Source organism: Antedon mediterranea, chromosome 1 (assembly GCF_964355755.1).
Source record: "Antedon mediterranea chromosome 1, ecAntMedi1.1, whole genome shotgun sequence".
NCBI classification, from domain to species: Eukaryota; Metazoa; Echinodermata; class Crinoidea; order Comatulida; family Antedonidae; genus Antedon; species Antedon mediterranea.
The window spans coordinates 12,309,059-12,381,147 of NC_092670.1; the positions used below are offsets into that span (position 1 = coordinate 12,309,059).

At 33.4% G+C, this 72,089-nt stretch overlaps 1 protein-coding gene and 2 long non-coding RNA genes across 3 annotated transcripts; all 3 read right to left on the minus strand.

Moving 5' to 3' along the window:
- Positions 1-18,114: 18,114 nt before the first annotated feature.
- Positions 18,115-22,959, minus strand: LOC140041659 (uncharacterized). The gene has a single exon (XM_072087650.1). The coding sequence runs from the start codon at positions 22,957-22,959 to the stop codon at positions 18,115-18,117; it is 4,845 nt and encodes a 1,614-aa protein (XP_071943751.1).
- A 3,046-nt stretch (positions 22,960-26,005) lies between these two features.
- LOC140056847 (uncharacterized) lies at positions 26,006-31,201 on the minus strand. The gene is made up of 4 exons (XR_011846834.1): positions 30,978-31,201; positions 28,385-28,540; positions 27,818-27,883; positions 26,006-27,377 (listed from the first exon to the last, which is right to left on the minus strand). It is a non-coding gene; the product is annotated as an uncharacterized lncRNA (long non-coding RNA).
- A 20,205-nt stretch (positions 31,202-51,406) lies between these two features.
- LOC140056777 (uncharacterized) lies at positions 51,407-56,933 on the minus strand. Its single transcript, XR_011846821.1, has 3 exons — positions 56,502-56,933; positions 53,817-53,959; positions 51,407-52,288 (listed from the first exon to the last, which is right to left on the minus strand). It is a non-coding gene; the product is annotated as an uncharacterized lncRNA (long non-coding RNA).
- Between the last annotated feature and the right edge of the window lie 15,156 nt (positions 56,934-72,089).

Below are 72,089 nucleotides of genomic sequence, written 5' to 3' on the forward strand. Positions count from 1 at the left end.
GCCTACAATTTACAAGGCGACGAAAGGTCACGCACCAACAAACAAAGAGCTAATAATGGCCTAGCCTAGCGGCCTATATAGATTATGCTACAAATTTCTTCTTGTCCCCTTATTTTAAGCAGCTCTCTTATCTCATTATCCCTCCAGTTCCACATTATTATTGTTGAATAGGCGCCAAAGTGATACACTTGACTGCGCAAGGTGTCAAAGCCTCGACGGGGAACCCCGGAATATAACGGCAATACGTTCTCACAGAATGCCCGTCTGGCATTGCGGGGAATATCCCTAGAATATTACTAGGTCTAAAGCAGGTCATGTCGATGCCGGCATGGTGCCGGTGTAAGATTGAATTGTGTCCAGCATTCAAAAGTGTCCGGGTGGACACTTTTCAGCATTGGATAGTGTCCAGTTGCATGTTTCAACGGGTTCGTGGGCGTTTTTCAACAATTTAATGCTGTCCGGCCCGTTTAATAATGTCTGACCCATGGATTGAAATGCGTCCACTATTAAATACTGTATCATACGTTTTATGATAGGTGGTTGTTTTTATCACGCCTGCACTTGTCTTGTCTTCTTTTAATAACCAATAATACTTAATGATGCCAAACAAATTTTTTTTTCTAATTAAAGATCGCTTTGCCTAAACACCTCCAATTAGGGACCATTATATTATATGGTATGTGAAAAGACAAGAAGAATAAATAATTGTTAAGTATGTGACAAAAACAAGTAAATGAAGTGTTCCTCTTCCAATTAAAAATCACTTTACCTAAAACACCTCCAATTAGCGACCATTATATTATTTAGTATTAATAAAGCAAGAAGAATATATAGTTTTTAATTATGTGACAAAAAACAAGTAATTGTACTGGACCTCTTTCAATAAAGGACCACTTTACTTAAAACAGCTCCAATTAGCGACCATTTTATTAATTGGTATGAGTAAAGACAATAATAATTAATAGTTTTAATTATGTGACAAAATTAAGTAACTGTACTGACTGGTCCGCTTCCAATTAAAGATCACTTTACTTTAAGACACCTCAAATTAATGACCATTTTTATTAATTGGTATGAGTAAAGGCAAGATTAATTAATAGTTTAATTATGTGACAAAATTAAGTAAATGTACTGGTCCGCTTCCAATTAAAGGTCACTTTACTTTAAGACACCTCTAATTAGCGACCATTTTTATTAATTGGTAGAAGTAAATACAAGAAGAATACATAGTTTTAATTATGATAGTGACAAAATTAAGTAACTGTACTAGTCCTCTTCCAGTTATAGATCACTTTACTTAAAGAAACCTCCAATTAGCGACCATTATATTATTTAGTATTAATAAAGCAAGAAGAATATATAGTTATTAATTATGTGACAAAAACAAGTAATTGTACTGGCCCTCTTTCAATAAAGGACCACTTTACTTAAAACACCTCCAATTAGCGACCATTTTATTAATTGGTATGAGTAAAGACAATAATAATTAATAGTTTTAATTATGTGACAAAATTAAGTAACTGTACTGACTGGTCCGCTTCCAATTAAAGATCACTTTACTTTAAGACACCTCTAATTAGTGACCATTTTTATCAATTGGTATGAGTAAAGGCAAGAATAATTAATAGTTTAATTATGTGACAAAATTAAGTAAATGTACTGGTCCGCTTCCAATTAAAGGTCACTTTACTTTAAGACACCTCTAATTAGCGACCGTTATATTATTTTGTATGAATAAAGACAAGAAGAAGAAATAGTTTATAATCATGTGATAAAAAACAAGTAATTGTACTGGTCCTCTTCCAATTAAAGATCACTTCAATTTAAACACTTCCATTTAGCGACCGTTTTATTATTTTGTATGAGTACAGACAAGAGGAATAAATAGTTTATAATCATGTGATAAAAAACAAGTAATTGTACTGGTCCTCTTCCAATTAAAGATCACTTTACTTTAATACACTTCCAATTAGCGACCGTTTTATTATTTTGTACGAGCACAGACAAGAGGAATAAATAGTTTATAATCATGTGATTAAAAACAAGTAATTGTACTGGTCCTCTTCCAATTAAAGATCACTTTACTGTAAGAATAACAAATAATAATAACAGGATTTTTATAGCACACATACCACAGAGTGCTCAAGGCGCATTAAAAAAAAAAATAATAAAAACAAATCATACAACTCTCCCGGTCCCGAGAGCCGCTGTTTTGAGGTTGACCTGACAATTGTGGCAATTACCAATTGGGACATTACCCTTGTTGGACATCTGGTAAAAATAAATACTGATTATCCTGCCACTTTAGTACACAAAACGATAAATAAAAAAAAATAATACAACTTGTAGCATTCCATTTAAACACAGTAGGCCCTGTTCAAAAGAGGGTTTCTTTTCTGCGAGTTGCGAGTTGCGAGTTGGAAAATGCGAGTTGCGAGTTGGAAAATGCGAGTTGCGAGTTGGAAAATGCGAGTTGCGGGTCGGAAAATGCGAGTTGCGGGTCGGGAAGTGCGAGTTGCGGGTCGGAAAGTGCGAGTTGCGAGTCGGGAAATGCGAGTTGCGGGTCGGAAAGTGCGAGTTGCGGGTCGGAAAGTGCGAGTTGCGGGTCGGAAAGTGCGAGTTGCGGGTCGGAAAGTGCGAGTTGCGGGTTGGAAAATGCGAGTTGCGAGTCGGAAAATGCGAGTTGCGGGTCGGAAAATGCGAGTTGCGGGTCGGAAAATGCGAGTTGCGAGTCGGAAAATGCGAGTTGCGGGTTGGAAAATGCGAGTTGCGGGTTGGAAAATGCGAGTTGCGGGTCGGAAAATGCGAGTTGCGGGTCAGAAAATGCGAGTTGCGGGTCGGAAAATGTGAGTTGCGGGTCGGAAATTGCAAAAATAATTTTTCAAGGAGGTCGTACCATCCAAAAAAATAATACATGAACCAAACAATCAGTAAATAAATTACAATTTAAATTTTGTTTAGTTTTTTTGGTTGAAATGAACTTATTTTGTATTTCAACACAAAACAATTATGTTATTGATACTTTATATTTTGAAATAATATAATTGTAAATATAGTAGATTAAAGTTATTATTTAATTTGTTTGCAATTACTGATAATGATACAATTACTAATAATGATACAATAAATTATGTACATGTATTTTTGCCTTGTTAAATGAGAAAATAATAATAAATTGGTAAGAAAAACTCACATTAAAAAGTACAGTTTGTATTGTTTACAGTATTTAGGTAAGATGATTAATGATGATTAAAAACAGACATGATGGTTGGAGTCATTAGTACTACTTTGTGTAAAGCAGATCCCATAAACAGCGCAAGGAAACACATACCATACCTACAGATAATGGTCAAATTTTCAAAGCTATATTATTTTCTTAGAATCATAGTCAATTCTTTATGTTTATAATATTTTTTTGTTAAACATTTTCAGACAAACTGTCCATAGATACATATAAATACATATGAATACAAAAAAAAAGAGAAGAAATACACAGTTTATTATGTGTAACACCCATCAGCAAATCATGGAGAGGACCAATTAATGTATCTATTGAAATATAGTGCATCTCTCCAATTAAAATACATTCTGGAATCTAACCATATATTCATAATCTACATTTTGTTTGCTTTTCATAATTTTGGAAAGAAGACTGTAAATTGTCAACCTAAAAAATTCATAAGAAGATGGAATATTGTTTTCTACAAATAATTTTCTCTGACTTAGATATCGGATTGTCAACAACAACATGCGGAATAAACACAAATACATGCTTTAGTATGTACACGTACAGTAGAGTAGGCATCTGTCAAATGTACTATGTGTATTTAAAGTAACTTTAGCAGGGTACAGATTTAAATACTGAAATCACTGGTTTGTTTTTAGAGAAAATATAACTTATAACTAAGATAATTCAAATTTACTTGAATTGAATTGTTGAATTTAGGTGACAATAATCATTGATCTGCGCCCACAATTACATAGGAGAAGGAATTATTATTACTTATATACAGTATTGTTTGATGAAATGTGTGATACATTAGGTGAAATGAAGTTGTATTTTAGTTGTTGTTCAACGCGATGATCAAATATACAACACTTTTTAATTTTAATTTTTTATTTGATTATGTTTTTCCTTTGTAATGTATTATATATAATATATATATGATGAAATAAAAAAAAACTAGATTTGAACTCGTCACTTTGACGAGTTCGGGTTATCCGCGCAAACGCAACATGCACATACGTTTAAAATATATGAACGCCGATAATTATTATGCCATCCTATGACATGAATTAAATATGTTTACAGTGCTGAATTGTACCTATTTTGTAGCATACATCATATTACAGTGTTTACAGAATACACTGTATATGTTATATACAGTGAAGCATAGACGGAATTACGAGACCCATCTTTTAAATCTAATTATTAACACGATGACTTCATCAAATTGACATATAAAAACAACAATTTTAGAAGATAATTATCTAATTAATTACATTAATACAAATTTGAAAAATTTTGGGCACGTAAAAGTGAGATGCGCTCTCGTTTAAACGCAATGAACTTTTACGCAAGAGGTGAAAATACGACTTTTTTTATTCAATTGGCCATATGATGACGTCACAACATCTGATTGGCAAAATGTTCACATGATTTCGTATCTACAATCCAATAGCTTCCAGAAAACGTTTTAATCATGATTATCACTTTTTATTCAGACGAGCTATAACAGAGTAAAATTTACTGTAAAGATGAAAATAAATGACCCACGTTATTTACATTTTTAGACATGATGCCGTCATAACAATTAACATATTTTTATCTCATGCGAAAGATAATTGATTGACGTAGACAATAATAAAATCTCGGGGGAAATGGAATTCGTATGAGCGAGATGCGCTTTGTTGAATGTGATGAGCAATAACGAAATAGACAAAAATCCTATATTTTATATTCGAGTGGCCATATGATGACGTCACAATGTCCGGTTAGCCATTTTCATGCATGATTTGATATCTACAACTCATCTACTTCCAGAATCTGAAATTTTAAAAATGTTCACCACGGAGTTTAGAATCTATGACAGTTTAAAAAAAGGCATAATTTTGACAAATTTTTGAACTTTTTCATCAAAAATGCGCGCAAATTGTTTAATTCTACGTGCTCGTATGACGTGATTTTAAGTCGAAATTGATTTAAAATTGATCAATTTACTAGAAAAGGCTGAAAAAACAAAAATCAAGCAAAAAAAAGATGTTTTTGCGCTATGTGCGCACGCGCGCGTAAAAAAATTGCGCACGCGTGGGAATTTTTGAAATGCTCAAAATGACATGAAACGCGTAGAAAGTTGATTAGAAATTGATTTTTCGCATTTTGAAATTTCAAACGCGCGTGCGCGCGTAACCTTTTGTGAAACATGCCATTTTTAATCCATAGAAAGTTTGCGCATGATATTACTTAAATTTACACAAAGTTTCAATACAAAATGACTTTTGGTTTTTAATCTATGATCAATCATTGAAATTCATAAAATCGCGCGTAACTTACGCTGCGCAACTCTAAATTCATTAAAAAAAGTTTCTTGCACATCTACAGCTACAGGGCAATCTTTTGACAAAGTTAAACAATTTTATGTTAACCAGAATTAGAGATATGCCACCAACAAAATTCGGGGAAAGAAAGAAGAATAACATAGAAAAAAAAAAAAAAGATCCTGACAATAACAAGGGGTTATCCGCCAAGTGCGGATAACCAAAAAAAAAAATATATATATACAACACACTAAGAATGTAAAATTAAACTGTACATTTTGTATTGCAAGTGAAAAGATGCAGTAGAGTCGCATATAAAAAAACACTTGATCCTCAAATAAATGAATACACAGAATACATTAGAAAGTACTGGAATCAACACAGTGTTGCTTGCTTATGAATTGGTTAAACTGACTGATTAAATGAGGAGATTGCACCCTTATTTATATCTTATTGATATATGGGGGTGTCAATTATGACTTCATCGCATAACTTAGAGATGAGAATAGTTAGTTTTTAGATGAAACTTAAATGACATCATCATCTTTAAGAAGAAATTATAGATGACATCATACCAACTTTAAGTCACAATCCCTTATTTGGTATAGTACACAACAAGTGTCCATGACAGGTAAATGTCATAACATAATGGGCCCTTTGGGAGTACCTAGTACAAAAGTCTGCATAGTGTAGTGCTGACTTATACAAGTAATAATATGTTAACAATTATATGAAAATGATTGTGTAAATAATAAAGTTAAAAGTAAAGTCTAAAAGTAAAAATGCATTAAAAATCATGTGGTGGGCTAAACTGTCAGGCTTCTTATATTTATTAGTAGGTAGCAGACACAAATCTACAATGTGGACCTTTATCAAAGCAGTCATTAATTGTTTTAGTAAAAGATACCTGCCCCAGGGTGTGAGTTGGAGACCATGATGAAGAATTCATTATCTTTTAAACCTACCACCAACCCCACCTCAGCTCCTCCTCCCAACCAAGATCCACATACCATACATCCCTGAGATGGTTCAAATGTAGTAAATTTTAAATCAGATTATTTGATACAACATTACCTCTAAATGCCAGTATTTCCTTATACATGAACATTCAAACAAACAAAAATAAGCGAGTTAAAAAAAATCTGCGAGTTAAAAAAAATCTGCGAGTAAAAAAAAAATCTGCGAGTTAAAAAAAATCTGCGAGTTAACAAAAAATCTGCGAGTTAACAAAAAATCTGCGAGTTAAAAAAAATCTGCGAGTTAAAAAAAATTTGCGAGTTAAAAAAAAATCTGCGAGTTAAAAAAAAATCTGCGAGTTAAAAAAAAATCTGCGAGTTAAAAAAAATTTGCGAGTTTAAAAAAAATCTGCGAGTTAAAAAAAAATCTGCGAGTTAAAAAAAAATCTGCGAGTTAAAAAAAATTTGCGAGTTAAAAAAAAATCTGCGAGTTAAAAAAAAATCTGCGAGTTAAAGACAAATCTGCCAGTTACAAAACAAATCTGCCAGTTACAAAACAAATGCTTGATTTAAAAACATAAATGTTATATATTTATCAGTTATAATTGGATAACCCTTCTCTTTTAACATTTTGGTGAGCCACTTCAGTGTTCATTTCGATTTTTAATCTTTTGGATTTTGAACTCTTTACTTTGTTTTGTTTTTGTCTGATGAAATAAATGAAAAAATATACATATTTGAAAATTCTTACTCTGTTTATATATATATATGTGTGTGTGGGTGGGGGGGGGGGGGTGGTATTAAGGTGGCACATAAGGAGATACTGGCATGTTTGCATTAGTAGTTATTATTTGTTTTTTGTACTAAAAACAAGTTAAATTAAATCAATGGCAATCACATAGATAAAAGAAGATAAAAGTAAGAGATAAACTGGTCACTCATCTGCAAACAATAATAAATCAAAAGGTATTATATTCCATTTTAAATTACTTGAGATTGTTTTACAATGGACCTAAGAGAGTCCTCCCAACCAACACCAACTCCTTCAAATGTAGTAAATTTTAAATCAAAGTAGATTATTTTGATACCTCACTACCTTAAATGCATGCCAGTATCTCCTTATATGCACACTTTACCCTGCACCCTTAAAAAGCTTCTGTCCATCCATGTACAAATTCCGGTTATCACTATCATCACTTTATCTCTCTTCTACCAGAGAAAATCCAGAAGAATAGTGTTCAGAACATTCAGAATACAGATACAGGTAGCGGACTGCACTAAACACTTTAAGCATGTCAAAACACGGGTGTTTCGAAACTAGAGACCCGAGACCAGAGACCAGAGACCCGAGACCCTATACGAAAAGGGAGACCCCACTATACGAAAAGGGAGACTCCACTATACGAAAATGGAGACCCCAATATACGAAAAGGGAGACCCCACTATACGAAAAGGGAGACCCAAATATACGAAAAGGGAGACCCAAATATACGAAAAGGGAGACCTAAATATACGAAAAGGGGTTGTATGGGGTTAAATCATATGTTACGGGCTCTTGGCCTATACTCATCTCGTGGAGTTTTTGCCTGAGAAACAGTGTTTCTTCACCAAGTGAATCTAATCTAGGCCTACCTCCAGTGCTTAGCCTAGAACTGTAGTAAGCACTGACTTAACTAAAACATAAACAAGTTGAGCATTCAGAAACAAATAATGCTAAAGTGAATAATAAAAAAATATTGTAAGCAGTGTTAAGAAAATAATTAAATTTCTTGCCATTGTCATTATATGCCACAATAGGTTAATTTTGGTGATCATCCTACACTATGTACAGAGTCTACACACCTGGGTGGGTTGTATCATGTCGCACTGGTTGCACATATGCGAGCAAAAATGCAGATCAAATATAATGATTAATTGTTTCATATCACATGCTCAAGCAATTTGTTTCTAACATCCACAATACAACCCACTCTATTTTGTTTAGGTAGGACTGGTGTATTTGACCAGCAACTCGCGTTTTTTGACCAGCAACTCGCGTTTTTTGACCCGCAACTTGCGTTTTTTGACCCGCAACTCGCATTTTTCGACCCGCAACTCGCGTTTTCCGACCCGCAACTCGCGTTTTCCGACCCGCAACTCGCGTTTTCCGACCCGCAACTCGCGTTTTCCGACTCGCAACTCGCACTTTTCGACTCGCAACTCGCACTTTCCGACTCGCAACTCGCACTTTCCGACTCGCAACTCGCACTTTCCGACTCGCAACTCGCACTTTCCGACTCGCAACTCGCACTTTCCGACTCGCAACTCGCACTTTCCGACTCGCAACTCGCAACTTGCATTGAAGTAACACTCACACCTGCTAGTGTAGAAAAGTCAAATCCACCCATATAATAAAACCTAGAACTAGCTAATGATGTAGAAACACCAACAGTTTATTTATCAAATAAAAATCAACATTATACTCATGTACAACTCAACAGGTAATGTAGTAACGAAAATTGCCTCACAGCTAATCTAGTTAATATCGCCAGCTAATAAAATATTATATATTTTACAAACCTAAATGTCTAAATCATGTGCAAATGTATTTCTCTACTTGCCGTCAGTCTATCCACCTCTCGTAAGTGATCGGCTTTCAAAACTTAGCACTCTGATCGTAAGCAACCACCCTTGTTAGCGACCACCTTTAATATTTAAAAGGGACTACCTCTGTTAAAGGACCGCTTCTCACAATGGACAACCTCCTGAAGGGGTAAGTTCAGGTCATAATGCTAACGTGAACACTTCCTTTTGTCCTCAACCTATCCCCTTAATGTTAATGTTGCACCACTTGCGCGGCGGATAACCAAACTCGTCAAAGTGACGAGTTACATGTCTAGTTTTTCTTCTTTCTTTCTGTATGATTTTTGTGTAACGCTTTTCTCTAAAACTTGCAAACATAACATTTTGTTACCTATGTTAACATTTTGACATTTATGTAACGTCGTCAAGCGAAGCTTTTCATGATGTTTACAATTGCGCAACGTGACGTACGCGCGATTTAACGATTTTCTCGTATTTAACATATGTCGAAAACCAAATAACATTTTAAAGTGAAACTTTGCAAAAGTTTAATTTATATCATGCGCTAACTTTCTGTTGAAAAAAAATTGCGTGTTTTACACAAAGTTATGCGCGCACGCGCATTTAAAATTTCAAAATGCGCAAAATTAATTTATAATCAACTTTCTACGCGTTTCATGTCGTTTTAAGCATGTCAAAAATTCCCACGCGTGCGCACATTTTTACGTGTGCGGTGCGCACGTAGCATGGAAAACGATTTTTTTTCGCGTGATTTATGTTTTTCCAGCTTTTTCTAGTAATTTTACCAAATTTTAAACAATTTCGACTTAAAGATACGTCATACGAGCACGTCGAATTGGACAATTTGCGCGCGTTTTTTATGAAAATGTTAAAAAATTCGTTTAAAATATGCCTTTTTTTAAACAGTCGTAATTTCTAAACTAGAAGGTCAACTTTTTGTGGATGGGATATTCTAGAAGTAGATGAGTTGTAGATATCGGATCAGGTATTAATATGGCTAACCGGACATTTTGACGTCATCATATGGCCACGCGAATATAAAATTTAGGATTTTTGTATCTTTCGTCATAGCTCATCACATTGAATAGAGCGCATCTCCACTTATCCGTTTTCCATTTTCACCCCGATTTTGACATTGTCTAGGTCAATCAACTATCTTTCGCATGAGTTAAAAATATTTTAATTTTTTTGACGTCATCATGCCTAAAAATTAAAATCACGTGTGGCAGTAATTTCATCTTTACAGTAAATTTTAATCTGTTATAGCTCGTAAGAATAAAATGTGATAATCACGATTAAAACTTTTTCTGGAAGCTATTGGATTGTAGATACGAAATTATGTAAAAATGTTGCCAATCGGATGTTGTGACGTCATCATATGGCCAGTTAAATAAAAAAGGTCGTATTTTCATCTTTTGCGTCATAATTCATTACATTTAAAAGAGCGCGCATCAATATTTCACGTATTCAAATTTCTTCTACACGTTAATACGTTGTTGCTGAGATAATTTGCTTTCGGAATTACTACCTTCGCGTTTCATTTTAAAACCGTCAACATGTTAAAAATTGCAATAAATAGCGGGTCCCGTAATTTCACCTATTCTACACTGTATGTGATATGGATACAGATTATACTGTGTATACTATATATGGATTTAAATAATAAAATTCAGCAATAACAACATATCATATTCTTCAGTTCAGGTCATAATGCCAACGTGAACACTTCCTTTTGTCCTCAACCTATCCCCTTAATGTTAATTTTTCACCACTTGCGCGGCGGATAACCAAACTCGTCAAAGTGACGAGTTACATGTCTAGTTAAATTCTAGTTTTTTTTTTCTTTCTGTACACTTTTTGTGTAACAAATATCTCAAAAAGTTGAATAACAATGATCACAAAAATTTCACAATGTCTTTCAAATACTTTAACTTAGCCATAATAAGCTTTTCAGCGTGATCACTGACCCGTGACGTCACGTATACGCCATTTTGTGAAATCACACTATCAATCATATATCCATAATTCATTATCACATATTTATGAAATTCACTACACGTAAACTTCAGGTCAAGAGTAAAAATATTAGCAAATAAAAACGCGCGCGCACGTAGGGTGATACGCGTGAAATCGCGCATTAAAAATTTAAAAAGCTCAAAATTACGTTTTAATCAATTTAGAGCATGAATTAGGCCATTTGCGTGTTTCAAAAAATTACTGCGCAAAAAAATTATTTTGCGCGCGCGATACTTACAAAGTGTAAAAATTGCAATTTTTTATACAAATCGCATTCTACTCACCATCCTTAGTACATTCACCAAATTTGAGTCAGTTCCGACTTAAAATAACGGTATACGAGCAGGTTAAAAATATCAAAATGCGCAAATTAATTTCATCAAAGTGATGAAAATGGTGAAAAATAAGGCCTTTTTAAAATGAATATAACTCTTCAGAATGGCAGGTGACCCCCAATTTTTTTAAGTTATTCGGGAAGCCATTGGGTTTTAGATACATATTCATGTACACATTAGACGTACAAAATGGTATGACGTCATCAAATGGCCACTTTAATTTAAAAATTAGTAATTTTTATCTTTTTGTATGGGTTTTCACATTCAATAGAGCGCATCTCCGTTATTTTAGCTCGATTTTCGGAGAAGTTTTAGTATGTGCTTGCTCAATTAATTATCTTTCTCAGGAGTTGTCAATATTTTTATTTTGATGACATCATCACGCGTAAAAACTTGAATAACGTAGGTCGTGTAATTTCAGCTACACCTTACATTTGAATATATTATAGCTCTTCAAAATTAAAGGTGACCTTGAAGATTATAACTTATTATGAAAGCTGATGAAATGTAGATATGAATTAATATAAAAATTAAGCCTATCGGATGTTGTGATGTTATCATATGGCCAGTTGAAGTTAAAACGTTGTTTTTAAATTTCTTTAGTCGAAGTTATACAAATTTCAAAGAGCGCGCATTGCGCTTCTACGTGTCAAATTCTCTTCCAATCCTTATATTTATTTGCTCAATTCATTATCTTTCGAAATTGTCATCTTCGAGTTTATTTTGATAATTCCATCATACCGACAAATTTGAACATGATATATACTGTACATAATAGGTACAACTCAGCACTATAAGTGTATATGCATCATGTCATAGGATGGCGTACATCAACTTTTTACGATCGTATGTTAACGTACGTGCATGTTTAAAAAATGTTAATTTCATTAAAACGATAAATATGATCACCTATAATTCGTCAAAGTGACGAATTAAATTCTAGTTAGGTGATCATTTAGAATAAAATGATCACCTATTGTTATTGTATGAAATCTTTATTAGTTATCCGCATTCAGCGGATAACTCCTTGTAACTGTCCTGTTACTTTTTTTTTTTTTTCTTTCTTTCTCCCTCATATTTGTGGCTCGCGTATCTCAAAAACGTGTAAACATAACATGTTATAACTTTGTCAGCATGAGGGCATTCAGGTGAAGTTGTGCACCTCCTATTTTTGAATGACGTCAGAGTTGCGCAACATGACTTACGCGCGTTTTTACGAATTTCGCATTTTTAACATAGATTGAAAACCATATAGCAATTTAAATTGAAACTTAACGAAAGTTTAATTGATATCTTGCGCTAACAGAATGTGAAAAAAAAATGGCATGTTTCACAGGAAGTTACGCGCGCACGCGCGTTTAAAATTTCAAAATGCGAAAAATCAATTTCTAATCAACTTTCTACGCGTTTCATGTCATTTTGAGCATGTAAAAAATTCCCACGTACGCGCATTTTTTTACGCATGCGGTGCGCACGTAGCGTTGAAAACCATTTTTTTCGCGTAATTTATGTTTTTCCAGCCTTTTCTAGTAATTTTACCAACTTTTGAACAATTTCGACTTAAAATTACGTCATACGGGCACGTCGAATTGGATAATTTACGTGCATTTTTGATGAAAAAGTTCAAAAAGTCGTCAAAATTTGTCAAAATTATGCCCTTTTTTAAACAGTTATAGTTCCTAAACTAAACGGTGAAAGTTATTTTTATTGCATATTCTGAAAGTTGATGAGTTGTAAATTTTGAATCATGCATTAATATGGCTAACCGGACATTGTGACGTCACCGTATGCCCACGCGAATATAAAATATAGGATTTTTGTATCTTTCATCATAGCGCATGACATTTAATAGAGCGCATCTCCAATTATCTGTTTTCCATTTTTACCCCGATTTTTATATTATCTAGCTCAATCAACTATCTTTCGTATGAGTTAAAAATATTTTAATATTTATGACGTCATCATGTCTAAAAATGTAAATAACGTGGGTCACTTATTTTCGTCCTTACAGTAAATTTCAATCTGTTATAGCTCGTCAGAATAAAACGTGATAATCATGATTAAAACGTTTTCTGGAAGCTATTGAATTGTAGATACGAATTCATGTAAACATTTTGCCAATCGGATGTTGTGACGTCATCATATGGCCAGTTGAATAAAAAAAAGGCGTATTTTCATATTTTGCGTAATAGTTCATCACATTTAAAAGGGCGCGCATCTATATTTTACGTATTCAAATTTCTTCTACACGTTAATATGTGGTTGCTGAGATAATGTCCTTCCGAAATTGCTAACTTAGTGTTTCATTTTGATACCGTCGCCATGTTAAAAATAAGAATAAATGGGGGGTCTCGTAATTTCACCTATTCTACACTGTATGTAACATGTATACAGAGTATACCGTTTGCACTGTATATACTATATGACACAAAATAGACTGAATTCAGCACTAACAACGTATGATATTCTTCAGTTCAGGTCATAATGCCATAATCTTTATCTGTGTGCAATATTCCAACGTATGACGTGCACGTGGCGTTTGTCGTGCGGATAACTAACTCGTCAAAGTGACGAGTTTCATGTCTAGTCATCTTTTTATTTTTAGTTATCCGCACTTGGCGGATAACTCCTTGTTATTGTATGGGATCAATATTTTTTTCTGTATTATTCTTCTTTCTTTCTCGCTATTTTTGTGTAGAGCGTTTCTCTAAAATGTGTAAACATAACATTTTATAACTTTGACAACATGTGGGCATTTACGTGAAGTTGTGCACCTCCTATTTTTGAATTACGTCAGAGTTGCGCAACGTGACTTACGCGCGATTTTATGATTTTTTATGATTGATCATAGATTAAAAACTAAAAGTGATTTTTAATTGACACTTTGTGAAAGTTTAATTTATATCATGCGCTAACTTTCTGTTTGAAAAAAATTGCGTGTTTTAGACAAAGTTACGCGCGCACGCGCATTTAAAATTTCAAAATGCGCAAAAATAATTTCTAATCAACTTTCTACGCGTTTCAAGTCATTTTAAGCATGTACAAAATTACCGCGCGCGCGAAAAATATTACGCGCACGGTGCGCATAGAGCATGAAAATCATGTTTTTTTCTCTTGAATTGTGATTTTCCAGCCTTTCTTAGTCATTTTCAAAAAGATTGACATCATTTCAAATTAAAATTACGTCATACGAACACGTTGATTTAGCCCATTTGCGCGCGTTTTAGTTGAAAAAGTTACAAAATGTTGTCAAAATTATGCCTATTTTGAATGTTTTTTAGCTTCTCAGGATCAACGATTATCCCTAATTTTTTTAACCTAATATGTAAGCAGATATGTTGTAGATATGAATTCATGCAGAATTTTTACCTCACGGATGTTGTGACGTCATCATATGGCCACACGAATGTAAAATATAGGATTTTTTTGTCTTTCGTTATTGCTCATCACATTCAATGGAGCGCATCACGCTTATACGTATTTTTTTTTCTCCGATATTTTAATATTGTCTAGGTCAATCAACTATCTTTCGCATGAGATAAAAATATTTTAATTTTTATGACGTCATCATGCCTAAAAATTTTAATTACGTGGGTCATTAATTTCATCTTTACAGTAAATTTTAATCTGTAATAGCCCGTCAAAATAAAATGTGATAATCACGATTAAAACATTTTCTGGAAGCTCTTGGATTGTAGATATGAAATCATGTGAACATTTTGCCAATCAGATGCTGTGACGTCATCATATTGCCAGTTAAATAAAAAAAATCGTAGTTCATTATATTTAAAAGAGCGCGCATCAGTATTAAACGTATTCAAATTTCTTCTACACGTTAATATGTTGTTGCTGAGATAATTTGCTTCCGAAATTGCTATCTTAGTGTTTCATCTTGATACCGTCGCCATGTTACAAATTTGAATAAATGGCGGGTCCCGTAATTTCACCTATTCTACACTGTATGTAACATGTATACAGATTATACTGTTTGCATGTATATACTATATGACACAAAATTGACAGAATTCAGCACTAACAACATATCATATTCTTCAGATCAGGTCATAATGCCATAATTTTTTCTGTGTGCAATATTCTAACGTATGACGTGCACGTGGCGTTTGTCGTGCGGATAACTAACTCGTCAAAGTGACGAGTTACATGTCTAGTTGGTTATCCGCCTCAAGCGGATAACCTTTGTTATTGTAGTGTTACTTTTTTTTTTTATTATTCTTCTTTCTTTCTCCGATTTTGTGTACGCGTTTTCTCTTGAACGTGTTAACATAACATTTTGTAACTTGGTCAACATATAGACAATTAACTGAAGATGTACTGCGAAGCTTTTTGACAATGTCAGATCCGCGTAGCGTAAGTTACGCGCGATTTTCTGAAAATCTTAAATCGGTCATAACTTCGAAACCGATAAATATTTTTTAACGAAATTTTCAGCCACGTTTTCTTCACATCAATGGCTAACTTTTTCGCTCTTCAGCAAATTTTTGAACACTAGAAAGTCTGCGCGTAAACTGCGTTTGAAATTTTAAAATGCTCCTAATTTGTGCACGCTGTTTCTCTGTAACGCGTTAACATAACATTTTGTAACTTGTTCAACATATAGACATTTTACTGAAGTTGTCCAGCCAAGCTTTTTGACGATGTCAGAGCCGCGTAGCGTAAGTTACGCGTGATTTTCTGAAAATCTTAAATTGGTTATAACTTCGAAACAAATGAATATTTTTTAACGTCATTTTCAGCCACGTTTGCTTCACATCAATAGTTAACTTTTTTAACGCTATCGCAATTTGTAACATTAGAAAGTGCGCGCGTAAATGGCGTTTGAAATTTTAAAATGCTTCAAATCAATTTCTGATTAAATTAGAGCACGATTCAGGTCATTTTAAGCGTTTAAAAAATTGCCACTGGTGCGCACATTTTTACGCGCGCACGGCGCAGGGAACAGGTATGAGCATTTCTTTTACACGATTTGTGTTTTTAAATCTTCTGTTAACAATTTTACGTTATTTTATTCACTTTTCAACTTTAAATGGCGTTCTACGAGCACGTTAAACATGACAGGTTGCGCACGAAAACGTCAACAAATTGTGAAAATGTTCCAAAATATGTCTACTTTTAAAAATGACACAGTTCATCAGAATGCAAGGTTACCCCCATTTTTTATTTTAATTTCTTGCAGTGTATGAATCATAGGTCTGATTTATTATAGTGTTGAATGCTAAAACGTGTTTGATGGCTACATTATTTGCATATTAAATATAATTTTTGAAATATTTATCATCAAACAAACATAAACTTATTCAAAGAGCAAAACAATAAACATAACATTTATCTTTTTTCTTTACATGTTAATATATAAAACTTGAAAGTATGTACTTTCATAAAATATCAGCGTTTAAAATTGTTGAAGATTTCATCATAGTAAAATTTATGATTTAAGTTTGATATGTAATAATCAACTTGCATCGAGGGGGTTCACGACATACCGAATGAACGAGGACTCTTTCTTCGGATTTTCGTCAGCAGGTGGTCATATGGCTCGATGTGTAATGCAACCGACTTTGGTATCAGAGGTACCGGGTTCGAGTCCCGTCACGGGAAAACAATTAATTAAAAGGGTTTAGTTGGTTATTACACTGAGAGGGCAGTTTTAATTTTGAATAGTCACAACTGAAAAGTACTTGAATGCGCAAGATACGCACTTTTGTAATGTGTCACTGTTTAAAATTTGTGAAGATTTCTTCATAGTTAAAATTATGATTTAGTTTGATATGTAATAATCAACTTGCATCGAGGGGTGTTCACGACATACCGAATGCACGAGGACTCTTTCTTCGGATTTTTTTCGGCAGGTGCTCATATGGCTCGATGTGTTAGTGCAACCGAATTTGGTATCAGAGATACCGGGATCAAATTCCATCACGGGAAAACATTTAAATAAAATGATATAAAAATAACAATTGTTTTGTAAGCGTGAAACAATAAACGTAGTTTTTCCCGTCAATATTATTTTATAAAAACTTGAAAGTATGTACTGTCACAATATGTGACTTTTTTATTTTGTTGAAAATGCCATCATAGTATAAATCATGATTTAATTCGGTATGTAATAATCTATTTCCATCAAGGGGTTCATGACATAGCAAATGGACAAGGAATCTTTCTTCGTGACATATGTAACGGGTGTCCTTATGGCTCGATGTGTAGTGCCACCGACTTTGCTATTAGCCGCACAGGGATCGAATCCCAGCATGGGAAACAACGTTAAAACATAAGTTTGTTTTTTTAGTTACACCTGATGATGATATTTATGATGATCAAATAAAGATCGAAATGTTGAATCAAGGCTTGGCACTCTTTATTTGGATTTAGTTTTATGGTATGATATTTAAGTTGGACAGATTTTTCATTTCATTTTCAATTCATAAAAATAATAAAAGTAATTGAATGAAATATAAATATACTTGTATAGTTTGTAAAGGGACAGTATAATATTGAATGAGCTAATTTTTGAACAATTAATAAATGAAAACCCTTTATTAATATTTTTCACACTAGGTGGATAGTTAGTTTAGAAGGTTATTCGCAAATTTGAAATTAATGTAACCTAACTATTATTTTCGATCATGACATGTGATATAAACATTTAAGGTCATTTTGGAATATTCTAATTAAAATTTAATTTGAATTGCCTCATGATAGCTATAATAAATTGGAATCACTTTGGCTTGTAATGAGTCTAGACATTTGCTATAAACATGATCAATTAATGTATTGTTTTCCGTAGTTGAACATGTAACATGCTGCTGGTACCCATTCTCTAACATTACATTATTGACTCTGGAAGTTTGTTTTAAAATATTTTCATTAAAGTCACCCATTATGACAGATTTTATATTTACCTGGTGTAACTTTTCCAATAGTTTCCTTAAATTTTGACAGAATTCATTGATGTCGTAGCTCGGAGGTCGATAAATCACTGATACAACAACTGAACTTGGACACGTTATTAAAAATGAAATTACTTCTATATCAATATTACATATGTCTAATCTACTAACAAATGTGTTTTTGGTATACACTGCGACGCCACCATGAGCCTGATTTTTTAATTTTGAAGTTAGACGATTTTTATTAGAATACGAGTTATATCTTGCTTGTCGGTATAATTTATATGGGTCTATACTGAAGTCATAAACATCTTCATCCTGACTTAACCATGTTTCAGTTAGACATATAATACTAGAATTCATAAACAACTGATTAGACTGAAGATCAACAAAATGTTGTTTTAGCCCTTGAATGTTATGTAACATTATGGAAAAATCGTAATCATGAACTTCTTTATCACAATGTAGGCCTACACATGAATCCATTTTATTTAAGCATATCTTTATTTTTGGATCACAATAAATCAGGTTAGGATTAAAATGTTCAATGGTAAGTCCAGATATTGAGGTAACACGACTTAAACCTACGTATGCTTGTCCAGGCAGAAACGTATTTTTAAGGCTAACTGATGCCTTATTCATTGTCATCCCTTGCACTTTATGAACTGTACATGCATAAGCTAATTTGAGAGGAAATTGTTTTCGGCTGTATTTGCTGCCAATAGATTCTTGAAACGCTTCAATTAACTGAATACCAATTTCATTATTGTCAAATTTCACTTTAATAGATATTGGTTTTGAGTTTTGATAATGTTTGGTTATTTCTTTAACATATCCCATACATCCATTTGTTAAGCCTTTTTTAACATCTACATTTTTAATCAACATCACTCTAGCATTAGGTGCAATCCACAAATAATTTAATAAATTAGTTTTACGTGATTTGCGAGGTATATCGCACTTTCTGTGTTCTTTTTTGCTGTTAACTACAATATCTTCTGCTTGAATGCATATAATATTCGTACAGGTTTTATGCAACATTTTCTTATTCCATTCATTAACTTGTTTATTACATGGGTATATATGAACGGCATCTTCACATTGTTCACCTGTTTCCCGTGATTTCAAAGTTAATAAATCTTTATCAGATAAACAGTAATTTTTTTCTTTTGTACGCAATTTGTTTAACAACAAAGCGAATTCGTTATCTTCCTTTTGTCTCATGATTTGATCTAATTGTATTTGTCTAAAGTTATCAATCCATAATGAGCCTTCCAATGTGTCTGTATACAAAGAACTCCCCATCACAGGAGGTAACTGATAAAAATCACCTACTGCAATTACTGAAATGTTACCAAAAGGACTATCATTGCGTATTTGTTTTATTTGTCTTAATCTTCCGTGGATATACCAAAGTAACGTTTGATTTACCATTGATATTTCATCGATAATAACAATTTGCAACTGACCCAATTGATTACGAAGTGCACTTATTTTTTCTTCCCCGAGTGGTTGATAAGGAAGTGAGATACAAATCGGAATAGACAACGCACTATGTATTGTTTTACCTTGAATATTATATGCTGCAATCCCCGTAGGAGCTAACTTTAATATTGAAAAATCGTCTGGATTCTCCATAATTTTACCAAGAATACGGGTTGCTTCATTATAAATACAATTTACTAAATGACTTTTACCAGTTCCTGCGCCTCCAGTTATAAAAGTGTAAAACGATTCAGGTGTTTTACCATTAACTTTGTCTAAGCACCATTGTCTTGTCTTGTAAAATATCTGTTGTTGTTTTTTATTTAAAGATCGAATCATTTTATTCAATTCGGGTCTTGAAATATAAGATGAATTGCACTCTATAGTAGATGATTTATTTTTTAGTCCAAAATCTGGAATAAAAAATTCATTTTCTTTATCATCAATATCTACATTTGGTGTTGGATGATCTAATCTTTCTTTTTCAGTTTCTGGACATAATAGACCCCATGCATCTTCTTGTGGTCCAAATTTTGCTAAGAACTCTTGTGCGTCCTCAACATCATCAGCGCTTTTTTCATAGAGTTTCATGTTTCCTTGAACTATGATCTTTACTTTTTGCAATTGACTTCCACATAATTTGACAGATCCTTTTTCGTAGAATTGTTCAAAAGTTTGAAATTTCGGTGGTTTTAATTGTTTTTCTGCTCGAAATGGAAGAAATAATTGCAATATACTCAGAAAATATTTTTCTGATGCTGAATTTACAGGAAACCGAGGATATCGTACAATAGCATTTCCGGTTCTTGTTCTTTTCTGGATGAATCCTAAGTTGTTTTGTAAATGAAATACATTCTTCTTTTGTTTGTTTCCCTTCGTTTCAGATGAACTAATAATTCTATAGTTAGAGCAAAATGTTGCAAGACACATATTATTGAATTCAGAACTATGAGGGCGAGCTTTATATTTGTCAATTTTATTTGGCAACCATGGGCTTCTATCATCATCAGGTTTATTTTTAATTACGTTTAGTGGTAAACTCATTCTAACAGGATTAGGTCCTACAGGGATAAATTCAACTTTTCTTGAACATTCTTTTAACCTCAAACCACAGACACGATAAACACTTTCTTGTGCAGACACTTCTCGATTATTCATATACACATGACCAAGTTTTCGTAAACTTTTTCCAACATCTTCATTTCCTTCTTTCATTTCTGATGCTGCATGAGATAACAGTAAGCCCATTTCCCGCTCAGATTTCGACATGTATGACACAAGGTAAATAATACATGCATATACATTTGTAATATACTGAATATCCATATTAGCATTCCATGCTCTCAATAAGGAAGGATTATACTGATTTACCCACACATCTTGAGGGTTTCTCTTTATAACAATCTTTTCTTCAGTAGCTATACAATTATTTGCATCCTCAAATGCATTCTGTGTAATGCCTAAACTTTGAAAAAGTTCTTTTGCCTTTTGATACGTTTCTTCATTTGACACAGCATCTTTTACTTTTGTTAATAACTCTTTCGCCTGTTTAGTGGCATCCTTATCATCATTGTTTTTATCCACAATAAGCCTCATAACAAATGTTTTTTCAGAAGGTTGTCTAGGAAAATTAAATCTACAATTTGTTCCCTTTTTCTTACACGATTTCGAATGCTTTTTACTGTGAATCTGGACACTTGAAACAATTTCATTCATTTCAGGATCTACAATTTTGCATGGTACGGCACAAGAAATATACTTATCAACAAAATCAACAATTTTCTTATCTTCATCTAAACCAAAAACAGGAGCATTTTCGACCCACACTAACATATGAACATGTGGACTTCCTCTCATTTGAAATTCAATTCTGTAAAAATAATCTATAACTTTACCAATAGGATTTGCTTCAGACAAAATTACTCTTTTCAAAAAAGTATGAAAGCGTTTGTCAAACATTCTGGCAACAGTCACTGGATTCGATTTTAGCAAATTACATTTGTCTGTCCATTCCAATTCATCGATATTTCGTTGGTCTCCTGTTTGACTTAATAAAGTCGTCATTATTTCTTTCCAGCGGAAATCTGCACTTGAAAATGAAAGAAAGAATGCTGGCTTGCCAATCTGTCTTACCATTGCTATTACATCTTTCTGTGTTGCTTGCCAGTAAGGCGGAGTTCCGCGTATTTGTTTTAAAAATTTATAACCCATATCAGATTTCAAAATCTCCTCAATTTTGTTAGCATTTTTCAAATCAGATATAGTTAGTTTACTAAAATCATCCTTTTTACTCGACCCTTTTCGCAAAGCAATGGAAATACTCGATAAAATTTGTTGAAGTTCATATATAGATTGAGCATAAAATATGAATTCTGTATTGTTTGCAAATCTGTTGTCTATATGCATTAATCTATTTTGTAAATAACGTCCAAGTGTTATTTTAACATCTCTAGCATCGTGGAATGTTGGTTGACCTGTTGGAAATAACACCGGGAATGATTTTGCTTCATTGCTTTCATTACTTAACAATGCAATTGGACTATTGTTTTCACATGGTGCACAACAAATTATATCACGAAAATATTCATCAACCACATTTTGTCGTCTATCAACAGGTTGCAAACTTGTGTCAAAGGCAACACCACACAATCTGTCTTCTACTTCATCTTCGTCATTGTTTTCTACACAAGTCTGTTGATCTTCTACATTATCATTTGCACTTTGAATGTTTTCTTTCGATAAGTAATTGTGCCATTTTTCATCAATAGCTACATCAAAATACCATTTGTTGTGATCTTGTAAATATTCTAGAGCTTGAATAACATTGGTTGTGTTAACAAATTTGTATTTATAATAACCCTTGTAAGACAATTTTCGCTTCAATTTTACTGATATTAACTGATCATCGGCCTTTGGTCTAGGCAGTATTTTTACAGTTTCAATTGTATTTGATGGTACACATACAACTGGTCCATGTATCCCGTTCTGTCCGCCTTTCGGTAAATTCATTAATTTCATAAAAGGAATATTTAATCCTATCAAATGTTGCTCTAAATTGTTTAAACTCTTTAATTCAGGAGGAATATCATGTAATTGTAAATTGTTTGAACTGGCTTCTGCGGGAACTTTGCCATGTAACATTTTTTTGTGGCATGTGAAACAAATCCATAAAAAACATCTTGGTGATTTATTACATTTATCGTTGCAAGTATGCAAATACTTTTCATTTATACATGTCCTATTTTCGTACTTAGCTTTGATGCACTTCATTACTTGATTTTTAAATAAAATTTTAAAGCATACACAACAAACATATTCAGGACCATGAGAAATTGTTTCTCTAAAGTTTTTCAAAACAAAATCAAACTTACACTTTTTTTGTTTCCGTATTTCACGATGCTTGATGCTTTTTTTCACAACATTTTTTCGAAACCCTTCATCACCATGATACTTTTCTGTAAACCTTTGCTTACATTTTTGTTGAAATCTAGAATTACTGTGATATTTCTTTGTCAATTGTTGCCTCAAGTTTTCCCTGAATTTTGAATTATTGCGATACTTTGCTGCTAATTTTTGCCTCAAGTTTTCCCTGAATTTTGAATTATTGCGATACTTTGCTGCTAATTTTTGCTTCAAGTTTTGTCTAAATAGTAAATTATTGTGATACATCTTTTTTCTCCTTTTTTTTAAGTTTTGCCTAAATGTTTCATTTAATTTATAATTTAGTACACTTTTAAATTTTTTGTTGGTTCGGTAACCACAATTATCGTTGTAATGTTGCCTCGTCTTACTTCGTATGTTAAGGTTATATACAGGTTCACATCTATACCGTTTCTGCTGTTTTTCTCTGTTTTCTTTTCTTTTTTGAATTTTATAATCATCCTCCTCATACTTTATTTTTTGGGCCTCTTTCATTTTACGTTTCTTTTCTTCTCTGTATACAGAATCGGTTTGATATTTGTTTATTTTAGCATCTATTATGCTAGCATTTTCATTGAAACGTTTCATTCTCATTTGGATTTTGTTGTTTTGTCTTTTAATTTGTTGAGATTGTTTTCTCTTTCTTCTTAATGTCTTTACTTCGTTATTAGAACAAAGTCCTGCAACATTTCTGTTCTGTTTTTGTTTTGGTTCTATAACGTCTTCCAGTGTGTCATGGCTCTGGTCTTTTATTCGTTTTCGTTTATTGCCAGATGTCATTACAGTCGCCTCTACATTTGAAAACGTTTTTTCCGAAGACGTATTCACATCAAGTTTTCTTGTTTCCTGAACACAATTTGAATTGATATCGACAGATTCCACTACATCAAAATGCACATTGCCGGTGTACAGAATATACATACCGTTGTCAGTTGTAACATCATTTATTATTCCTGGCTTTTTGGCAGAAAACATTTGCCATGTCAAAAATTGATCATTGAACGAATAAATATCTGTTTTAAGCAAGTTTGCCATCGCACTTATTTCAGTGTTAGAAGCCCATGTTCCATTATCCATAACTCTATTTTTAAATACATATTCTTTAACGGTTCTAAATTCATGACTAAATGTATCGTTAAATATTTCATCAGTGTCCAATAAATGATTAACAATTGCTCTTCTTAAAATCAAATGATTATTTTCCGTCCCAGATATAGTGTATGAAATCGCACGATAAAAACAATTACCATCACCAGTAATATGCTTAATCTGTAGAGGATGGCCAATATGACTCTCTCTGTTATTAACACTACATGAATGTTCAAAATTAATGCCTAACTTATTACATATGTGTTTCTTTTGTGCTTCTAAGAGTGGAACAAATTTAAAATTCTTGTCAGGTTTGTCTCCATATTCAACATTAACGATTTCAATGTCGCCATCCCCCTCTCTATTATGTGTTTGACCTTTAATTTTGGAATCAACATTTTTATCAGATAATTTATACTGACAAGTACTAGGTGCATCAACATCGATATGTTTTGATCCTTTTTGTTCACAGTTATCATTTAACCTGATAGAAGAATCCATAGATTTATTTTGAACATTTATCCCAGTCAGTTCAAACTCAGTGTGATGTAAATTACAATTCATTGACCTTGCTAATTTTATACAATAACTGTATACACATTGCCAAGATGTACTGTAAACTAAAATGCTCTTTCCATGTCCACTAACACAACCAAATCGATCTCTTGCATGTGGATCAAATATAAGGAAACCATTTAAACGTTTAATTATGGAGAATGTACTTCTATTGAAACTCATGAAACATGCATCATGTTGGTGTAATTCTTGTTCAAGAGCTTGATTTAATGACAAAGCGCCACACTCAGCCATCAATTCGAAATCCCCATCTATAATGCCAAACACTGATTCACTGGGAAGGATTACAAATGTGTTATTCAAAATATCTAATTCGTTCGGCAGTTCAGAAATCATCAAAAGGTCCTCATGCATAGTGGAATCTTTTTGAATGTAATAGTACAACTCATTTCCAAGAGTCAATATTTCGTCAAGATCAGTAGAGAAAAATTCATTTCCATTTCTCATTGTTGAATAAAGAATAGCGACAAGACTATTTGGAACACACTGCTTACCACGTGAAAAGCCAAACCGAGAATCTCCTTGATTAAAACTACCCTGTGCTAACACATTATTAGTAATACTCTTACAATGGTTGAACACACTTTTATTAATGTTAGCTTTATCATTTGACGGTGGAAGCTTCTCTATTTTTTTAATATCCTCATCTACAACATTTGTTGAAACGTTGATATCCAGAGTTTGATCAGTATTATTCAATTGCTTACTTTCACTTTTAGCTTTAATTTTTCCATTGGATGTTTTTTGTTGTCCATTATCAATTATTAATGGGCCTACGTCTGAAAACTCATAATTTGCACATGTATTATTTTCATGATCTGTAACATCAAAATCGTTATATGGTGTTATACTAGATTCATTCATTTCACTATTACTATTTGGTACATCACCAGCTTCTGTGTTACCGTAATATTCATTACATTTCATTTTACAATTTTCGTCAGTTTTCATTTCTGAAATGTCGTTGTTGTCCGGAACAATATTTCTACTAACCTGTTCCATTTTATCGTCAAATTTTGAATTCAATTTCAAACAATCATGTGATTGTTTCTTATTAAGAGTTTTACTTTTGACAAAACGACAACTCTTGTTCTTTAAACTCTGTGCTACAGTTACATTATTAGAAATGCTACATGGTTTTAAAAAACTTTTATTTGTATTACTTTTAACATTCAAACACAGAGTACTTTCTTTAATTGTATCATCAGATATATTGCATAGATGTGTTGAAACTTTAATATCCATATTTTGATCACTATTATTTTGTTCACATTCATTTTTAGCTTTAGTATTCTGCCTAGTCTTTGCATTAGATGCGTTTGTCTGTCCCTCAATTTTCAATTCACTTTTCTTTAATTCATGATCTGCAACACTACTACGGTCAAGTCTTTTACTTGGTGCTATCATATAACCAGTTGCTTTACTGTTTCCTTCTATATATTTCATTTCCTCATAGCTATTCAGTTTTAAACTGTCACTTTTCTCAGGAATGATATTTTCACCAACCTTTCCTGATTTATCGTGGTCTGATCGTGATTCTTTATTATTATGCTTTTTGGTTTTGACAAAACGACCCTTCTTGTCTCTTAAACGTTGTGAGCCACCACCACCGGAGAGTTGTTGTATTTCGTTTCTTGTTATACAATTCACAAAATTGCTTCTAAATGTCTTATTTACTTTAATATCATCTTCAATTGATTTGACATTACAAGTATTGACATCACATGTATTGACAATTTTTTGCTTTTTAATATTAATTGCATCTTCTTTAATAACATTGTCACATAAACAGCATTCATAAAGTATGTTTAGTATATCATTAACTACTGTTATGAATTCATACATATCCATTATGCCTTCCCTTGTTTTTTCAATTCCTATGACAATTAATCTATGTATTCTAAAATTTCAATAATAATAATATTTAATATAATAATTAAGTTCTTCTTCTCTTTATTCAAACGTTGAGGAAATACTTTCTTTAAAGTATTCTTATATTATAAATACAATTCTAAGATTATATTCTGATTTAATCTATAATTACAATTTTATTTTTTGATTAATTTATTTGTTTAGCTATGTTCACAAATTTTGTTTCCAAGTTTGGTATTCAAGTTTGGTATTCAAGTTTGGTATTCAAGTTTGGTATTCAAGTTTGGTTTTCAAGTTTGGTTTTCAAGTTTGGTTTTCAAGTTTGGTTTTCAAGTTTGGTTTTCAAGTTTGGTTGTCAAGTTTGGTTTTCAAGTTTGGTTTTCAAGTTTGGTTTTCAAGTTTGGTTTTCAAGTTTGGTTTTCAAGTTTGGTTTTCAAGTTTGGTATTCAAGTTTGGTATTCAAGTTTGGTATTCAAGTTTGGTTTTCAAGTTTGGTATTCAAGTTTGGTTTTCAAGTTTGGTTTTCAAGTTTGTTATTGGAGTTTGGTATTCAAGTTTGGTATTCAAGTTTGATTTCTTTCACACAATTATCCACTCCAAATCTGAAAACAAAAAAAATACAAATTATTTATATATGCAATAATGTAAAGTTTTCTTTTTTCTTTGTTTAAACATATATTGTCCCCCTAAAATAAAATTATTTAAATGTTTTTGTTGTTTTTTGTCACATAATAGTAATTCACTTTGACAAAAAAAATGGTTCGCAAACAATTATTCACATGAAAAAATTATTCCTCAATTTGGTATCATTAAAACAAATTTAACAACATGTAATTGAAAGTTTTGTTCAGTAATTAGTCTGATTTAATTGTGAAATAGAATACATCATCATTTTTTCGAAAACATATTCGTCAACCATACACATCCATATTTAAACATTTGTTTCCATTTATGGGATAGATAAGTGTAAATACTGTATTATTGTCAACTATTAAGCAGTATACCATTTTTTTTTAATTCCTTAAAATACAAATTTACTTACAACACTGATTTACATGTAACTGCCACTGCCAGAAACTGGTAAGTTAAATTAAATTTCTCTCTTGACCTGTAATTATAAAAATATATATTAAGTATCAGAACATGCTTCATAATTACTATTATAACACACCTAAGTAAATTTCCTATCACTTAATTAGAGAATTGTGAGCCACATAATATTTAATAAATACTGTATTCATGAAATTATACCACTTCACTCATAAACAAATTATTTGTAGGCCTATATTTTTATACATATCAAATAAAAAGCACAAGTTAATCATATTAAATTATCTATTTGGTACTGTAGCTGAAAAAACATGTTTCAGTAGACCTTCTACAGTACCTTAAAATAATACTAATAATTATAACACTAAGTATTTATAGACTGCTCTTAAACTGCGGTCTCACAGAGTTTTTTAAAGAAGAGACTTAAAACTGCATTAATTAAATTATGTTATACAAACTCTATACTACATCATGCTTGATCATGATCAATATTAATAAATATACTGTACAAAGACACACAGAAAAAAATATACACACAAATTAATGTTTTTAAACTTACTTGTGTAATGAAATTGAGTATATCTTCATAAACAAAGGCTAAATCTTTCTAAAGTTAATAATACAAAAAAATGTTGTGAATCAATTTCTCTGTTACCACGATTAAATTTATCCTTAGTTGAAGAAGAGAACAAAACAACTAACACGTACCAACAACCTGTAAGAAAAAGTACATTAATTTAATAACATTTGAAATATTCTTCAATGGTAACATCAAAATTGGCCCGGCGGACGGGTTTTCTGGTTGCAAAAATCGGTCCGCGTGACCATTTATGGCTGCCAAATTTTATTTGTTATTTTAATATTATAAATTAAGCCTATTTTAAAATTATCATTATTAGTAGCAACTCATTGTTAGGCTTTTTGTGTACAACAATATACAGTAGGCCTATATATGTCTGTTTTATATCCATTTTATTCTTTTGTTTTAACATCTTTGTTTCTCCATTATGTTAAAAACAATTTAATTTATTACACTACTGTGTGATCCAAAAAATGTATTTTATTTATTATTTATTTTCTTCAATTCAAATCATTTATTTCGACCAAAATCAGCAAACATCAACATAATGTGTAAAATATACAACAAAGTATCATTTTGCATCCCGAAACAGGCAATCGCGTAATCTGAAATCATGACTGATATTTGACTAAGCTGAAGTTTATTAAATACACTGGGTTTAATGTGTGCTATTGAAGAAGTTTCCTTTGTTAACAATCCATGGATAATTAATTAATATTTCTTTCTGTATTGTTCCATGTACTGTAAGTTACATAAACAATTCACCACAGCCTTATCATTATAATATACAATAGTATAGTACATACAGGTGGTCGAAGTGGCACAAAAAAACGGCACCTGATCCAAAATATGTCATAAAAAATTAAGTTTGAAAATTGTTTAAATACCCAAATAATTATTGGTTGGATAAAATTAGATGTTTCAACCCAGAAAGTGAGACATTTCGGCCCAAAAAGTGGAAAGTTTCGGGCCAAATCGCCTCAGGGCCAAATTGTCTCGGATCCTCACAATGCACCGGCTTTTTGTCCTTCTTGGCTTAACTAGCTAACCTACACATGAAATTTGTAAACTTAAATACACTGTTGTAAAACATGATAATGATATGTACCAAAAAAGGAACACAGAAAATAGGGTTACATTGTGAATGTGACGAAAAACAAATTATACCACAACAAAAAACATATAGAAACATATACACACAATGTATTAAAACTTACTTGTGTAATTAGAGTATATCTTCATATAAACAAAGTCTCAATCTTTCTAAAATTAATAACAACAAACCTAATGTGGCTTAATTTCTCTGTCACCAGGATGAAATATATCCTTATTTCAAGCAAGCAAAAAAACCACTCACTGAATAACTCAAAGCAAACCTTGATAGTAGATAGTTACCAATACCAGCCATATGTCATGTCTTCTTCGGATTTGTTCTATATCATGATGTGACACATTTTATTTTATCTTTAGGCCTTTCTTAACCAAATGTTGTAATATACTGTATACAATTTTATTAAATATGATTATTTAAATATTTAATTGTATCTTCAGAAAGATCCCACCAATGTTTGACATAGACCTATGGAACGTTTATCACCTGACATTAAACTGTGAACCGAGGACAAACAACATTTGTGAATCCTGGAATAGAAAGCATCTTAACTACACTGGTCATACAAACCAATCTATCTGGTCATCAATCAATGCAATCAAAAGAGATGAAGCATCTTCAGTGACTTTAATTGAACTTGTAAAGCGAGGAAAACCAGTGCCATCTAAACACATTACCAAATCAACAGTTAAGAGCAACTCTAGACTATAACATAATTTCTAAGTACAACCGACAGGTCAAAATCAAACTATGACTGCACTAGGTTATGCCATACGATTAAAGTATCTTGCGACCAAAGACTTGCTTTTAATGTACAGTATTTGTAAATATAAAACAATTATTATCTCTCAAAACTGTTAAACTGATATAATTAAATATAATTTTGTGTACTTCATTTATTTATTCATTCAATTTAATGTAATGTTTTTAATTAGACAGACTGTTTATAAATATCAATACTTATTCATTGTATAAGGACTATGTGATATTTTTTATTTCGACATTTGTCAATCCTAAGTTTAATAAAATGTTGTAATTCATGCTAAATTCCTATTCATAACACACAATTAAATAGAAGTTGATTACATGACACCCCCATTTTTAAATGGTATAGTCCATTGTTGGGTTGCTTTTAACAGTGGTGGCTTTATACAGGGGTGGCTTTTTTCCTACTTTCTACACCGAAATACACTACATGCCTTGGTGTGGCAGAAAAGGCCTAGACAAGGAAGTTGAAATACCTTTACAAACTTGATAAATACCCCAAAAATGTATATTAACAATCATTGGTTTAGACTAAAAGCGAAACGTTTCGGCCAAAAAGTGGGCCGAATCGAGCCAGATTTTGGCATTCAGGTCATCGCCTTCTTCGGGAGTACAGTGCCGACTTTTGTCCTTCTTGGCCTAACTTGCTAGCCTAAAAGTAAAACAAACATCCAAAAGTATCCAAAAACATCTTACCTGTTTCTTATACGCCTAGTATTAAATTCAAATCCAAAATTTGTTAATATGCAATCGCGTCTTGTCTCACAAACGAGCTAGACTAATTAATATGGATATCAAAACATGTGCGTCACAGACTAGGCGATGCTCCGATTGATGAACGAAACAGTATTACAAGTATGGCATGCAATCGTCGCCAAAAAAAACCCCACAAAATAAACGATAACGACAATATTAACTTGCTTCAAGTTAAATGTTTCGTTTAAGCAAATAATTATATAAAGTGATAAATGTAAAACAACTTTTTTTTTCTAATATAACGTAAGTTTTCGTCTATATTGACACTTATAACCATACAATCGTGCAATAAGGTTTAGCAAATACCGTTCGCGATGCATGATGGGAACAAATTAGAAGCAACAACGCCCCCACCTGTAAAATAAAGTTTGTATTATAATAACAAAAGCAGCTTTGAAGCGTACGTAGGAAATATGGTCATATTTGATAGGTACAGGTGTCGATATACTGATATGAGCATATGCCTACAATAGTCTCATAATTACCTATACAAGTCAGTGAAGCCCATATAAATGTTGGTGGAACGATTCAACGCACTTTTGAGTCGAAACGTCCCACTTTGTGGGCCGAAACGTCTCATTTAAGACCAAATTTATATACATTTTTTTGTGGTATCTATCAAGTTTTTAAAGGTGTTTAAATATCCATTTTTTATTGATATTGGCAATGTTGATATAATAATATATAAAATAAATTACTAAAAACGTAATTTTATATTCAATTTATTCTTTGAAAACTTTTGTGCATTTGCTATTCAGCCAACATATAGGGCGTAACTCATTTACATAGTCCACGTGGCGTGGCTAAAAAATTAACATTTTCGACAATGTTTTAAAAATTGTTGGTTTATTTCATCTTTATCGCTATTATATTAGTTTAATCAAGTTTGGGAGAAAAAGCTTATAAAATGCATATCAACACCGATACATATAAGTGTGGCGAATCGTCTCAGAGCCGAATCGTCCCGCTAGCCTAAACACATTTCACCATTAACAACGGCTAGTAAAAAGACACGTTTTGCCCGATTATTCAAAACTAGCATGTTGTTCCATTCCCTTTGCCTTGGTGTTGCAGAAAACACCCAGAAAAAGGAAGTTCAAACACCTTTACAAACTTGATAAAAATCATTGGTTTAGACTAAAAGCGAGACGTTTCAGCCCAAAAGTGGGCCGAATCGTCCCAGATTCTGGCATTCAGGTCACCGCCTTCGTACAGTGCCGACTTTTGTCCTTCTTGGCCTAACTTGCTAGCCTAAAAAAACATGAAATCCAATATTCTCCAACAACAAACATCCAAAAGTAGCTTAAAACATCTTACCTGTTTCTTACTTGGCTTAGTATCAAATTTAAATCAAAAATGCGTTAATATGCACTCGCGTCTTGTCTCACAAACCAGCTAGCTAATATCACAACATGTGCGTTAGACCGGGGCGATGCTGCTCGATATGATAAACGAAACAGTATTACAAGTATGGCATGCAATTGTCGCCAAAAATACCAAAATAAACGATAACGACAATATTAACTTGCTTCAAGTTAAATGTTTCGTTTAAGCAAATAATTCTATAAAGTGATAAATGTAAAACAACTTTTTTTTTCTAATATAACGTAAGTTCTCGTCTATATTGACACTTAGAACCATATCATCGTGCAATAAGGTTTAGCAAATACCGTTCGCGATGCATGATGGGAACAAATTAGAAGCAACAACGGCCCCACCTGTAAAATAAAGTTTGTATTATAATAACAAAAGCGGCTTTGAACGTACGTAGGAAATATGCTCATATTCCAAACAATATTGTCATGATTTTTAGGTACAGGTGTCGATATACTGATATGCGCATGTGCTAAACACAACTTAAAAGCAAGTTTCAAAGCGTCCATGCTCTCACAATCGTCTGTTGGGTTTAAACTGAAAAGGTGAGTAAAATGTGTCCTCTTGTTCGAAATATTACAAGCCGTTTAATCAATGGATCATTTACAAGTTAATCCATAACAAGGCTGTGTGACTTTAATATTTTAACATATTTTCGTTACCGCTGTAACCAACCTGTAATAAGCTAACAGTACATAGAAATCTTCTTTATTTCAACAGATGTCTTCTGTGGCAGTATATATCCTTTCCTCACCAGCGTTACATGGTGAACATTTTTTTTGTTTTACCATGGACAATAACTTTGACGTGTTTGAAACAACAATTCCAAAAAGTCTACAACAAAAAATGTGCAAAGGGAAATACATTAGGATGATAAAACACACCACAACAAAAAAACCTGATGCCAACTACATCCGATTAAGCGAAAAATCGAAAGTATGTACTTGCCTTTTAAACACATTATACCTACCTACCTACCCTATGTACCACACAATCCACATTATTTATATACAACACTTTTTTTCTAGATTTTCCAAACGTGTGCCTTTGAGATACCGCATTCCAAGCTGACTGAATTCTATCACCCTCCTGAGCATACCGTGTCACAAACTTTAATTTTGCCAGCAAAAAGGAGGATTAGTTTAAAGGCAACGATAGCTGAGGTGCAGTATTAATTGTAGTTGTATAGATTCCCATTAATTTTTTTTAAACTAATAAGGTCATATGGATAAAATATATTGAGAATAAGACAATTAAAGTATTACACATCATATCCTTACAGGTTTTTCCAATCCGAGAAGGTACTGGATGGAAAAGACGAGACATCTTTCTCGCAGACGGCGAAGACGGCGAAGACGGCAGACCGTCCAAAAAAATTAAATGCAAGCTGTGGGGCTCACACAGTGAACTGATAACGGATGCAAATATCGGCAACACCGTAACATTCAACAATGTAGAAGTCAAAATCTACAAAGATATACAGCAAGTTAAATCTTTAGACTTAACAATCGTAAACGTAAGATCTTAATTATCAAATAATGTATTCAAAATCGCATATTACTGTTTACAGCATGATAATTTTGGTTCCCCATAGCCAATTGAATGTTGACAGATAAGTTCTGTCTATATCCACCTATTTGACCAAATCACTACAGCTTTTCTCGCCTTCTTGCACAATTAATATACCTACAAGATGACAAAAGAAAACGTTTCTCCTTTTCTTCACACAGGTGGACGAATCCGATAAAACCTACACAGTCACCATTACTGCTGTAGATGAAGAAAATGATTCAGAACAGTATGTATATAAATTCAGAAAAACATCAAAATGTAAATTACTTAATCAAATAGCACAGATTTAGATAAAACAACATTTGATTTCACTAACGCAAGTTTTTTTTCTTTCCACAGAAAACTAAATCTTCTGACAGAAGATGATCAGATCATGATTTGCAGTATGGACATTTTCAAATCAGTAAATTTGTCGGTGGAAGAGTTCACGAACTTATTGCCTGTGCAATGTAAAATACAAAAAAAAAATCAATCCATTAGTTCACTTGAACTAATGCAAATGTTTCAAAAATAAAAACAAAACAAAGCAACAAACTTGTAATTGTCTCATGTGTATTGTAAACATTATAGTTGAATGCTTTCATCAAAACACAATGGAAAAAACTTTGGGACAAATCTCTGCTTTGGATACTTACCTGATCTATCTCAGATGCACAGCAAAATGTAAATTTGATAACATTAGTTTTCACTATTATGATATTGTCCCATATATTAGATATTATTAGAGTTTTTAAACAACATTTCTCATTTCATTATAATCTTTCAACTTGGGGTCACTTAACTATGGCATGCAATTTATGCAAAAAAATACAGAAGTCTATGATTTAATACACTCTGGTGTTACATGCATTGGTGCACTATGCAAATTGATTATTAGGTCCTATAATAAAACTAAAACTTGAAAGATGAAGATTTCATCATAGTAAAAGTTTGGTATGAAATCATCTATTTGCATCGCGGGGGTTCACGACATACCGAATGAACGAGTAATCTTTCTTCGTGTTTTCTTCGGCAGGTGAAACCGACTTTGGTATGAGATGTACCGAGATCGAATTCCATCACGGGAAAACAATTAAATAAATTAAATATAAGGATGTATTTGGTTATTATACTTTTTAGAAAAGTCATAACTGAAAAGATATCTGGTAATGATCGAAAAAGTCGTATCTAAAAGAATATTATCACATTATTCCGAGTTCTCCAGACGGAGTTTTAACTTAGTAAAACATAAGTATTTTGATACATATGGCGTTTCATACGTATACTACTTGAAACACCGTGGTTTAACTCCAATAATTCTTGGTGCATACGATTGGCTACTCATATTTGCGCGTAAAATGCGTTTGAAATTTTAAAATGCTCAAAATTTGTGCACGCTGTTACTCTGCAACGCGTTAACATAACATGTTGTAACTTGGTCAACATATAGACATTTAACTGAAATTGTACAGCCAAGCTTTTGGACGCTGTAAGAGGCTCGTATCGTAAGTTACGCGCGATTTTCTGAAAATCTGAAATTGATCATAACTTTGAAACAGATAAATATTTTTTAACGTAATTTTAAGCCACGTTTGCTTCACATCAATTGTTAACATTTTTAACCCTACCGAATTTTGTAAAATTAGAAAGTGCGCGCGTAAACGGCGTTTGAAATTTTAAAATGCTTGAAATCAATTTCTGATTAAATTAGAGTACGATTCAGGTCATTTTCTTTTGCATAAATTGTGTTTTTCAAACTTCGGTTAACAATTTTACTTTGTTTTATTCATTTTCAAAACTTAAATTGGTGTTCTACGAGCACGTTAAACATGACAAGTTGCGCACGAAAACATCAACAAATTGTGAAATTGTTGCAAAATATGTCTACTTTTAAAAATGAAACAATTCATCAGAATGCAAGGTTACCCCCATTTTTTATTTTATTTTCTTGCAGTGTATGAATCATAGGTCTGATTTATTATACTCTTGAATGTTAAAAAGTGTTTGATGGCTACATTATTTGCAAATTAAATGTAATGTTTGAAATAATTATCATCAAACAAACATAAACATATTCAAAGAGCAAAACAATAACTTCGAAAACGATAAATATTTTTTAACGTTATTTTCAGCCACGTTTGCTTCACATCAATTGCTAACTTATTTATCGCTACCGAAATTTGTAACATTGGAAAGTGCGCGAGTAAACGGCGTTTGAAATTTTAAAATGCTGTAAATCAATTTCTGATTAAATTAGAGCACGATTCAGGTCATTTTAGGTGTTTGAAAAATTGCCACCAGGTGCGCACATTTCTACGCGCGCACGGCGCAGGAAAGACGTATGAGCATTTCTTTTGCACGATTTGTGTTTTTCAATCTTCGGTTAACAATTTTACGTTATTTTATTCACTTTTCAACTTCAAATGGCGTTCTACGAGCTCGTTAAACATGACTGGTTGCGCACGTAAAATGTTAAAAAATTGTGAAAATGTTGCAAAATATGTATACTTTTAAAAATGATACAGTTCATCAGAATGCAAGGTTACCCCCATTTTTTATTTTTATTTCTTGCAGTGTATGAATCATAGGTCTGATTTATTTTAGTGTTGAATGTTAAAACGTGTTTAATGGCTACATTATTTGCATAACAAACATAAACTTTTTCAAAGAGCAAAACAATAAACATAACGTTTATCTTTTTTCTTCACATGTTAATATATAAAACTTAAAAGTATGCACTTTCATAATATGTCACTGTTCAAAATTTTTGAAGATTTCATCATAGTAAACATTATGATTTAGTTTGCTAAGTAATAATCTATTTGCATAGAGTGGTTCACGACATACCGAATGAACGAGTAAACTTTCTTCGGATTTTTTTCGGCAGGTGCTCATATGGCTCGATGTGTAGTGCAACCGACTTTGGTATCAGAGGTACCGGGATCAAATCCCGTCACGGGAAAACAATTAAATAAAAGGAATTATTTGGTTATTACACCGAAAGGGCAGTTTTAATTTCGAATAGGCTACTTTTTGGAAAAGTCATGATTGAAAGGTACTTTAATGCGCAAGATACGTTTTGTTACGGGCGGATAACCAAACTCGTCCTCAAGTGACGAGTTCAGATCTAGTTCTTATTCTTATTATTTATTTCTCTCTGTACAGATTTTGTGTAACAAATATCTCAAAAAGTTTAATGTCAATGATTACCAAAATTTCACAATGTCTTTCAAATACGTTAACTTAGTCCTAATAAGCTTTTCAGCGTGATCACTCATCCGTGACGTCACGTTTACGCCATTTTGTGAAATCACATTATCAATCATATCTCCATAATTCATTATCACATATTAATGAAAATCACTACACGTAAACTTGAGGTCAAGATAAAAAAGATTAGCAAATAAAAACTCGGGCGTTTCAAGGTCATGCGCGTGAAATCGCGCGTTAAAATTTTAAAAAGCTCAAAATTTAGTTTTTATCAATTTAGAGCATGAAATAGGCCATTTGCGTGTTTAAAAAAATTACTGCGTAAAAACACATTTTTGCGCACGCGATTTTTAAAAAGGGTAAAAAATAAAATTTGATGTATACATCATATTCTACTCACAATCCTTAGTACATTCTCCGACTTTGAGTCCATTCCGACTTAAAATAACGCTATACGAGCACGTTAAAAATGACAAAATGCGCACATTAATTGTACAAAAGTGCTAAAAATGGTAAAAAATAAGGCCTTTTTAAAATGAATATAACTCTTCAGAATGGCAGGTGACCCCCAATTTTTTTAACTTATTATGGAAGCCAATAAGTTGTAGATATAAATATATATACATATTAGACGTACAAAATGGTATGACGTCATCAAATGGCCACTTGAATTTAAAAATTAGTAATTTTTATCTTTTTGTGTGGGTTATCACATTCAATAGAGCGCATCTCCGTTATTTGAGCCCGATTTTCGCACACATTTTAGTATGTGCTTGCTCAATTAATTATTTTTCTCGTGAGTTTTCAACATTTTTATTGTGATGACGTCATCACGCGTAAAAACTTGAATAACCTAGGTCGTGTAATTTCAGCTACACCATACATTTGAATATTTTATAGCTCCTCGGAATTAAAGGTGACCTTGAAGATTATAATTTATTATGAAAGCTGATGAAATGTAGATATGAATTCATATCAAAATTAAGCCTATCGGATGTTGTGATGTTATCATATGGCCAGTTGAAGTTAAAAAGTAGTTTTTAAATTTCTTTAGTCGAAGTTATACAAATTTCAAAGAGCGCGCATTGCGCTTCTACGTGTCAAATTCTCTTCCAATCCTTATATTTATTTGCTCAATTCATTATCTTTCGAAATTGTCATCTTCGAGTTTATTTTGATAATTCCATCATACCAAAAAAATAGAGCATGATCTGGGTCCCGTAATTTCACCTATGCTACACTGTATATAGATATACAGTATTTACTGTACATATTGTATATGAAACATAATAGGTACAACAGCACTATAAGTGTATATGCATCATGTCATAGGATGGCGTACATCAGCTTTTTACGATCATATGTTAACGTACGTGCATGTTTAAAAAATGTTAATTTCATTAAAATGATAAAAATGATCACCTATAATTCGTCAAAGTGACGAATTAAATTCTAGTGAGAAATTGTTTTTGTAAAAAAAAAATGTTTCTTCGCAATTTCTTTCTGTACAGATTTTGTGTAACAAATATCTCAAAAAGTTTAATGTCAATGATTACCAACATTTCAGAATGTCTTTCCAATACTTTAACTTAGTCCTAATAAGGTTTTCAGCGTGATCACTCATCCGTGACGTCATCTATTCGCCATTTTGTGAAATCACATTATCAATCATATCTCCATAATTAATTATCACATATTAATGAAATTCACTATACGTAAACTTCAGGTCAAGGGTAAAAATATTAGCATATAAAAACACACGCGCACGTAGTGTCATGCGCGTGAAATTGCGCCTTAAAAATGTAAAAAGCTCAAATTTAAGTTTTGATCAATTTAGAACATGAATTAGGCCATTTGCGTGTTTCAAAAAATTACTGCGCAAAAACACGTTTTTGCGCACGCAATTCGTAAAAAGCGTAAAAAATAAAATTTGATGTAAAAATCACATTCTACTTACAATCCTTAGTACATTTTCCGATTTTGAGTCCATTCCGACTTAAAATAACGCTATACGAGCACGTTAAACATGACAAAATGCGCACATTAATTGCACAAAAGTGCAAAAAATAGTAAAAATTAAGGCCTTTTTAAAATGAATATAACTCTTCAGAATGGCAGGTGACCCCCAATTTTTTTACCTTAATTTGGAAGCCAATAAGTTGTAGATATAAATATATATAAACATTAGACGTACAAAATGGTATTACGTCATAAAATGGCCACTTGAATTTAAAAATTAGGATTTTTTTCCGTTTTGTGTAGGTTATCACATTCAATAGAGCGCATCTCTGCTATTTGAGCCCGATTTTCGCACAAATTTCAGTGTGTGCTTGCTTAATTATTTATCTTTCTCATAAGTTGTCAGTGTTTTCTTTTTGATGACGTCATCACGCGTAAAAACTTGAATAACATAGGTAGTGTAATTTCACCTTCGCCGTAAATTTGAATATCTTACAGCACTTCAGAATTGAAGGTTACCTTGATGATTATAATTTATTATGAAAGCTGATGAAATGTAGATATGAATTCATATAAAAACCAAGCCTATCGGATGTTGTGACGTTATCATATGGCTAGTTGAATTTAAAACGTTGTTTTTAAATTTCTTTAGTCAAAGTTATAGATGAAGTTAAAAAGTAGTTTTTTCATCTTTTTCGTCAAAGTTATACAAATTTCAAAGAGCGGGCACGGCGCTTCTACGTGCCAGATTCTTTTCCAATTCTTATATTTATTTGCTCAATTCATTATCTTTCGAAATTGTCATCTTTGAGTTTATTTTGATAATTCCATCATACCAAAAAATTAGAACATGATGCGTGTCCCGTAATTTCACCTATGCTACACTGTATAAAGATATACAGTATATACTGTACATATTGTATATGGCATATAATAGGCACAACTCAGCGATATAAGTGTATGCATCATGTCATAGGATGGCGTACATCAACTTTTTACGATCGTATGTTAACGTACGTGCATGTTTAAAAAATGTTAATTTCATTAAAATGATAACAATGATCACCTATAATTCGTCAAAGTGACGAATTAAATTCTAGTTAATCTTCTTTCTGTACACTTTTTGTTCGTCAAATATCTCAAAAAGTTGAATAGCAATGATCACAAAAATTTTACAATGTCTTTCAAATACTTTAACTTAGCCATAATAAGCTTTTCAGCGTGATCACTGACCCGTGACGTCACGTATACGCGATTTTGTGAAATCACATTATCAATCATATATCCATAATTCATTATCACATATTTATGAAATTCACTACACGTAAACTTCAGGTCAAGGTAAAAATATTAGCAAATAAAAACGCACGCGCACGTATAGACATGCGCGTGAAATCGCGCGTTAAAAATTTAAAAGGCTCAAAATTAAGTTTTGATCAATTTAGAGCATGAATTAGGCCATTTGCGTGTTTCAAAAAATTACTGCGCAAAAACACGTTTTTGCGCGCGCGATACTTAAAAAGCGTAAAAATACGATTTTTTTGTAGAAATCGCATTCTACTCACCATCCTTAGTACATTCACCAAATTTGAGTCAGTTCCGACTTAAAATAACGCTATACGAGCACGTTAAAAATGACAAAATGCGCACATTTATTTCACAAAAGTTCTGAAAATGGTGAAAAATATGTCTTTTTTAAAATGAAAATAACTCTTCAGAATGCACGATGACACCTAAGTTTTTTAACTTATTCGTGAAGCCATTGAGTTGTAGATATAAATGTATATACACATTAGACGTAAAAAATGGTATTACGTCATCAAATGGCCACTTGAATTTAACAATTAGGATTTTTTTCCGTTTTGTTTAGGTTATCACATTCAATAGAGCGCATCTCCGCTATTTGACCTCGATTTTCGCACAAATTTCAGTGTGTGCTTGCCTAATTATTTATCTTTCTCATAAGTTGTCAGTGTTCTCATTTTGATGACGTCATCACGCGTAAAAACTTGAATAACGTAGGTCGTGTAATTTCACCTTCGCCGTAAATTTGAATATCTTACAGCTCTTCAGAATTAAAGGTTACCTTGACGATTATAATTTATTATGAAAGCTGATGAAATGTAGATATGAATTCATATAAAAACCAAGCGTATCAGATGTTGTGACGTTAACATATGGCCAGATGAAGTTAAAAAGTAGTTTTTTCATCTTTTTCGTCAAAGTTATACAAATTTCAAAGAGCGCGCACAGCGCTTCTACGTGCCAGATTCTCTTCCAATTCTTATATTTATTTGCTCAATTTATTATCTTTCGAAATTGTCATCTTTGAGTTTATTTTGATAATTCCATCATACCAAAAAATTAGAACATGATGTGTGTCCCGTAATTTCACCTATGCTACACTGTGTATAGATATACAGTATATACTGTACATATTGTATATGGCATATAATAGGCACAACTCAGCGATATAAGATTATGCATCATGTCATAGGATGGCGTACATCAACTTTTTACGATCGTATGTTAACGTACATGCATGTTTAAAAAATGTTAATTTCATTAAAATGATAACAATGATCACCTATAATTCGTCAAAGTGACGAATTAAATTCTAGTTTTTTTTTTATTATTCTTCTTTCTTTCTCAGATTTTGTGCACGCGTTTTCTCTTCAACGTGTTAACATAACATGTTGTAACTTGGTCAACATTTAGACATTTAACTGAAGATGTTCTGCCAAGCTTTTGGACGCTGTCAGATCCGCGTAGCGTAAGTCACGCGCGATTTTCTGAAAATCTTAAATCGGTCATAACTTCGAAACCGATAAATATTTTTTAACGAAATTTTCAGCCACGTTTTCTTCACATCAATGGCTAACTTTTGGAATGTTTAACAAATTTTTGGAGATTAGAAAGTTTTCGCGTAAATTGCGTTTGAAATATTTTACTCTTCTTATTTTGTGCACGCTGTTTCTCTTCAACGTGTAAACATAATATGTTGTAACTTGTTCAGCATTTAGACATTTTACTGAAGTTGTCCAGCCAAGCTTTTTGACGATGTCAGAGCCCCGTAGCGTAAGTTACGCGTGATTTTCTGAAAATCTTAAATTGGTTATAACTTCGAAACAAATGAATATTTTTTAACGTCATTTTCAGCCACGTTTGCTTCACATCAATAGTTAACTTTTTTAACGCTACCGCAATTTGTAACATTAGAAAGTGCGCGCGTAAATGGCGTTTGAAATTTTAAAATGCTTCAAATCAATTTCTGATTAAATTAGAGCACGATTCAGGTCATTTTAAGCGTTTAAAAAATTGCCACTGGTGCGCACATTTTTACGCGCGCACGGCGCAGGGGACACGTATGAACATTTCTTTTACACGATTTGTGTTTTTAAATTTTCCGTTAACAATTTTACGTTATTTTATTCACTTTTCAACTTGAAATGGCGTTCTACGAGCACGTTAAACATGACAGGTTGCGCATGAAAACGTCAACAAATTGTGAAAATGTTGCAAAATATGTCTACTTTTAAAAATGAAACAGTTCATCAGAATGCAAGGTTACCCCCATTTTTTATTTTATTTACTTGCAGTGTATTAATCATAGGTCTAATTTATTATAGTCTTGAATGTTAAAAAGTGTTTGATAGCTACATTACTTGCATATTAAATGTAATTTTTGAAATAATTATCAACAAACAAACATAAACATATTCAAAGAGTAAAACAATAAACATAACGTTTTATCTTTTTTCTTTACATGTTAATATATAAAACTTGAAAGTATGCACTTTCATAATATGTCAGTGTTTAAAATTTGTGAAGATTTCATCATAGTAAAAATTATGATTTAAGTTCGATATGTAATAATCAACTTGCATCGAGGGGGTTCACGACATACTGAATGAACGAGGACTCTTTCTTCGGATTTTCTTCAGCAGGTGCTCATATGGCTCGATGTGTAGTGCAACCGACATTGGTATCAGAGGTACCGGGTTCGAATCCCATCACGGGAAAACAATTAAATAAAAGGATTTGTTTGGTTATTACACTGAAATGGCAGTTTTAATTTTGAATAGGCTACTTCTTGGAAAAGTCACAACTGAAAAGTACTTGAATGCGCAAGATATGTTTTGTTGCGGGCGGATAACCAAACTCGTCCTCAAGTGACGAGTTTAAGATCTAGTTTTTTGGTTATCCGCCTCAAGCGGATAATTTTTTGGTTATCCGCCTCAAGCGGATAAGCATTTGTTATTGTAGTGTTACTTTTTTTTTTTTTTTATTATTCTTCTTTCTTTCTCAGATTTTGTGCACGCGTTTTCTCTTCAACGTGTTAACATAAAATGTTGTAACTTGGTCAACATTTAGACATTTAACTGAAGATGTACAGCCAAGCTTTTGGACGCTGTCAGATCTGCGTAGCGTAAGTCACGCGCGATTTTCTGAAAATCTTAAATCGGTCATAACTTCGAAACCGATAAATATTTTTTAACGAAATTTTCAGCCACGTTTTCTTCACATCAATGGCTAACTTTTGGAATGTTTAACAAATTTTTGGAGATTAGAAAGTTTTCGCGTAAATTGCGTTTGAAATATTTTACTCTTCTTATTTTGTGCACGCTGTTTCTCTTCAACGTGTAAACATAATATGTTGTAACTTGTTCAGCATTTAGACATTTTACTGAAGTTGTCCAGCCAAGCTTTTTGACGATGTCAGAGCCGCGTAGCGTTAGTTACGCGTGATTTTCTGAAAATCTTAAATTGGTTATAACTTCGAAACAAATGAATATTTTTTAACGTCATTTTCAGCCACGTTTGCTTCACATCAATAGTTAACTTTTTTAACGCTACCGCAATTTGTAACATTAGAAAGTGCGCGCGTAAACGGCGTTTGAAATTTTAAAATGCTTCAAATCAATTTCTGATTAAATTAGAGCACGATTCAGGTCATTTTAAGCGTTTAAAAATTGCCACTGGTGCGCACATTTTTACGCGCGCACGGCGCAGGGAACACGTATGAGCATTTATTTTACACGATTTGTGTTTTTAAATCTTCGGTTAACAGTTTTACGTTATTTTATTTACTTTTCAACTTGAAATGGCGTTCTACGAGCACGTTAAACATGACAGGTTGCGCACAAAAACGTCAACAAATTGTGAAAATGTTGCAAAATATGTCTACTTTTAAAAATGAAACAATTCATCAGAATGCAAGGTTACCCCCATTTTTTATTTTAATTTCTTGCAGTGTATGAATCATAGCTCTGATTAATTATAGTCTTGAATGTTAAAAAGTGTTTGGTGGCTACCTTATTTGCATATTAAATGTAATTTTTGAAATAATTATCATCAAACAAACATAAACATATTCAAAGAGTAAAACAATAAACATAACGTTTATCTTTTTTCTTTACATGTTAATATTCAAAACTTGAAAGTATGCACTTTCATAATATGTCACTGTTTAAAATTTGTGAAGATTTCATCATAGTAAAAATTATGATTTAAGTTGATTATGTAATAATCAACTTGCATCGAGGGGGTTCACGACATACCAAATGAACGAGGACTCTTTCTTCGGATTTTCTTCAGCAGGTGCTCATATGGCTGGATGTGTAGTGCAACCGACTTTGGTATCAGAGGTACCGGGTTCGAATCCCATAATGGGAAAACAATTAATTAAAAGGATTTATTTGGTTATTACACTGAAAGGGCAGTTAATTTTGAATAGGCTAATTTTTTTGGAAAAGTCATAACTGAGAAGTACTTTAATACGCAAGATACGTTTTGTTGCGGGCGGATAACCAAACTCGTCCTCAAGTGACGAGTTTAAGTTCTAGTTATTGGTTATCCGCCTCAAGCGGATAAGCCCTTGGAATTGTAGTGTTACTTTTTTTTTATTATTCTTCTCTATTTCCGCCGATTTTTGTGTTCAGCTTTTCTCTGCAACCTGTTAACATAACATGTTGTAACTTGGTAAACATTTAGACATTTAGCTGAAGATGTGCAGCCAAGCTTTTGGACGCTGGCAGAACCGCGTAGCGTAAGTCACGCGCCATTTTCAGAAAATCCTAAGTTGATCATAACTTCGAAACAGATGAATATTTTTTAACGTAAATTTCAGCCATGTTTGCTTCACATCAATTGCTAACTTTTTTATCGCTACCGAGATTTGTAACATTGGAAAGTGCGCGAGTAAACGGCGTTTGAAATTTTAAAATGCTCTAAATCAATTTCTGATTAAATTAGAGCACGATTCAGGTCATTTTAAGCGTTTGAAAAATTGCCACCAGGTGCGCACATTTTTACGCGCGCACGGCGCAGGAAACACGCATGAGCATTTCTTTTGCACGATTTGTGTTTTTCAATCTTCGGTTAACAATTTTACGTTATTTTATTCACTTTTCAACTTCAAATGGCGTTCTACGAGCACGTTAAACATGACTGGTTGCGCACGTAAAATGTTAAAAAATTGTGAAAATGTTGCAAAATATGTATACTTTTAAAAACGATACAGTTCATCAGAATGCAAGGTTACCCCTATTTTTTATTTTATTTTCTTGCAGTGTATGAATCATAGGTCTGATTTATTATAGTGTTGAATGTTAAAACGTGTTTGATGGCTACATTATTTGCATATTAAATATAATTTTTGAAATTTTTATCATTAAACAAACAATAACATTTTCAAAGAGGAAAACAATAAACATAACGTTTATCTTTTTTCTTCACATGTTAATATATAAAACTTTCAAGTGTGCACTTTCATAATATGTCACTGTTTAAAATTTGTTAAGATTTCATCATAGTGAAAATTATGATTTAGTTTGGTAAGTAATAATCTATTTGCATCGAGTGGTTCACGACATACCGAATGGACGAGTTAACTTTCTTCGGATTTTCTTCAGCAGGTGCTCATATGGCTCGATGTGTAGTGCCATCGACTTTGGTATCAGAGCTACCGGGATCGAATCCCGTCAAGGGAAAACAATTAAATAAAAGGATTTATTTGGTTATTACAATGAAAGGGCAGTTTTAATTTCGAATAGGCTACTTTTTGGAAAAGTCATATTGAAAGGTACTTGAATGCGCAAGATACGTTTTGTTACGGGCGGATAACCAAACTCGTCCTCAAGTGACGAGTTACAGATCTAGTTATTCTTCTCTATTTCCGCCGATTTTTGTGTTCAGCTTTTCTCTGCAACCTGTTAACATAACATGTTGTAACTTGGTAAACATTTAGACATTTAGCTGAAGATGTGCAGCCAAGCTTTTGGACGCTGGCAGAGCCGCGTAGCGTAAGTTACGCGCGATTTTCAGAAAATCCTAAGTTGATCATAACTTCGAAACAGATGAATATTTTTTAACGTAATTTTCAGCCATGTTTGCTTCACATCAATTGCTAACTTTTTTATCGCTACCGAAATGTGTAACATTGGAAAGTGCGCGAGTAAACGGCGTTTGAAATTTTAAAATGCTCTAAATCAATTTCTGATTAAATTAGAGCACGATTCAGGTCATTTTAAGCGTTTGAAAAATTGCCACCAGGTGCGCACATTTTACCCGCGCACGGCGCAGGAAACACGTATGAGCATTTCTTTTGCACGATTTGTGTTTTTCAATCTTTGGTTAACAATTTTACGTTATTTTATTCACTTTTCAACTTCAAATGGCGTTCTACGAGCACGTTAAACATGACTGGTTGCGCACGTAAAATGTTAAAAAATTGTGAAAATGTTGCAAAATATGTATACTTTTAAAAGTGACACAGTTCATCAGAATGCAAGGTTACCCCCATTTTTTTTTTTTTTTTCTTGCAGTGTATGAATCATAGGTCTGATTTATTATAGTGTTGAATGTTAAAACGTGTTTAATGGCTACATTATTTGCATATTAAATATAATTTTTGAAATTTTTATCATCAAACAAACATAAACGTTTTCAAACAGCAAAACAATAAACATAACGTTTATCTTTTTTTCTTCACATGTTAATATATAAAACTTAAAAGTATGCACTTTCATAATATGTCACTGTTTAAAATTTTTGAAGATTTCATCATAGTAAAAATTATGATTTAGTTTGCTAAGTAATAATCTATTTGCATCGAGTGGTTCACGACATACCGAATGAACGAGTAAACTTTCTTCGGATTTCCTTCGGCAGGTGCTCATATGGCTCGATGTGTCGTGCAACCGACTTTGGTATCAAAGGTATCGGGTTCAAATCCCGTCACGGGAAAACATTTAATTAAATGGATTTATTTGGTTATTACACTGAAAGGGCAGTTTTAATTTCGAAAAGGCTACTTTATTGGAAAATTCATAACTGAGAAGTACTTGAATACGCAAGGTACGTTTTGTTGCGGGCGGATAACCAAACTCGTCCTGAAGTGACGAGTTTAAGTTCTAGTTATTCTTCTTTCTTTCCGCCACTTTTTGTACGCGACGTTTCTCTGCAACGTGTTAACATAACATGTTGTAACTTGGTAAACCTTTAGACATTTAATTGAAGATGTGCAGCCAAGCTTTTGGACGCTGTCAGAGCCGCGTAGCGTAAGTTACGCGTGATTTTATGAAAATCTTAAATTGATCATAACTTCGAAACCGATAAATATTTTTTAACGTAACTTGCAGCCACGTTTTCTTCACATCAATGGCTAACTTTTTCAATCTTTAGAACATTTTTGGACACTAGAAAGTTTGCGCGTAAATTGCGTTTGAAATTTTAAAATGGTCCAAATTTGTACACGCTGTTTCTCTGCAACGCGTGAACATAACATGTTGTAACTTGGTCAACATATAGACATTTAACTGAAGATGTGCAGCCAAGCTTTTGGACGCTGTCAGAGGCGCGTATCGTAAGTTACGCGCGATTTTCTGAAAATCTTAAATTGATCATAACTTTGAAACAGATAAATATTTTTTAACGTAATTTTCAGCCACGTTTGCTTTACATTAATTGTTAACTTTTTTATCCCTCCCGAATTTTATAACATTAGAAAGTGCGTGCGTAAACGGCGTTTGAAATTTTAAAATGCTTCAAATCAATTCCTGATTAAATTAGAGCACGTTTCAGGTCATTTTAAGGGTTTAAAAATTGCCACTGGTGCGCACATTTTTACGCGCGCACGGCGCAGGGAACGCGTATGAGCTTTTCTTTTACATAAATTGTGTTTTTCAAACTTAGGTTAACAATTTTACGTTATTTTATTCACTTTTCAACTTGAAATGGCGTTCTACGAGCACGTTAAACATGACTGGTTGCGCACGAAAACGTCAACAAATTGTGAAAATGTTGCAAAATATGTCTACTTTTAAAAGTGATACAGTTCATCAGAATGCAAGGTTACCCCCATTTTTTATTTTATTTTATTACAGTCTATGAATCGTAGATCTGATTTATTATAGTGTTGAATGTTAAAACGTGTTTGATGGCTACATTATTTGCATATTAAATATAATTTTCGAAATGTTTATCATCAAACAAACAATAACATATTCAAAGAGTAAAACAATAAACATAACGTTTATCTTTTTTCTTTACATGTTGATATATAAAACTTGAAAGTATGCACTTTGCTAATATGTCACTGTTTAAAATTTGTGAAGATTTCATCATAGTAAAATTTATGATTTAATTTTGATATGTAATAATCAACTTGCATCGAGGGGATTCACGACATACCGAATGAACGAGGACTCTTTCTTCGGATTTTCTTCAGCAGGTGCTCATATGGCTCGATGTGTAGTGCAACCGACTTTGGTATCAGAGGTACCGGGTTCAAATCTCATCACGCGAAAACAATTAAATAAAAGGATTTGCACTATTTTGTCCGTGATAGTTTCATCTATCTAAGTCAATTTTTCAGAGTATATTCCTTATGGCCAGGAATCGATGTGGTTATATTTTCACGATGCGTAATCAAAAATTACGCGGTCTACGCGCGATTTTACGAAATCACGTTTGTAATCATATCTTCACAAGCATGAATCACAATTAAACAAAATTTGGTACTCATAAATTTCAGGTCATATTTCATCATATGGCAATACAATTACGTGCGTAGCGCATATAACGCTTGCGTACGCGCGCTTAAAATGTTCAAAATTGTCAAAATTTATTTTCGATGAAATTAGAGTACGTTTCAGGCAATTTTAAGCGTTTAAAAAATTGCCATGAGTGCGCAGATTTTTGCACGCGCACTGCGCGTTATACGTTAATGCGCACTCTTTTTGTCCGATTTCGGTTGTACAACCTTTCTTTAATAATATCATCATATTTTATTCACTTTTCAACGCGTAATTGCCTTATACGAGCACGTCAAAAGTGACAGGCTACGCACGTGTAAGTTAACAAAATGGTGAAAATATGCTAAATTTTAAAATTAATATAGATCGTCAGAATGCTCGGGAACACATATTTTTTATTTAATTTTCTTGAAGTGTATGTATCTTATGTATGATTTATTATTAAACTAAGGGATCAAAAGTTGATTAAGCCATAATTAATTGCATATTAAATTAAAAAAAATTCATTTCGACAATCAAACAAATTATGACATTTTCTTAGGCAAAAATAACAAACTTAACATTAACTTTCTTCCTTCAAAAGTTCATATATTAAAGTTAAAAGTATATAGTTTGACAGTGCATCATTTTTGTACATTTTTAGAGATGTCATCATAGTAAAAAATTATAATTCATTGCGGTATGTAATAATCTATCTGCACCAAAGTGGTTACTGCATAGTAAATACACGGAGGAATTTTTCTACAATTTTTAGTCAGTTGTGTATGGCTCGGTGGTGTGTGCTCGTGTCTATGGCACTCAAGGTACCGAGATCGAGTCTCACCTTGGGAAACGAAATAAATTTTTTTTTTTATTATCCGTATTGTTTGTTCAAATTTATTTCTTAGTGTATATATTATACACATGATTTATAATGAAATCTAGATAAAAAATAACTTATGTCTTTATTATTATGTAACAGCAAATGTGGTTTATGACATTATACGCAGAGGGATCTTTGATCGGATTGTGATACCGGCTATTGTATTCGCGTTAGCAAGGTCCTATCATATATTATATATTATTTAAAGAATCTGAGAAAATCAATGAATCAAAATATCTTTTAAAAATCAATTATCTTTATTTTAATTATCAATGCATATAACCTATAATTCGTCATAGTGACGAATTAAATCTAGTTTATTTATTTATTCTTTCCTTAGCACTATTTTGTCCGTGCATTATCTTGGCATCAGTTTAATCTAGCTAAGTCAAGTTTTCAGAGTATATTCTTCATGGCCAGGAATCGATGTGGTTATATTTTCACGATGCGTAATCAAAAATTACGCGGTCTACGCGCGATTTTACGAAATCACGTTTGTAATCATATCTTCACAAGCATGAATCACAATTAAACAAAATTTGGTACTCATAAATTTCAGGTCATATTTCATCATATGGCAATAAAATTACGTGTGTAGCGCATATAACGCTTGCGTACGCGCGCTTAAAATGTTCAAAATTGTCAAAATTTATTTTCGATGAAATTAGAGTACGTTTCAGGCAATTTTAAGCGTTTAAAAAATTGCCATGAGTGCGCAGATTTTTGCACGCGCACTGCGCGTTAAACGTTAATGCGCACTCTTTTTGCCCGATTTCTGTTTTACAATCTTTCTTTAATAATATCATCATATTTGATTCAGGTTTCAACTCGAAATTGCGTTATACGAGCACGTCAAAAGTGACTTGCTACGCACGTATAAGTTAACAAAATGGTGAAAATATGCTAAATTTTAAAATTAATATATATCGTCAGAATGCAGGGGAACACCTATTTTTTATTTCATTTTCTTGAAGTGTATGTATCATATGTATGATTTATTATCAAATAAAGAGAACAAAAGTTGATTAAGTCATCATTAATTGCATATTCAATTTAAAAAAAATAATTTCGACAATCAAACAAATTATGACATTTTCTTAGGCCAAAATACCAAACTTAATTAACATTAACTTTCTTTCTTAAGAAGTTCATATATTAAAGTTAAAAGTATATAGTTTGACAGTGCATCATTTCTTTACATTTTTAAAGATGTCATCATAGTAAAAAATTATAATTCATTGCGGTATGTAATAATCTATTTGCACCAAAGTGGTTACTGCATAGTAAATACACGGAGGAATTTTTCTACAATTTTTAGTTAGTTGTGTATGGCTCGATGGTCTGTGCTCGTGTCTAAGGCATTCAAGGTACCGAGATCGAGTCTCACCTTGGGAAACGAAATAAGATTTTTTTTTATTATCCGTATTGTTTGTTCAAATTTATTTCTTAGTGTATTATATAGATTATACACATGATTTATAATGAAATCTAGATAAAAAGTAACTTATGTCTTTATTATTATGTAACAACAAATGTGGTTTATGACATTATACGCAGAGGGATCTTTGATCGGATTGTGATACCGGCTATTGTATTCGCGTTAGCAAGGTCCTCTCTATCATATATTATAAATAATTAAAGAATCTGAGAAAATCAATCAATCAAAATATCTTTTACAAATCAATTATCTTTATTTAAATCAATGCATATAACCTATAATTCGTCATAGTGACGAATTAAATCTAGTTAATGTTTTTATCTTATACACAAATTGTTATATCTCGTTTTCATTTCCCAAAGAACAGATTATGGTAGTATAGTTTCTGTATTGATTTCAGTAGTATAGTCGGTAATAATTATATAATCTTTATATTAAATAAAAACAAATCTCATTTGAAAGTTACAAACCGATAGCACGCGTCCGATATTGAATGTCGTCAATTGCGATGTCACCCCTACGGTAAACTACTTTTCCCAATAGCCTTCAAACACAATGTAATTTTTTCCATAACCGTTGTGCGCAAATTGTGCTACTACGGCATTTCGCCACCGATCTCCTTGGTTACCACTTTTTTTCCATAACAGTTCGTCCCCCAAATCCGATTTTCTGTAAACCGTGAGTGATCCAACTTCATGTCCGTACATGTGATAGTAGAATGATAAAGATACATGTTGCCCTGGTGGTAACAATTGACTTCTCATGCGAGCTGACTTCCAGTTACTTGTAGATATTGTTTTAATGTAAACATAATGATCACCTGTACGTGGAAATAAACAAGCAGTTAGTAATTAAATTTAATTAGGCTATATATTATCATGCATATAACCTTATTGATTCTGTCAAAAATCTTTATTTCTTTATTTTATTCTTTCCTTAGCACTGTTTTGTCCGTCAATATTATCTTGAGATCAATTACATCTAGCTACGTCAATTTTTCAGAGTATATTCCTTATATCCAGGAATCGCGTCGATGTGGATATCCTTTCATGGTGCGCAATAAAAAAGGTATACGCGTGATTTAATGAAATCACGTTTGCAATCATATGTATTATAATTAAACCAAATTTGGTAAATTTCAGATCATATTTCATCATATGAAAATGAAAATACGTGCGTAGCGCATATAACGCGTGCGTACGTGCGCTTACAATTTAAAAAAATGAGTGAGTAGTGAGTACATTTCAGGCAATTTTAAGCGTTTAAAAATTGCCATGAGTGCGCAGAATTTTGCACTGCGCGTTAAACTATACTGCGGTACTCTTTTTGCCTGATTTCTGTTTTACAAACTTTCTTTAGCAATTTCATCATATTTTATTCACTTTTCAATTTAAAACCACGTTATACAAGCACGTTAAAGTGACCGGCTTCGCACAAAATGGTGAAAATATGCTATATTTTAAAATGAATATAGATCGTCAGAATGCTCGGGAAACCCTATTTTTCATTTTTTAAAGGTATATGTATCATATATGCATGGAAGATTTATTATGAAATTAAGAGAAAAAAAAGTTGATTACGTCATCATTGCATATTAAATTTAAAAAAAATTAATACAATCAAACAAACTATGACATTTTCTTTGGCCGAAATAACAAACTTAACATTAACTTCTTCTTTAAAATGTTTATATATTGAAGTTAAAAGCCAAAAGGGTTACTGCATAGTAAAGACACGGAGGAATCTTTCTTCAACTTTAGTCAGTTGTGTATGGCTCGGTGGTCTGTGCTCGCGTCTATAGCATTCAAGGTACCCAGATCGAGTCTCACCTTGGGAAACGAAATAAGATTTTTTTTATATCCGTATTGTTTGTTCAATTTCATTTCTTAGTGTTAGATTAATTTACGAATGATTTATGATGAAAAGGTAAAAAAAAATGACTTAGGTCTTTATAATTATGTAACAAGGGTTGTTTATATTATACGCGGAGGGATCTTTGATCGGATAGTGATACCGGCTATTGTATTTGCGTTAGCAAGATCCTATCTTCATAGGCCTATATTATAAATAATTAAAGATTCTGACAAAATCAATATATATATTTAAAAAATGAATTTAATTATTAAAATCAATGCATATAACCTAAAATTCGTCATAGTGACGAATTAAATCTAGTTCAAATTATAATATATGGCTTTTTGAATATTTCCGAAATTTTACTGTATTAAACATTATGTGAAAACAATTTAGATTTTTGGCATAGTGACCACTAGAAGTGTTTATTTTACACCACACTTAACCTCTCATGTGCTAGTAGACATTTCTACTAATAACCCTAATAAACGTACAACGATTTCCTGAATGACCTTTGATGGTCCAGTTTTTCTTTCACCAATTCTTCCATCCCTTCCACCACAAGTCCGCATCCAATCAAAACCATCACCTCTTTCTTGAGTCCAGCCATAACCAGTACTCTCAAAATCTGTTTTGACTATAAAACATATATGCTATGACGTTATCGAAATTCCTTCACTTGCACTGATGAAGGACTAGTTTTGTCCGAAAGCTCTGCTAATTTTTCTGGCTGTTTTACTTTATCGTTTTGATTTAGCTTTTCGCTTTTTTTTGTATCTCCATTGAGATCCAGCCACTGATACCCACAGCATTGTCATTTTTCAGTAATTTGCCTTTGGATTTATTTATATATATATATATATATATATATATATATATATATATATATATATATATATATATATATATATATATATATATATATATATATATATATATATATAATATATATATATATATATATATATATATATATTATTATTATTATTATTATTATTATTATTACAGTTGATTGTACATTACAGGGATCAATTTGGCCGCGCCCTGGTTGGAAACTTTTATATTATGTACAATATTTAGGTTTTTAGTCGCGTGGAAGCGACTCTATAGTTCACTAAGTCGGTCGGTCGGTCTGTCTGTCTGTCTGTCGGTCTGTCTGTCTGTCTGTTGGTCCGGTATCACTAAGCGTTTTATCGCTTTATGACCTTATCTTGATATCAGTTTAATCTAGCTAAGTAAATTTTTCACAGAATATTCCTTATGGCCAGGAATCGATGTGGTTATGTTTTCACGGTGCGCAATAAAAAATTACGCGGTCTACGCACGATTTAACGGAATCACGTTTGTAATCATATCTTAACAACCATGAATCACAATTAAATAAAATTTGGTACTCATAAATTTCAGGGCATAAATCATCATATGGCAATACAATTACGTGCGTAGCGCATGTAACGCATGCGTACGCGCGCTTAAAATTTTCAAAATTTATTTTCGATGAAATAAGAGTACGTTTCAGGCAATTTTAAGCGTTTACAAAATTGCCATGAGTGCGCAGATTTTTGCGCGCGCACTGCGCGTTAAATATTATTGCGCACACTTTTGGCCCGATTTCTGTTTTCTTGAATTACTTTTCAACTCGAAATTACGTTATACGAGCACGTCAAATGTGACAGGCTACGCACGTGTAAATTAAAAAAATATAAATGTTTTTAAACATTTCAACATTTTTAAACATGTTCAGTAATTTCGGTCAGTATAGTTCACTATGTCGGTCGGTCCGTCTGTCTGTCGGTCTGTTTGTCTGTCGGTCCGGTATCACTATGCATTGTAGCACGCGACTTAATGGCTGTTGGCCTTGTTTTTATTCATGCAGGTTTTTTTACAGTGCCTCACAATGTTATTTTATGTCCGTTCATTTTTTTTTATTAAATCGAAAACAAAAGGAAATTAGAATTTTGAAAGTGTGCAATAAGCAATTATGTCCGATTTTCACTTATATTTTCAAGTATTTTTTATTAGTGGTAGGCCTACTGTTCCACGCGTATATTTATATTATCAACCCATTGCCAAAAGTAAATAGACCCAGTGTACCAACAGATTTTAAGCCGGTTACAAATACTTCTAATTTAATGTTTAAAACGATTGAATGTATCAAGACTCAAGGAAACATTTGTAATGTAGCCTAGATAAGAACCAATTTGCATCTAGAGCTCAACGATGCTGTTAATTCTTTTCTCCATAATATTTACCAACGCCTTGATCCAAACAAAGTTATGTTAATGGTCTATCTTTATCGATTTCCCCGGTTCATTTAACACTATTTTACATCATATTTTAATTGAGAATGCGTCAATAAATGTCAGTACCCATTGTAGTACATTGTAGGAGATTGTTAATAGACAACATTTCCGGTATAGTAATAGGAAAGAAATTTACGCGAAAATATCTTTCAGAACAATTATTCATTGTTGCAAATATTTACGCCTCCATTCTATATATTATCCAACGATAATATATACTTTACAATTTAATTCCGAATGTAAATGTTGTTAATGGATGGCTATACTTGTCTGTGTTATTATTCATACATCTAGATCCGTGGTTGACTTTTTAATAGGTTTGACAATGCTATACAATTCATTTCATAATTCATCATTTTCGCCGATTTTAGCTTGTAATTTGTATTAATTAAACAATTCATACATTCACAATTCTTGAAGATGAACAGGCAAAAAATTAGTTAACATACTTAGTATCTGTTACTGTACAATATTATTTTCAGATGTTTCCTTTATAAACCTCACTTCCTGAACAAGACCATTAAGTTTACAATTATGAACTATTTATAATAAGGAAGTTCATCTTAAATGTGTTGAATTGGTGCAGAGGATAGGCATTTGTATCCTGTCTCAAGGTTGTCAGGTCAGGTTTTGTTCCATGTAAGTTTACAGTTTTGCTGCTACCATCGCGTCAAAGGGCGCGTTTATACAACACGCATTACATGCATATTCTACACGCCTACGAGAAGTGTGTTGTATAACCAAAGATTGTATAGCGCCGCGTAGCGGCGCTATACAATCTTTGGTATAACAACAAAGGTTGTGTTTATGAACATTTAAAGTATCTGGATATGCCAGAGGTCTCTCCTGACAAGGCTAAATCAAAATTCTCCCTACCGTTTACAGACTTCTAGGTATCCGGCTACTCATGGCCTTATTTTCAGCCTGATTTGCGTGATTATCTCATAAAATACATTGTTTAATCCAGCAAGGTCGCCTTCAACTCCCCTGAGGACAAGCCAACCCTCCAAATTTGCCGGGCTGAGGTTGGTCCGGATAACCCAGGTGGTAGTACTCAAAAAAGTCATTAAGGGTCGTTAAGGCATGATTAATGACCCCAAAAGATGACAAGTTATCCGGATACTTGCTGTTCGTAAACGGGCCGCGATTTTTTTTTTCGTACATAAGTTGGGGACCCCCTCATGAAACGTCACAAAATAAACATGAATAATTCATCAGTTAAATTTTCTTGTTCCGTGTGCACCCAAGCGTATAGCAACAAGAAGTGATTACAGTAGTTTACACAAGTGCGGTACGATTCTAGGCCTATCTCCGTTGTGGTTGCCGCGTGCGATTTCATAATAGAATAGCGGCGTTTTGTGTGGATTGTCGAAATAATCAGCCTTTAGTTTATGGTGTGTTTAATATAATTTATTACTAAAGAATTACGTGTTAAAATTATAGTTTCTATTGATACTATAATTAGGCCTAATTGCTATTCTCTAAACCCATGTCTATTCTAGTGTTCATATACGCGCAGTTCCTTTGATTACATGCATATTGTTTGATAATAAAATAGCAGAATTAAAAAAATACAGTACACAAATTATACACATTCTTTATTCTTGTGGGTCTAAGCTTTCTTTGGGCTATATCCAATGAATTACTACTTAGTGTAATGCCTTGCCTAGCTGTCGATTAGCCTCGACTCGACACATTTTGCATAGTGGTGTGTGTGTGTGTGTGAAGAAGAGTGCGCGAAGGCAATCACGTGAATTGACTTAGAATCCTAGGCCTACTGTAAAAGTATCGTATCGCAGTTGTGTAATCACTTCTTGTTGCTATACGCTTGGGTGCACACGGAACAAGAAAATTTAACTGATGAATTATTCATGTTAATTTTGTGACGTTTCATGAGGGGGTCCCCAACTTATGTACGAAAAAAAAAATCGCAAACGGGCCCATAGAGATTCCGTGTAATGAGATTTTAATTGCAAAAAAGGCTACTTGGCTGAATCCTAACATTTGGTGGATTCCCGGTCGCCGTTACCGTGTTGGAAGTGTCCTCAGGGTATATTTTGACCTCTCGTTAAAACAGGTCGTAATATAAATCATGTCATGCGACGTTGCTAACAAGATTGGGCCCATTTATTGCTGCTTCGCTGCCAGCAATCATCCTCCTACCACGTTTTATTTTACGCCTAGCCATAAATCAGCATTAAAGTTGTATTGTCCCCCAAAACATGAAAAATAAAGATGAAAAAAATCAAATTTTGAATAGACCATTTTGTAGTTATAATAAAGTTATTCACTTTCGCCGAAAAAAAATCCGAAAAAAATATTGATTTCGCTTATAAAAAATCAAAATAAGTTTTTTCGAACTCATAAGTTCAGAAATTCCAAAATAACGATGGTTAGCTAACAGCTCATAAATATTCATGATATGTTAATGAGTATCCAAACAGGGGAGATACGATCTGTTCACCACGTAAACAAACATGTGCGAAGAACAGAAGAAAGTGCTGGGGTTTCCCTGATCGTATGATGTAAAAAGCTCTGCCGTTAATTTGCTGGTAAGTAGAATTCTATTTTAGATGAATGACACATCCTCCTATAATAGTTTTTGGCGTATAGTTATAGGCTTAGCTATCTAGGCTAGGGCTATAATATAAGCCTACTTCTACTATCTAGTAGGGCCTACTAGGCCTAGTTAGTACTGTAGTTTACTACTACTGTGTAGTGTAGTGTAGCAGCAGCTGTAGGCAGGCAGATAATCGGGTCAGAAAAGTAGACGGGAACCCACTTTGAGGCCTAGCTAGGTCATATATGTCGTACTCACCTAGCTAAGCCATCACTCCACAACTAGCTACAGGAAATAGGCCTACTATGTTGATGTACCACTGATATACATTTGGAGCTCGAATTAATTTTAAAGTCTAAAAAAGACTAACTGATGACAAAAAACGAACATTTGGAAAATGATCAGCATACAGTACCAAAGAAGTTGACGGTAGAATAGATTGTTGTTGATAGCAACCAAAACGAAAACACTAGTAATTAGACTAGGCCTTTTTTAGGGAGGAGATGCACTTTTCAGGGATTCCTTACTGTACATTAGTACCCCAAATTGAAAACTTCAGATTCATTTACAGAAATAATAATTATATGTATGCAATAAATTGTGAAATATTTAACTTTTCTATTTGACTTTTGTATTTATACATCATTGTTTTTCAATTTATAGACTTAAGCTAATGAAGACTGGAACAGAAGTTACACCCATACAGCATTTTAAAGGCAACTGGCAGTAGACTCGGTAGTGGAACACAAGATAAATATTGGATGACTATCATAAAGCATTAGGCAAATGTGTTGGTTGTTTTCCAGCTTTTAAAATGTTGTATAGTTTTCATAATTCGAGCAATAACATTTGTATACAGCATTAAATAAATAAAAAATACTACTACAGTACATGAGATAAAATCACCATAATTTTAATGTGTGAAGATTTACAGTACAGTACAGTAAAAAATGAGTTAATTACTAGTATATTTCATTGAATTTCTGCATTATTGTTGACAATTTATTTTCAACTATTAATTGATGTGTTGATTGTGGCATTACAGCAATAGCTTGTTGTAGTGAATTTATTTTAGTTGGTTCCGAGCTTTCTCAGGCGTATATATTTCCACGCGACGTACACAGCTGTCACTGAATGATAACTCATACAAAAGGTATATTTAACTCAACTAGAACTTTTATTCCTTGTAATTCGATTAATACATCTTTCTACCACTACTAGTCAAGCCTTAATATTCTCTTTATCATCTTTCCGTTTATCTACTCTGATCTTATTCTCTCTTCTTCTCTAATATCTATTACATTCCACTTTTATACTGGATATGCAAATTTTAGGCTTCAGAGGAGGATAACATTTTCCCTCCAAAAATTATACGATTTTGATTGGCTAATAATATAAGGCGGACCTGGTCTAAAGCATCCTTCTCTAAACACAGAGAATCACAACATAAATAATATGACATTCCCCTTTTTGGGAAAAAGATTGTGTCAATCTTTCCAAAATTTAACATTTAAAACCATTTTACTATAAACTATCTACAAATAACACATCTATAATATTATTTATGCACGGCTTAATCCATCTGCATTTCCATTTAATGATCCTTTCTTGTAAATAACTTTAAATTTATATCCTTGTAAAAACAGAGCCCATCTCATAAGTCTAACATTGGCACCCTTCATTGAGTCCATCCATCTCAATGCCTGGTGGTCAGTATGAACTTGAAATTCACAACCATACAGATAATACTTAAGTTTATTGATAGCCCAAACAATAGAGAGGCACTCTTTTTCTGGCACAGAATATCTCTGCTCATGTACAGATAACTTTCTACTAAGTACACAATGGGATAATCATTACCCTCACCATCTATTTGGCTCAGCACTGCACCTATGCCATAATTTGAGGCATCGGTTTGCAATAAAAACATCTTATCAAAATTTGGGGCTTTTAATACATTATCATCAGTAAGTCGTTTCTTTAAAGTTACAAAGGCATTTTCACATTGTTCATTCCACTTAACGGTATTACTTTTACTCTTTAAAGTTAAATCAATCAATGGTTTAGCAATATCGGCATAGTTCTGTACAAATTTTCTGTAATAGCCAGTTAATCCGAGAAATGATCGGACTTGTTTCTTAGACAAAGGTCTGGGGAACTTTTCCACAGCCTCAACCTTATCAATCATGAGTCTAATTTCTCCATTACCAATCTTATGCCCCAGAAATTCTACCTGTGCATAGGCAATTTTACATTTCAAAGGCTTTGCTGTCAATCCAGCACTACTTAATCTTTCTAATACATCATTCAAATGAAAAATATGATCTTTCCAAGTTTGACTATAAATACATATGTCATCTATATATGCCTTAGCATATCCCTCAGTACCTTGTAATACCTTATCCATTAATCTTTGGAAAGTACTAGAGCTATTTCGCATACCAAATGGAAGTACATTGTAACAATACTGTCCAAATTGTGTAATAAATGCTGATTTGTCTTTGGTCTTAGGATCCAGAGGCACCTGGTAAAATCCTTTAGTTAGATCTAACGTAGTTAAGTATATTGCGGATGATACCTCATCCAACAATTCGTCTATGCGAGGCATAACATAAGGGTCAAATTGTGTAGTCTTATTTAGTGATCTAAAATCTGTCACCATTCTAATTTGATTCTGGCCTTTCTTCAGGGCAATAATAGGTGCAGCATAGGCACTAACAGTAGGTTCTATTATACCCATAGCCAACATACTTTCTAATTCCTCTTTCAATTTACCCTTTAATGCTTGGGGCGTTCTATATGCCCTATGCCTTATAGACATTTCACCATTAGTCTTAATTTCATGTGTCACTAAGTGAGTTCTACCTGGTACATCCGAGAATACATTCTGTTGGTACTTTAACAATTCTGTTAATTGTTTAGTTTGTGTATCATTTAAATTACTACTAACGTTAACATCTCTCCATGTTTGTGATTGATGATAAGACAATCCTATGTCTATTTCACTATCTAACGCATTGTCATGGACTTCTATCGACTGAACATTTGTTACTACATAATAACCATCTTTACTTATTTCTACTTTATCATACCATCTCTTTAACATATTAACATGTAGAATTTGTTTTTCTTTTCTTCTACCTCCTATGTATATTTCATAATTTACATCATTGACCTTTTTTGTAACAGTGAAGGGGCCTTGCCATTTACTGTCTAACTTACTATTTCCTACTGGAAGGAATATCAACACTTTGTCCCCTTCTACAAATTCTCTATCAATAGCATTCTTGTTATAATTGTGGGACATAATTTCTTGTTCTTCAAGTTTGTTTACATTAGCATCTTTCATTAATTCCTCCATTTTTTCTCTTATTTCTAACATGTATTTGATAACATCAGTAGATGTTTCTTCATCTTCTACCCAATTACTTTTGAGTAAACTCAAGGGTCCCCTCACCTCTCTACCATAAAGCAATTTAAAGGTGAATGGCCCGTCGCTTTACTAGGAACTTCTCTGTATGCAAACAGAAAGGGGGGTATGTAGTTATCCCAATTTTTTCTTTGCTTTACTATAAGTGTCCGTATCATATTTTTCAATGTACCGTGAAATCTTTCAACAAGCCCATTGCTTTGGGGGTGGTACACTGTAGTCTTTAATTGATTAATCCCCAACATACTACATATAGATTGCATAATTGAAGACATGAAATTAGTTCCTTGATCATGTACAATCTCTTCGGGTAATCCTACTCTAGTAAAGACTTCTATTAGAGCCCTGGCTACTGTTTCAGCTCTAACATTGGGTAACGGGATAGCATCCGGATATCTCGTAGCATAGTCAATTATAGTAAGCATATATTTGTTATTACGGCTTGTTCTAGATAAGGGTCCAACGATGTCTATCGCTATACGTTTAAATGGTGTACTTATAATCGGTAATGGTATCAAAGTATGTTTCCTTTTACTTTTACCCTTATCTACCTTTTGGCATTCCTTACAGACTTTACAATAGACTACCACATCTTTAAATATACCTGGCCAATAGAATTGGTTCAGGACCCTACTTTTAGTTTTCTCAACACCCATGTGACCTGCAAATGGCACATTATGACCTAAGTGTAATACACCCTGTCTACACTGAGTGGGTAATACAATCTGTTCCACTTGGTTATTCTTATCTTTAATACTACTCCAATTTCTCATCAATATACCTTGTCTCATAAAGAAACACACCCTATGCTGACCTATTTCTTCTATAGGGACTACCCTGTCAAACACTCCTTTGAGTGAGTCATCCTTAGTTTGCAATTTGATCAGTTCTTGTTTAGTTAGGTTCAGCTTGTGCTGTTGTTCATAAGTTTTATGTTTGACTGTTTTATCTTTAGCTTTATCCTCATTTTCGTCAAACAAATTATTCATTTCTGTTCCATTCATATCATCTAAACACTTTGTTTTATTTACTTTGTTGTCATTTACTACTGTTTTCAACAATTGTACATTAGTTTCTTTAGGCGGCTCTTCTATCGGCTTAAAGTTACTATCTTTCCCTAACAATATCATTTCGTCTTGTATTCTAACATCATTTTCTATTCTGGCTTGCTCCCTAGTTAGGACGAACATTTCTTTAGCCATTGTTTCCCCACAATTCTGGTCCAAATCATGACCCAATAACATGTCCCTCTGTAATCCTTCGATTACGGCTACAATCACTTTTCCTGTCACTATCTTACTTTCTATAGCTACCTCAGCTAAGGGGACGGTAATATCGCCTCCTATACTTCTTAACGTAACCCATTTTCCTGGCAAGTAACATTTGTTTGGCACTAGACTTTCCTTAACAGCTGACTGGGTACATCCCGAGTCTCTTAGCATAGTTATATCCAGTCCTTCTAATTTTCCTGGTATTGTACACTTCTCCATTTTATTTTCTACACTATCCATAACTACTTGGGGTCTATCTGATTTTATTTCTTCACATCTTAAGCCATCTTTCACATTCGGGCCCTTCTTAGTGTCACTAGTCTTTCCTTTTGCTACCATCTTAGGACAATCCCCTATTTTATGTCCCTTCTCCTTACAATTGAAGCATAGGCCAATAATCCATTCATTTGAAGGTTCTCTCTGTTGGAAATTTCTACCATAGTTATGGAATTTGCCTCCTCTTCCGCGATACCTATTGTATCCTTGCTGCCTAGCTCCAGGGTTATTCTGAGTCGTACTATTCTTGGGTTTACTGTTTTCTTGGCCCTTATAATACGTAGGCTTATTTTCAGAATTTACGGCATTCCAATAGCCACGGCCACCTCTATTAGCTATATAATCATCGGCTATCCTAGCCATATCATAGCTCTTATTTACTTGTTTATCTCTAAGATAAAGCCTCAGATCTTCAGGCATTTTATCAAGTGCCTGTTCCATTATAATCATTTCAATAATGCCTGCAGCATCATCTTCTTTTACATTAGCACATTTCATCCAACATTTTAAATAATGGGAGAGCTCATTCAGCCATTCCCTGATGGACATATCTTTAACTCTGTTTGAATTTCTAAATTTAAGTCTGTAGGTCTCTGCGGACACATCATACTTTTCTAAGATTGCCTTCTTTAAGGTATCATAATCTACACATTCTTTTACGGTTAAGGATGCATATGCTGTCCTAGCTTTACCAGACAGTTCAGGTGCTAACCTAGCGGACCACGTATTCTTATCCCAACCTGTGGCTTCTGCCAAGTGTTCAAATGTTCTAAAATATATATCAATATCATCTGATTCCTTCAAAGTAGGAACCTTTACCTTCATTTCATCTATTATATTCCTAGCATTACTGTAGCTAGACCTATTTTCTAATTCCATCATTTTCACTCTTTCTTGTGATTCAATTTTTCTTTGCTCTATATCTATTTTCTTTTGCTCTATATCTGCTTCTAATCTTAATTGGTCTTGTTGGTATTGTAATTCTAACTTTTTGTTTTCGGCCTCGGCCTCGAACTTCATTCGAAAATATTCGAGCATCATATCTTTAGGCATACCGCCGGGTATTTCGGGCAAATCAATATCCCTAGCCATGTTATCATACATTTCATTGACTTGGTCAACCTCTTCTTGGTCAACCATCTCTTCCCTAGTATCTTTTTCTGACATAGTCTTATCTATATTTTTACCCGATCTTAAAGTTGTCATGCTAATAACAATTTTACTAATGAAATATGTAAACTTATGTATACAAAATATGTTATAAAAGTATTTGTATTACCTTGATTAATATGAAATCCACATAAATTCTTAAATGCAATACAATATAAGACATTAATTTACTTCAAAGTCACAAACAACGTTCCAAGTTCGCTCCGTACAAATATTTAATTTCGAAATAAAAAATAGTTTACAAAGTCAGCTTTGCAAATCTTCTCCAACTTTACTGGGCTTCCTTCTGTTACTTCAGTCTTCTTCTTTCAGACCTCGGTGAATATATAAGTATCTCCGATGAATATCCAGCAGTCTTGAGCAGGTACCTTGAGCTCAACAGTACTTCTTCTTCGTTGTAATATCCAAACAACGCACGGTATAAAAACTGTCAGGAATCCAGATCTTCGTAACCATTTAACTTTTTGGTTACTGATTTAACAGGCCCGTAGAGTAGGCACTGTCACTTCTTCTCCTTCTTCTTCTTGATACTTAAATCATGTAAACAAAAATTTTCACCGCTGCCACCATGTAGTGAATTTATTTTAGTTGGTTCCGAGCTTTCTCAGGCGTATATATTTCCACGCGACGTACACAGCTGTCACTGAATGATAACTCATACAAAAGGTATATTTAACTCAACTAGAACTTTTATTCCTTGTAATTCGATTAATACATCTTTCTACCACTACCAGTCAAGCGTTAATATTCTCTTTATCATCTTTCCGTTTATCTACTCTGATCTTATTCTCTCTTCTTCTCTAATATCTATTACATTCCACTTTTATACTGGATATGCAAATTTTAGGCTTCAGAGGAGGATAACATTTTCCCTCCAAAAATTATTCAACTTAGATTATTTGGTCATTTTCTCTAAAATAATTACATTATTGGATGTACAGTATAGGCCTAGTTACAATTTTCACAAATTTATATTAGCATTAAAATCTAATTAATCATGAAGGAAAAACCAAGCACCATAATCTCTCCTGGCCCTGGTGGTGACCTTATTTTCTATTTTTGGCAGCCATTCACAAGTTTTCGCTTTTTGAGTTTCGCTGCTCTTATGTATAATTTTTTTTTAATCACAAACTCTACATAGAAAAGAAAATTAAATGTTTTAAAATGAATGAAAAGTGATATGAATAATGATAAATTAAAGACTATTATTAATTGTAAAGTTTGACTTTATATCTTGTTTAATGGTTTAGCGCCCTCTCTAGTTCTAGATAATAAGAGTGGGTCAGAGGTCATGTTGACCATGTGAATCTTTGAATTGGTGATTGATACGCACATCTTATGAGAATTCCCGTGAAATATAACCTTAATGTAGACGTAATAGTGTAAGTTCTTTGAGTAGTGCATTCACTGTATTGTACTTTGATATTATTATATACTGTAGCTCTAATGAGTTTTTTGTCTAGTTTGCTTTTGGGAGCTTTATACAGTGGTCTAGGCCTAGCTTTATGCATGTGTTTATGTAATTTGTTATTGTTGTTGCAGATTTCGAACATCTGATCATTGTTGAATTAAAGTTGTTTGGAAACGTTAACGTGTGACACGGGTCTTCTTTACATTCGAAATACTGTGTTCTACGTGCACAGTGAGAAGTGACAGCACTCTGCTGACCTGTTTATGAACCTGCTCATCACGCACTCAAGTTACCGTTCTTTCGGTGTGATACCAATATTTGACTGCGCCAGGAGCTACATCCTTGTATCACTGTATACACAGAACTGTATTCACTTGAATCACCGACTTTAATTTATTCTATAAAACATGGCTGACCCCGATTATAAGAAATTGAGACGTATTGCCAAGGGACGTTTTACAAGAATTTGTAATTCTATCGTCGCCGCAATTGACCAGAATAAAACAATAGAATATGTACATATGCTGAATGCTGACTTGAAGGAAGCCTGGAAATCAGTAAACGATCGACATGAATCAGTAGTTTTACAGTCTGCAAAGGACGAAGAGGAGAATGAGAATTGGATTGGCCAACTAGAGAAGACAAATCAATCAAATCAAATCAAATCACATTCAACAACTTTGCGATCAGATAATCCAATTGATTAACAAGAATTCTGTTGAGGGTGTTAAAGCTGCAAGGGCTGACCTTGATGGAAGACGTAAAAACTGCACATATGCAATACGTTTCCATGCTTCCCAATGAAGAGGCAATAAATGAAAATCTGTGGCTCCAGTCAGTACGTGATAAGTACGGCGAGACCAGTAGTGCTGTTGCTATATTTTTGGAGCACCTCGACAAAAGCAAAACTCAGAAGACAGTAGATGAAAAGAGAAAAGGCGGTATACAATTGGAAAAAATGCGATTGCCAACCTTTGACGGAGATGTAAGGGCCTACCCTAGATTCAAAACAGACTTTCTAAAATTCATTTTGCCTGAGACCACAAGGGATCAAGCAGCATTCGTTTAGCGGAAATCTCTTGGAGAAAAACCTCTACAAGTTGTAGGCGCCGTAGATGATGATATCAACGAAATATGGAAGCGATGGGATGAGCGGTATGGCGACCCAATAAAATTAGCAGATGCCGTTATGCATGACTTTGAAAGTATCGACTCACTCAAAGACGGAGACGACAAAAGATTTGTTGAGTTTGTCGACATCATCGAGAGAGGTCATAATGACCTACGGAAATTAGGAATGGAGAAGGAAATGTCCAACACCAGAGTGGTTAGTGAGAGGAGATTGCCACCTGCTATTCGAAGAGAATGGTCACGGTCATTATATGATGAAAAAGCAGTAATTGATAGAACTGACAGATTTCCTGCGCTTCTTAAATTTTTAGTGAGGGAAAAGAAAAGTGTAGAATACGAAGTGTCGGGAGTGAGATCGAAGCCGTCTTCGCGCTTTACCATTAACACCACAAACATTGAAGAGAGAAACAACGCACCCAAATCTGAAAACAACAAGAACTGCTTAGTCCATGACATGGGCCAGCATACCACGCCTGAATGCCGGGCTTACATTGCAATGAACCTATCTGACAAAACACAACTTGTTAGGGCCAAGGGTGCATGTTTTGGCTGCCTAGTAAGAGGGCATCGTATAGCTGAATGCAAAAACAAACGACAATGTGGTGTATCTGAATGTTCACGCTTACACCACTCAAGCCTACATGACGATACTGTTGGAGACAATAGTCAACCCAAAACAACATTAAATCACCACACGGGGGTCGCCACTTCTAAACAAACTGGAGCCTGCCTTTTGCAGTTGATGAGCATAAAGGTGGGAGCTGGGCATATGAATGTCTTGTTTGATGGCTGTGCAACGGCATCTCTCGTAACAAACAAATCGGCAAGGGCAGCCAAGCTTAAGGGTCAGCCTCTGAAAATTGCCATTACGAAGATTGGAGGACTAACAGAGGAAATAGACAGTTTCCATTATATTGTACCTCTAATCGACAAACAGGGATCCGTGATCAACATATCTGCATACGGTATTGACCAGATTACGTCAAATATAGAATGCATAGCAGTGCAGCATGTAGTGGGACTATTCAGTAAAGTCCGATTTGAAGAGATCAAGCGACCAACTGGCCAAGTTGACTTGCTTGTAGGATACGAGTACGCAGGTTATCACCCAATAAGAATGGAAGCTGCGGAACATCTACTTTTGCTCGAGAACCGATTTGCAAAATGCTTGGGCGGTTCACATCCAACCCTAAAAGAAAATACAACAACGCTTGTAAAGACTGCAGCATTAATACATCATGTTACAACTTGCAGTTTGGATTCATTTATTAAGATGGCAGGAATGGGTGTTCAGTGCAACTCTCAATGTGGTAGCTGTCGTTGTGGGAGATGTCCCGTTGGCGCAAAGAAATACACACTGAAGGAAGAAAGGGAATTCGCGTTGATCGAGAAAAATCTCAAATTTTGTGGTTCTCATTGGATTGCAGAATATCCCTGGATTAAAGACCCAGCTGAATTGCCAAATAATCGAAACGCCGCACTTTTCGCTGAATTTACAGAGATTAGCCAAAAGCATCAGACACCATTGTGTTCCTTGTAGGAAGAGAGAGAAAGACATGTCCGGACAACAGATGGGACAATTACCTATTGAGCGATTGAAGCCCTCTCCACCATGGTCATTCATCGGTGTTGACTTGTTTGCTCCATTTATAACTCGTGGCGAAGTAAACAAGAGAGCAAGAGGAAAAGCTTATGGAATCATATTCACCTGTTTTGTTACTCAAGCCGTATATCTAGACCTCGCCACGGACTACAGCACAACTGGATTTCTACAAGCATTTCGTAGATTTGTGTCCATAAGAGGATACCCCACTGAGATATACAATCAATTAGTTTCTGCTTCGAAGGAGTTAAAAGGGGTAATTGACGGATGGCAGGAGAGTGATCTTCATGATTTCGGCATCACCAAAGGTACTACTTGGAAGTTTTCAGCCGCGGATTCTCCCTGGCAAAATGGAGTAACAGAGATACTGAACAAAGGTATAAAGAAAGGTATACATCATGCCATTGTTCCATTTAACGAATTACAAACCGTGCTATTTGAGGTAGCCAACTTGGTTAACGAAAGGCCAATTGGGAGACATCCAACCGATCCCGAAGATGGGGCATACTTATGTCCAAATACGATTTTATTGGGACGTGCTACAACCAGAGTACCGAGTGGACCATGGAGAGCTACCAATAACATTAGAAACCGTATCGAATTTGTACAAAGCTTAATAAAGTCTTTCTGGGTTAAATGGAACAGAGATTACTTCCCATCATTAATAGTTAGACAAAAATGGCATCATGAGAAGAGAAATATGCAGATCGGAGATGTCGTGTTGGTGCAGGATAGCAACACCGCCCGTGGGAAATGGAGGATGGGATTGGGTTCCAGTGTGTATCCAGACATAAACGGAAAAGTGAGAACGGTGCAAGTTGAATTAAGAAATGAAGATAGAAATGCGAAGCAGACTGTAACTCGTGCAGTGCAACGATTGATCGTTCTAGTGGCAGTAGACGGCATTAATGAATAGTTTGTTTCGTGGGGCGGAATGTAAAGTTTGACTTTATATCTTGTTTAATGGTTTAGCGCCCTCTCTAGTTCTAGATAATAAGAGTGGGTCAGAGGTCATGTTGACCATGTGAATCTTTGAATTGGTGATTGATACGCACATCTTATGAGAATTCCCGTGAAATATAACCTTAATGTAGACGTAATAGTGTAAGTTCTTTGAGTAGTGCATTCACTGTATTGTACTTTGATATTATTATATACTGTAGCTCTAATGAGTTTTTTGTCTAGTTTGCTTTTGGGAGCTTTATACAGTGGTCTAGGCCTAGCTTTATGCATGTGTTTATGTAATTTGTTATTGTTGTTGCAGATTTCGAACATCTGATCATTGTTGAATTAAAGTTGTTTGGAAACGTTAACGTGTGACACGGGTCTTCTTTACATTAATATTATAGTATTATACTAAAAATAAGACGAGTTGGTGGTGTCGAAATTCACACAAGTCACAATAAAACCATGGAGGTATAAAATATTTTATTTTTATACCTCATGCTAAAACCTTATTCCTTACTCCATGCTCACAGATGAATGTTATAGGCCTAATCCTATTTAAAGCTAGGTTGGCTATAACTATTAATAAGGCTTACAAGTTGTATCTATTAGTATTAGCTAGGCCTGCTACTCACTCAGGGTGAACCCTCACTCAGGCCTACAACTAGGCCTAGTACTACTACCACTACTAGACTAGCTACTACTCTAGGACTAGCCAATAGATAGGGGATAGTACACTAGATAGCCAGTACAGCTGTAATGGGCTAGCTAGGCTTCCTATACTAACTAACAAAGCTGCACCATAGAAACTACAGTTCTTACTTACCAATCTGCTAGGGCCTAGCCATAGTCTTTTCTTCAAGTAGGAGTTGTTTTTGTTGTTGTTAAACTACAGAACTTTCCCACATCGTCGTCTCGCCATATCACGTCGTATTTTTTTTCTGATGACCTAGAGGTCACATACACGCACAAGAATCATACAATATGCATAATTCATAAGCTAATTCAGGTCAAGGGTTAAATTAAACCGGAAGCCAGCTGGCTGCCAGCCAACCGACTTCCGGTTGACTATTTTTTACTTTAAATTACGATTTTCTAAGGTAAATAATTTTTTTTTTGATCCAATTTTTTTTCAAAGTGAATAACTTTTATGTATCATTAAAATGGCCTTTAAAAAAAAAAAATTTGTTCAGGGGGACAATACATCTTTAAATAAGCCAGTGGGTAAATCTTTATGGAATTCATTCAAAAGGAAAGCAATATGCTTAACATTGAATGTGAAAGATATAACAATAAAGAAACAAGTATAGAAAAATGGGTAGCTTTAAGAAATACTATTATGTTAATATAAATTCTAATTTGCTCGATTATCAGAAAAGGAATTCACAGTGATACGAGTTACAGGTGGTGCTGATCTGATTTAATTCGTTTTATCTTGTATATAAATACATTGTATAATCCGGGTTGTAAAATTAAAACAAACAATTGAAAATCTCACAAATTCTTTATGTGTAAAATATTTTAAAACGAAGAACATTAATGAAAATAGGAGGCAATACGGAATTCATAAATGTAAAATGTTACTGATGAATTGTAACGACATTGGGAATTAACAAATGTGTTAAATAATATGATTTTATGTAATGACATGAGATAATATAATGAATGTGGATAAAAGTGGTGTTTGCACCACAAAAGAGAAAAAAAAAGCTATCGATGGAATGGTGGGTACGAAATCCATGATAATTTATTTACTTATCTAAAATAAATTCAACGGGAACCTGATTTTACAAGAGGACCTCTTATATGAGTTTGTGAGGACTCCGTTTATAGAGGACATCTTAATATCTGTCATGTTCTAAAGACTCCTTAATATCAGTTCAAATTGATCAGTTCTTTTCTAATGAAGAATCTGGGCAATTTACAATCAAGCAACAACACCACATAATTCTACGTGAATTCTGCTGTACGTGAGCTAGCCTTAATAATACCGCCTGATTACGGTATATAGGCCTACAGTATTAGCTTCAGAATAAATGACGACGCATTCTACAGATATTAAAACAAAATGAAAATATTAAATTGGCTTCGTCGAAATGTTGTACCTTGATAGATAGACCCCCAAGCAGACAGCCCACATTACTGTACAGACAATCTGCACTGCAGCACAATCTATTGGTTTTAACTGTACACGCGGTGATTCAACTAAAAGTAGTAAAAACATTTTGGCACACTTCAAGGCGTATCATATAATTTGCGGACCATGACCGAAGCACTTTCGCTTCGATCTATTCGACGAAAATCAAAAAAGGATAACTATTTTCTGCTTTATATTTAATTTAATGTAATAGCTTGATCTAATAACAGGCGTAACAACACAGAATACATATTGTAGTTTAATACTGGCTCAAATATGTTTGTTTTATATAAACTGTATTTTACAAAATTACAATAGAACTTCATTTTGCAATATAGTACCTAATTTGGCGCCTTAGACGCCAAATTAAGTGCGGTACCTCATTTGGCAGTGGTACCTCATTTGGCGTGACAGGACCAACTCGTTCGTAGTGGTATAGGCCTCTATCATTTCCAACTCCAAACAGAAGAAAAAATAACATCGCAAAAATGGCATCTTCTTCCATAGTGTATAGATGAAACAATGAAACC

Coding starts and splice junctions, on each gene's coding strand:
- LOC140041659 (XM_072087650.1), bottom strand. CDS start 22,959: ATGTTACATGGCAAAGTTCCCGCAGAAGCCAGTTCAAACAATTTACAA.